The sequence below is a fragment of the Numida meleagris genome, chromosome 6 (genome assembly GCF_002078875.1).
Source record: "Numida meleagris isolate 19003 breed g44 Domestic line chromosome 6, NumMel1.0, whole genome shotgun sequence".
NCBI lineage: Eukaryota > Metazoa > Chordata > Aves > Galliformes > Numididae > Numida > Numida meleagris.
In genome coordinates, this window is record NC_034414.1 from 44,349,192 (window position 1) to 44,421,280 (window position 72,089).

General features: G+C 38.7%; 1 protein-coding gene and 1 long non-coding RNA gene across 5 annotated transcripts; one reads left to right on the top strand and one right to left on the bottom strand.

Annotated features, from left to right (window-relative positions):
* On the top strand, positions 7,448–17,033 carry LOC110402001. Of its 3 annotated transcripts, XR_002440744.1 has the most exons (5): positions 7,448–7,543; positions 7,918–8,083; positions 11,854–12,064; positions 15,010–15,121; positions 16,950–17,033. It is a non-coding gene; the product is annotated as an uncharacterized LOC110402001 (long non-coding RNA). The 3 variants fall into 3 exon arrangements; XR_002440743.1 differs by lacking the exon at positions 16,950–17,033 and having other exon boundaries at positions 15,010–15,686; XR_002440745.1 differs by lacking the exon at positions 16,950–17,033 and having other exon boundaries at positions 11,892–12,064; positions 15,010–15,686.
* Positions 15,769–55,421, bottom strand: KCNK10 (potassium two pore domain channel subfamily K member 10). Of its 2 annotated transcripts, none has more exons than XM_021403599.1 (7): positions 55,311–55,421; positions 54,089–54,417; positions 45,702–45,819; positions 43,085–43,245; positions 22,551–22,737; positions 19,523–19,665; positions 15,769–17,517 (listed from the first exon to the last, which is right to left on the bottom strand). In XM_021403599.1, the coding sequence occupies exons 2-7, from the start codon at positions 54,323–54,325 to the stop codon at positions 16,894–16,896; spliced, it is 1,470 nt and encodes a 489-aa protein (XP_021259274.1). In that variant the 5' UTR covers positions 54,326–54,417; positions 55,311–55,421; the 3' UTR covers positions 15,769–16,893. The 2 variants fall into 2 exon arrangements, with proteins under 2 accessions (XP_021259274.1, XP_021259275.1); XM_021403600.1 differs by lacking the exon at positions 55,311–55,421 and adding an exon at positions 55,204–55,293.

Below are 72,089 nucleotides of genomic sequence, written 5' to 3' on the forward strand. Positions count from 1 at the left end.
GCCCAAGCCATTTCTTCAGTTTGAAGTTGAAAGAAACATTTACTGTGTAGAAATTTTTAACTGGAACACAAATCACAACTCTTAGGCAAAGCCTTCTGTTCCATGATTAGTAGTCTACTGGATACAGAAATAAAGGCTATCAAAACACAGTCTGTTGAAGCTGGGTGAAAATGTGGTTCTCTTTTCATTCCAAATCCTTAAGACAGAATATCTTTAATAGACATTTAAAAAAAAGTTACATGACAAGCCTTGCATTTTTCTCTTTGCAATTTTACATGTGATGTGTGGCATGTTCTATCCTCTTCATTCTGGAGAACAAGATTTTTGCACCTAGAAGGGGCTGAATAGATGCATATATGACTTTATCTCAAAAGCAGCTGATAAACATCGGTATGATAGTATGCCTGATAGGTTGCTGTACAAAACTAGTAATGGAACTTCACCGGTTTTTGGTGTGTTACAGAGCCATAGCAAAGCAATGCTGACAGTAAATGTATTCTGCTTTTTTCTTCTGTGTTAATGTAGCCAAGCAAGAGGGAATTACAGTAGGTGTTTTTTTTCTGAATTTTCCTAAAACCTCACAGTAGTCAATGGAGTGGCTCAGCCACCAGATGAGTTTTGGCTGCAGGAGATAACAGCCTCTTTGCAGGCTGAAAAAGCTTTAAGAAATAGACTTTCACTTTAGATATTGAAGTAACTAAATGGAAATACAAGATCAAGGACCTCAGGATCCTAGTGTGCAGCACTAGGTAGTTTCTACAGTCACCAGTGGATGAACTGAGGCATTATTTGGAAATACTAAAATATAAATAACAAAATAAAATAAGCAGGAAAAAAAAACAAAACAAAACAAGCTAATCACCACCCATAAAGGAAGAGATGCAGTGAAGAATAAAACCAGCATAGATTGTCATTGTATTTAGAAAGAATTGTGTACAAATAGAAGGAAATACGGTGAAATATAAACAAGTGTGGCCAAGCAGTATTTTCCAGACTCAAGGGAAAACATTGCTACATTACTTTAAGTTTTTACTGCAGATTACATAAGTGGAAACCAAATCCAGTTCTCTCTGAAATCATAGATCTGTGTTTGGGATTTATTTGTAAAAGAAAGATACCTTCTGCAGGACCTTAGTGCAGTTCTTTACAGGACCTTAGTGCAATTGCTCAGGGACATGATTTAGCAGTGGGTTGTTAGGGTAGTATGGTTGGTTAGGCTGCGGTTGGACTTGATGATCTTGAAGGTCTTTTCCAACCTGAGCAATTCTGTGATTCTATGATTCTTTCTTCCTTTGCAGAACAAAACAGCAGGATAAGTCCCTCTCATCAAATAAATAAAATAAAGGTAGAATAAGAAAGGAAGACTACTGCTTAAAGCAAAGGACTTCTCTAGGAAGGATGAACACAGCTAGGTTTAGCTGATAAGAGGAGAGAGGAAACGGCTGTGAGCTTAGAGGGATCTGTATTACCTAGACAGCTCTAAAATACATATAAAAGGACAGCATGAGAGACAAGTGTTGGTATCCCCACTTTCTGCAGGATTGTTCCAAAAGCATTTGCTCAATGCAGGAGAGCAGCAGCAGAAAAGATGTTAGAATATGCTGAGGTGCCCCCTTCCCAGCTCTAAGGCTGTCCAGACTGACTTAGGAGGGCACTTCTCATCACATGCTGCAATCCTCTCTCTTGCCAGGAGCCAGTGGCTCTTTGCCACTTGCCAAGACAACTGTACATGAGAAATCAAGCAGAAGAGCCCCTGTGTCTTGTATCAAAACCAATAAATCACTCAGCTTCTTAGTGTCAGGTTCACCGGATGTCACAAGTTGAAAAGAGAACTTTCACTCTGTGCTGGTTATGTCTGATCAGTGCAAAGATGTAGGGGGAAAAAAAAAAAAAAGGGAAAAAAAAGAAAAAGAAAGAAAGAGAGCTGCAAAAGGTATTTCACTTGACAAGTGGAAAAAGTGGAAAAAGTGTTGTCAAAGGAGAAGAAACTGAAGAAACTGGACGCTCATGTAGTAGGACTCTTTGGAGAAAAGTCCTATTTCAGGACCCCTCTGGCCAGGTACTCAGTTGCTTCTCTGTTACCTCATCAGTTCTATTAGCCTTTGTGGGACACAAAGGGATAGTCATGAAGAGATGGAAGTCCTAACAAAAGTGGAGGCAGAACTTCAGGAAATGTGAGGGCTCAGTGGGACCACATAGATGGGAATTCATCAGGCAGTTCCAAGACTGAGCCCTGATTTCCACCCTTGATCAGAGAGTAACTTGAAATCTGTAAGCACTTGGGGAGCACTTTCGGAAAAACAAAATCATTCTGCTTTTTAATTGCCAGGTCAGAAATAAAGTTCTAGTTGAAGAGAGAGGAGCATAAATATGCAATTCCTTAAATTGATCTTCATGGCTTAATGTAGATGCTGACTTTGTCTTTCCAAAAATGTGAAACCATGTGACTTCCTGAATACTTCAACTGGGAAGCTGCCCTTTATTTTCATCAAGCTTTTGATTAACTAGCAAACATGATGGGTCTGTGGAGCTTTGTGCATTCTATTAATACTGCACTAGCAACTGCATATGAAATTTAAGATACTCGTAAGGATTCAAATTGAACTGCATGTAGGCAGCACTTTCTGAGACATCCATGGTCTTATGTATGCATGTTCCACATTTCTTCCCAATCCTAAAAGAAAGCAGCAGTCTATGCAATATCGCTAGGGCACAGAAAGGCTGGATATTCACAACACTTTGCTGAAGGTTCACTTTCATTCAAAGGAAATACTTGCAATGCACTGCTGTTTTTAAAGTGTGAGAGCAAAGCAGTTTGTGTAAACTGGCTATGCTGCATTTCCTTCTTGCAGATGGATTGCTGTCTTCAGACACTAATGTTTTCCTTGTCCTTGCTCTGGCATGCATAGGCAGTTTTTTCCTGAAGTTCTTGAAACTTGGAAAAATGAACTTCAGTACAAATGTAGATTTGGCGTATAAAAGAGTGGTGCTGTACTATCTAACATTTTTGTTGCCTAATCCCAAAACTACCTTCTGTTATAGAATGAAGGATTATTCCTTAAGCATTTTTCTCAGAATTTCATGAGAACTCTCATGCCTTCACAGGATGCAAAACAGAGACTATTCTCCTTCCTTCCAGGTGAAAGATGCCCAGATCTTCAAGGAACAGAAGAAAACTTACTATTAGAAGCTAGGAAAGATTATACTAAAATTACTTTTCTTCACCGTTAAGGAGGAGAGGGCTATAAAGATGTATGAGGAGCTGCCAAGATCTCTTGGTTTGTTCAGCCCAGAGCAAAGGATACTAAGGGGAGGCTTCATAGCGGCCTACAGCTCCTCACAGAGAGCAGAGGGGCAGCACTGATCTCTGCTCTCTGGTGACAGTTACAATACCCAACGGAATGACATGGAACTGCATCAGGGGACATTGAGGTTGGAGATGAGGTAAAGGTTCTTAACTAAAAGGTTCAGGCACTGGAACAGGTTCCACAGGTCAATGGTTAAAGCATCAAGACTGGTGAAGTTCAAGAAGCATCTGGACAGTGCTCTCAGACGTAGGGATTGAGTTTTGAATAATTCTCTGAAACCAAGCACTGAACTGAATGATCTTTTTTGGGTCCCTTTTAACTTCGGATGTTCTATTATTTTATGAGGTAGAGGACTTCAGGTGAATGCCCTCTTCTTACTGTGAAGGGAAGCGGTCATCAGTTTAACAGCATAAACAGTTCCAGTAACAGTAAGAACATGCTTCCCCACATGCCCTTTTCAAACTCAAGCACACTTTGAGTTATTTCTGTGTAGGGAAGTACCATTTCTATGAAATCAGAGTATGAGCCCCTCAAACCATTGGAAGGCCTGCTTCCCCATCGACTCTCCTGAGATGTGTAAGATAACTACTCACAGCAGAATGGCTGAACCTGGATCGAGACGGAATCTTGTTATGCAGCTAAATGAAAAACATAGGGAGTAAACGGAAAAGAAAGGAATAAGACACAATCTTTTTTGAACAAATTTTAAAGGGAATCTATTTTACCCTTGTTTTCTGAGAAGTTACCTCTGGAGCTGGATCAGTTGGGACAGTTGGACCTTTGTGATTAATATAAGCTATAACCTCAAGTCTACAGTGCAGTTAGAGTAACCCATAGCATTAATGGACAGACACTGCCCCTCTGCTAGAATGGAGGAATTCCATTGCCTTACCTCCCTGTAGCACTACAAGAGCAATTCATACTTGTAAGTCATTCCAGATGCATTTGTGATTAATGCTATCAGGAAGCTAATGAGAAAATACCAATCTACAAAGCAGAGGTGGGACAGTTTGTAGTAAACAAGGCCAAGGTTTGGACAGTATACAGTATACAAGAATGAAAAGGTACTCAATGCCTTCTGAGGACAACTGTCACATCAGTTATCCTCAGGCTACTCAGCCCCCTGAGCTGGAAGACAGGGATGAGGTACTGGCACATGCCCAGAGAAGGGCAACAAAGCTGATGAAGGGTCTGGAACATAAGTCTTATGAGGAACGGATGAAGGAACTGGGATTGTTTAGTCTGAAGAAAAGGAGGCTCAGGGAAGACCTTGTAGCTCTCTACAGCTCCCTGAAAGGACATGGTGGTGAGATGGGCATTGGCCTCTTCTCCCAGCTAACTAGTGACAGGATGAGTGGGAATGGACTCAAGTTGCATCAGGGGAGGTTGAGGTTGGATATTGGGAAAAATTTCTTCTCAGAAAGAGTGGTAAGGCATTGGAACAAGCTGTCCAGGGAAGTGGTGGAGTCACCATCCATGGAGGTGTTTGAGAAATGTGTAGATGTGACACTGAGGGATGAGGTTTAGTGGGCACGGTGGTGATGGGTTGATGACATGATGTTCTTAGGTGTCCTTTCCAACCTTTATGGTTCTATGAAATATTCAACAGCTGAGCACAGTGCAGAACACGTGAAATAAGACAGAAACCCCATGACAAATAAGTGATTACATAATCAAAATTGTCTCATAAAGCAGACATAAAAACAGTTAAGGTGTATAGACCTTAATCTTAATTCTGGCATTACCTAGTTTTGTTAGTGCCTGAATACAAATTTAACAACAAACTTAAAAAACAAGAATAGTGCAGGGTACGCTATCAAAGTTTAATCTAGCAGATTATTATAGGGAACATTGTATCAGTGAGAAAGTCATGGTTTAATCAAAAGAAGACTGGTGTGCTATTAGAGCATATAGTAAGGAATCAGAATTGAAACCCTGACTGACGCAGATTTCTTTGTAACCTCAGATAGTAAATTTTCCATGCTACAAAGTATGAGTAATGCTATTTCTTAGGTATCTGTGACAAGGATTTCATTTTTACTCCCTGGCACATGAGAGCTGGCAATGAAGTTCTCTGTTGAAATAAGTAAATAAATAGATAAATATATTTAAAATTAAATGTATCTTAATTATCATGTCACTAACACCACTACAAGTTGTCCTACATTTCCCATTTCCCCATCTTAGCAGCACTTCACATAAGTATTGAAACACAGTACAGAATATTAAATGTGAGGCTGAAACAAGTACCTGAAGGAGGAAGATATCCTCTGCCCCAAAATGAAGTTAATAATCAGTTAGAATTTCCTGTGCTACAGAAATAATGATTAAGATTTAATGTGTTCTCAGTTTAGTACTGGCTGGCCAGATGAAGGTTGGATCACTACATTAAACTCCTGTTGAGAAGTAGCAAAGTTTCCCAAACACTAGCTTGTGCTTTCTAGTGACATTGTTAACTGTATGCTGATGAGTGCAGGCTTCAGTGCTGCTGAGAAATTTGGGTGTACAAGGGGAAAGTAACATCTGTCTCCTCCTTGAACCTTACATGCCTCCTGCTGGCTAAAAGTTGACTCTCATTTCTCATTTGGTTGACAAACCAGATTCAGTTGAATAATAGAATAATATATTGGCTTATTTTACCTGAAATGGACAAAAAAAAAAAAAAAAAAGCAAAGTATTTTTTCACTTCATAAGCCAAAATCTTTTATTAGAAATAAGAAATTATTCCTCTACCTTACAGGGAAAAGTTCATTCTAAATTGAAATGTGACATTTTTCTCTATGTTTAGAAAATATTTCTTACAAATTGAGTTTCGTTAGGAGCTTTTTGCCTCTTTTATTTCACTGAGAAATGAAAAATTCATTTTAGCTTGACCACCAAATGACTTCTTTCAGTTCAAAGGTAAACTCTGGAAGTCAAAGATCAATAAATCTGAGCTCTAGTTTTACCAAAATTTCATCTCTTTTCCAGCCTGTTCTTAACTGAGCAACTGAGGCTTTCCACATTATTTTGCCAGCCTTAAACAATTTCATAACTAATGCTTCATCTAAAGCAATATTTAAGTCTGATCCTAGCATGGTATTCCTTAATCTCATCCATTTCCTAAACTGGATGAAGATCAAGAAACAAATGTATCTTATTATTTAACAAAGTTTGGCTCTGTAAATTTATTCCTAGTAACTGTCAGGTTATAATGGAGTGATTGTTACAATGAATATGAACTGGTAAGACTCAGAAATAAAGTGAGTATACATGGCCTCTAAACGGAACAGAGATACCAAAGACGAAAGCTTCCTAAGACAGAGGAAACCCTTTGTATCCCTCCATTGCACTGTTTCTCATTTAATGATTAGCTTTGCAGTGTTCTATCAGCCATCTATTTCAATGCCAATAAAATGTTCAAATCTTTGCCTAGCCCAAGGACACTGACATATCTGAGTTTACTGCTTAAGAACCTGACATTTCAACAAATGTTTTCTGGCCTTCTGCGCTCAGGATACATATTGATTGTGACACAAGTTATTAATGATCATGTTAATGGACATGAAAATCTCCGAAGAGCCTGCAGGTTCTCTCTACAAGCTGTTTTATTTTCCAAAGCCCCCAGGGCTATCAAAGCTCCTTTTCTGTTTCCATAAGCACCTTCAGAGCTTCTATTTCTTAGTAGAAACTGACCAGTACATTGTTAGAGTAACTAAGAAATACTAGTACATGCATCCTTCTTACTGAGAGATGTTTTTGCACGTACAATACTTCTTCTTTAAATCTTCTTTCAGTGCCTCAAGGAAATCTCAACACACTGATTTTTCCATAATCTGGATGCTTGTTGAGAATTTACAATATGCTTTAATAACAAATAAGTTTATGAAGATCCATGCAGTGTTTGAGGCAGTCATTGCTCAAAAAACAAAGCCTCAGCAACACGAATACAATGGTCATCATCACATTTATAGAAAATACCTCAATTTTCCAGGCCTTCATAATTACCCTTCACACACACAAAAACCTTACCTCAGCAACTACCTCACAAGGAACTAACATGAAGTTTACCACAGGTGGGCCCCTTGCTAGGGGTGGTAATAAGAAGCAGATGAGAAAGAATAGGAAACCAATGATTTATAAGAGAAATTGCCAAGTGAAGTCTGAACCTATTTTACAGTTGAAGTAAATTGGCTTGTTTGGGAACCGCCAAATAAGAGCTAGTGAGATCAGATTGCTTCATACGCTACTTGCAGGTGGGTATGTCTAATTTATTAGTGCTTAGCCTGAGTAAAACATTTATATCTCTCATTAAGCTGTAAAAGATAGAAAACCTTCAACCTAAATGGGAATTTGTATTTATAGGGGGAGAGGATAAAAAGTTTATTTTCCAGTTTCTTTTGAGACAAATCTGGGCTTTAGGGGGTTCTTCCTCTTTTTCTTCCCATGAAGAATCCAGTTGTATCTTTTCCTTAAACAGCAGGTCTGTGCTGCTTGGTGTACATCATTCTCAACAGGCAGCTTTGCAGGACAGAATCAGGGGAAAAGGCTGATAGTGGCCACCAACAATTTTTGTTGTTGTTGCTTTTTTTTTTTTTTAACCTGACAAGCTATGTTTCTTTTATCAAAGTTAGCTACATCAGAATGAGAAGTGGAAATAAAGCAAAATAATTGGCTCCCCAGCACAGCACACATCCCCTCCAAGGTGGGACTGCTCTAGGAGTAAGTCTGGGTTGCACAGCTGAGCAGGCTGGTGTCTTTGGGATCCCTGCAGCTGTAGGATTAAACATTTCAATGTAAGTATGACAGCACTACAAACATGCATCCTTCTATAGCTGCTACTTGCTGTAAATCTTGGTGTTACTTAGAGAGTGTTTATTTCACTTGTAAGAAAGCACAGAGTCTTTCTTTGTGCTTAATCCCTCAGAAAATCTGTATGGATTGATACAAAAGATTAATAGCAGCTGGCTTTCTCCTTTCTAGATTTTCTCTGAAAGATTAACGAGAAAAAAAAAATGCACCAAGTATGCCTTTATTTTCATTGGTATCATCTGTAAAAGCATGAAATGCACAGAAGTCCCAATGTATTCATGGAGATAGTGTCTTAAGGAAAGGGATTTGGTCTGGGTAGTTTTTTGTTGTTTTTTCTGGTTTTGGTTGAACATGGAAGTCAATGGACTGCATCAAGAAACTTTGTTATCTTTCCCAGTCACTTCTAGGAACAGTGAGTGGGTTAGCTGAACAGATAGATCAGCTTGCTGATCAAAAGAACTTCTGTGTACCCTAGGCAGCAGGACACAGAGTCAGAGCAAACAGCTGCAGCAAAAGTCATGCCCTGAAAATGGGAAATCAAGTGAGCAGGCAGAATGAGAATGTGCATAAACTAGAAACCACAAATATCCACTTCTGCAAGAGTGATGTGGAGTAGCCAATGTAACTCCAGTTTAACATGTGTGCTCATAAAAGAAGAAATAATTTGGAAATAGGAGGATGGGTTTTGGAGAAATATGTCTTGTCTTACACAATAAATGCACAAATAGCAAGAACCAGTAGGGACTGTGTAGTGCAAGTATGTTAAGAGTAGAAAAAAAACAGGGGTATTATGTCAAGGGAAGGCTCAGCTAGGAGGAGCCTCTACATTCTTTGTAGAGAAGTATCAACCATTCCTGCAGGAAGCTTTTGTCACCCATGTTAGCTGATAGTGGACCCCCTACACCATCTGATTGTGCAAACTACACCTGTTGGGAAACTGCCTCTGCTGCAGGTTCCTAAGTTGTTGGAAAAAGAAGAAGGCAATAGGAAAAACTGAGGCCTCAGACAGATGGTAGTCAACATGAAGACACCAAAAAAGCTGCAAACAGATGTAAGATTTCACCCTAAAAGCCAAACCTAACCTTGTCTGTGATTCCCAAGGTCAAAAGGCTTCACTTCCTCCCTCCTTTTTGCATTAGGAAATTCCTCCAGGCATGTTGGCAAATATTTTCTATGAATAGAGACTAGGAGAGGGAGGCAGAGCCTCTTCATAGCTCTACTTCTTGCTTTCCTACTGCCTGGTTGCCAGGTGCAGAAACACATCCCCATATGCATAGAGATACAGCTGGCAGTTTGTGTTGGGCTGCTGACTTAAAAAAGAAACACCATCATTTCCACTTCCCAAATCAGAGACCCAGAAAATACCACAATCTGGTCTGTTGAGGAAAGATTAAAGATAAGAGAGGCAAAAACAAATGTAAAGATCAGGTAACAGCGAGGCTACCTGCAGTTCTCTGTTCTCCAGTGTGATACACAAAAGATAAGATAAATTAAGCTCCTCTGCTTTTGCTGGATAATAGGAAAAAAAGAGAGAGAGGAAAAAGAAACAACAGGAAAAGTTTTTTCATCATCCAGAAGGTCTTTGTTGCAACTTTTTTTTTCAATCTTTGTAAAACATTACATCATAGAATAAAGACAATAGCAGCAAAACTTATCAAGATGGTACAAGCACATTCTGTTTTGTACCCTGGTAATAACATTTATGAAATTGTCCCTTTTCTGAAAATGCCTTCCTAAAGCACCATAAAATCTTACAGAGAGAGAAAAAGGGACAGAGACAAAAGAATAGATAGAACATCTTTGCAAGAAGATTAACCAATTGCTTGTACTACAATTTGAAATTGATCAGGAAAAAAATAAATCAGCATCCCACCAAAATGTTTCCCTGAATTTTAGGGAAGGTTTTTTTTTCCTTTTTTCCTTTTTTTTTTTTTCCTCAAATGTGGGGCTGAAAATGAGTAATCATGGTTTCTCAGAAAAGTCTACAAGATCCAGATCAAATTCTATTAGAACTTGGAAAAAAAATCAGTCTAAAACTACATTGGAACACTGGCCTGAACAAATTCAAATTGTTGCAAAGCTGTGATCCAGACACAAATCCTGCTTTTTTCTAATAATAGTTACTACATAACTCCAGGATCTGGGAAACTGCTTAATGGTAGGATGAAAGCTGGTACGTTTTACATCTCACAACTGACACTGTAAGATTTTCTCTTTAAGCATCCAGCTCTCACAAGGAGAAAGAGTGTGTGGGTGGAATATATTTGGGAGACTAAAATATTCTGTTACATGCCACATATTACTTGCCTGTAATTTGCTCTCAAGGAGTTCAGCCAAAAAAAGCAAATCCTATTTGCCTCAAAGAGGCACCTGCTTGAGGAATGTCCTCTTTCCCCAAAAGCAGCACTGGTGTTTCCTAATGGTGAGACTAGGGCTGAGATGTGACTTGTATGCAGATGTAAGGGAGCACAAAAAGCCACATCTACCTGTATGGAATGGGTGGCATCAGCACTAAATGTGTGTGCAAGAACAGATGACGTGTCATGTGAAGGGTAGGCATATGCATGTGTTTTTATGGGATCTTTTTTCAATCAGTTCCTTAGTACTCGCCAGCACTGTGGACAAGACCTGCCTTTAGACTGACATACTCAACCCAGCATCATCCAGCACCCAGAGTATGTGTTGGCTTCATTAGGACAATCTCAAATTACTGTTTGCAACTTTCTCTTAGTGTTTGATTTCAGCAGCATGAGTCAACATAGTCTAGCATCATTGTGTACTTCAGCTGTGATGGCAGGAAGAAAATATTCTGTTCCAGATGAGCAGCGTTATTAAGGAGACTACCTGCTACTGGTAGGAAAGGAGATGGAGACCTTGGGAGGAATTAGTCTACCTCAAGGAACTTCCAAATCTGCATTTTTGTGATGATATATTTCAGGAAACTAGTTGCATATGTTAATCTACAAGCATCTATTTGAGTTCCACAGATTTGTGTTGTTGTGTTTTCATTGATATTTTATTGCCTAGGGAAGCATCTCTGAAGCTGGGCTTATCTGTATTTAGTATTGATATAATGCCACCTCAGTAAGTTTGAATGGCACTTTAGAGTTAAAATAGCAGATCTTCACACTAAAAAGCTTAAAAATACATTACCTCCACTTTACTGCAGTGACTTTGATGGGAGCGGATTTTGGCCTTAGATTAGACAAAGCATGGTTTAGAACATACAGATATATAGAAAGGACTGAAGCACTTCCCAGTCACCCTTTTAATTCACATCTGTTTAGTAGAAGACTTCTCATTCTAATTTAGTATGCAGCATAAAATAAAGCTCAGTCTTTGCCTCTTATTTATCTTCAGTGGATGATGGGAAAAGTGAGACTGGTAGACATCATGCTGCCTGACAACACAAGTAAGCCCCTGAGAAACCAAAGCTGGCAAACAAACAGCCCATGTACAGCATAAACACAAATTCTTCAGGAAAATAGAGGTTTCTTAAAGACAGGATTTTTTTTACATCCTGTACTCACAGACATATTTTTGTTTATTGTGGATTGTGGAGAATTTTGAAGAAAGACTCTGGCATAGTCCATTATTGGCTTTGGAAGGAAGCAGACTTCTACTAGAGACATCAGAAAGCCAGACAGCAAAAGCTCAGATGATTTATAATTTCACAGCAACAACCAAAATCAGATTTCATTAGTATAAAATCACTGCTTTTTTATTTACTATTATTTCTAATAACATTTATTAGAAATAATGTTCCATGTAAAAGGATGATGAAATTCACAGACTGCCACATCGATGAAGTTATAAACCTTTCCGTAACTACTCATGCAAAATCTGCACAAGTTCAGCGATGGTTAATGGTTCAAGAGGATCCCCAAAGGAGCATGCCAGAATTCTCTCACACAAGACAGAAAAGAATGGGATTGCAGATCTGAAAGCTGCAGGAAAACAGACAGGTGAGTCTTCTTCTATGTGTGCGGTCTACAGCTACAGAAAATCCATGTTTCCTTTGTTCTTTCAGGTCCCAATTCCCACGTCAAGTCACACTGTGCTCAGTGCAGGATCTGAGAGTTTAAGTCAATACGTCGCCCTTTTGCTTGATTTTATTTTTAGGTTGCTGTAAAAGGTTGTAGTGAAGAGCAGAAAGATTTGGATATGGTTCAGACTCTTTTGCTAAACTTGCAATAATGGTAGAACAGCCTCACTAGAAATAATATTAGATGTTTTTTTCTATGTATTTTAAAATGCCAAAGGATGAGAATTTTAACCAAAGAAACACTTGATGTTTGAAATGAGACTTTCTCCCAAGCTGCTATATACAATTAAAACCAAGGGAGGGTCTCTGCAAGGGGAGAAGCAATTTAGGACATTAAAATATCATTTTAGTTTTCAGACATTTCTGTCTGCCCCTCTATGCAATACACCTTTTGCACTTGCAACATTGTTATAAAAATGGATGCATACTGAGGTACCTAACAAGCAATCACATGGGAGAAAATATTTACTCCATCAGTAGGTGGGAACCTTTCTCAGTGAGTTTCACAGGCACAGAAATAGGGATGAGAGTATTTTGCTTTCGTGTAAAAGGTCATCTACTTCTCTGTTTCATATCTCACTGGGAGTTTATTTAGCATCACCCTTTGTCCCTGAAACAATCATATCTCAAACTAGAAGTTGCTGAAGACACAGTCTGATAAAATGTCAGCCAGAGACTCCTGCATATCATAGCGAGGCAGAAACTCAAGTGAGCCACCACAGATACCGTCAGCTAGCATCTGGACAGGACAGACAATTCAGAAAATTTAGAGATGAAAAATATGTACACCTGTCTCATCAGAGCTGTCACTTCTGAATTTAGCCTCTGAACATTGCTTCCTCAGCCTCTTTGTCCATGCTGGTGTGTTTTCCATGATTTGCCCACTAACTCCCTGCTCACACAGACAAGTCCTACCTGATGATAACTCTTGCATTACTTGCAAAAATGCACTGGCTGTGACTAAGCTTTATTTTTCACATAGAGGAAATGCATCTCATATAGCCTTACAACTGTCCATGCAACTGTGCAGGACTTTTCCATTGAAAGAAAGCATTTCTTGTGAGCACAGCTCAGTTGAGAAACAAATAAAACTGCATGCATGATGTAGTTTTAGGCATTTGATAGCCAAGGAGAATTGTTAGCACAATCTACATGTACTGTAGGCTTTCTGGTTCAGTTGAGTTGCTCTTGTATGCCTGATCCTCCATATAGGTGAAGTGCAGTACAAGGTAACCTGGCAGAACTTTAATTCATCGGACCTAAATTGCATGTCTGAGCACTTCTGAAGCTTGTCTGGAATTAAAAAGCAAACTTGAATGACAGCTTTTGCTCCTACCTTAGTACCAGATTACAGTAAAACCCCACATCTAAACAACAAAAAGCCTTGCTACATCCAAGTGTGCTTCATCTATCCTGGGCCTACAGAATTAGCACAAAAGTATTCATTGAATTTCTGAGACTTCAGACTTGCACGTCGGTCACAACAACCCCATGCAACACCACAAGCTGGGGGAAGAGTTGCTAGAAAGCTGATTGGCAGAAAAGGACCTACAGGTAATGGTCAATAGCTGGCTGAACATGATCCAGCAGTGAGCTCAGGTGGTCAAGAAGGCCAATGGCATCCTGGCTTGTATCAGAAATAGTGTTGCTAGCAGGAGCAGAGAAGTGAGCGTCTCCCTGTACTTGGCACTGGTGAAGCAGCACCTCAAATTCTATGTTCAGCTTTGGACCTCTCACTACAAGAAAGACATTGAGGCCCTGGAGTGTGTCCAAAGAAGGGTAAGGAAGCTGGTGAGGGGTCTGGAGCACAAGTCTTACGAGGAGCGGCTGAGGGAACTGGGATTGTTCGGTCTGGAGAAGAGGAGGCTCTCGAGAGACCTTATTGCTCTCTACAACTCCCTGAAAGGAGGTTGTACTGAGGTGGACATTGGTCTCTTCTCCCAAACAAGTGACAGGACAAGAGGAAATGGCCTCAACTCATGCCAGGGGAGGTTTAGGCTGAATATTTCAAAGTTGAATAGGTTGAATATTTGAGGAAAAATTTCTTCACTGAAAGGGTTGTGAAGTATTAAACAGGCTGCCTAAGGAAGTAGTTGAGTCACCGTCCCTGGAGGTATTTAAAAGACTTGTAGATGTAGTGCTTAGGGATATGGTTTAGTGGTACATTTGGCAGTTCTAGGTTAATAGTTGGACTTGATGATCATTAGAGGTCTCTTCCAACCTAAACAATTCTCGTTCTATGATTCTAAGATTTGCTTGCGTGTGGTACTGGATACCCCATTTCACCCAGGATCACCTAAAGCCAGGAGCACCAGGAGGCCTAGAAAATTCCTACATTGAACAGACCTGCTTCCTGCTGGCTCTGCTTGCAGCCTGAGGAGGACAGGATCTGAGGGTGGCCATGAGCTGCCATCCAAGTCACAGTGCAGTGGAGCACAAGGCCATGTGGCATCAAAGCCTCCACCAGCAGGGGCAGCTGTGGAGACAACCGAAACTTCCCAGCAGACCAGGCTCATTGTCCTGCCTCCAGCAAGCTGAAGATAGAACACAGCTCTACACCCTAAGAGATTCATGAGTGACCTAAACAGAATGCAATTTCTGTTGAATCTCATTGAGTTAAAGCAATTCCAAATGACCTGAAAATTTTCAAATATTGTTTTTTATCCTTAGTTTTCAGACAGATAATGGAATTACAGAGATTATATTTCAAGTGAAGTAAATCAGCAGACAGACCATACTAAGAACTTCTTTCATCCCCTGCACTTGTGATATCTGGCTCACTCTTGTAAATGGTGCAGAGCCAGTCAGATATACAAATATGCATACTCAGAATTTGCATTTACATTGCTGTGCTTCTATTCACAGCTATGGTGATCGTATTCAGGTGGCCAGTTGGATTTTGCATTGGTTCATTATGCGCAGAATCCCAGGAACTATCACAGAAAATGGAGCATGCATTTTGTGTATACAGATATGGGTATGCAATTCCAAAAGTCTGTGTCTGTATGATCTGCCAGCGTCTGTATGTGTGCCTAATAATGCTTACCCTTATATACCCTTATACCTATAAGCCTACTACAGCTTGAATTGTGGGACTATTTAGGACTTCGAGAAGTCTCAGGGGAAGCATTGCTGGTGCAATCATGTATTTTATTTCGAGCATGCAAAATCTTCTATCTGCAGTGGCAAACACAGTAGCCCACAGGCTGAGACTACCAAAATTTAGTGGTTTTTTTGGTAATTCCTACTAGTTATTTTGCAGCCATTTCTTTTAATATTTACTATGAAGTCTAGGGACGTTTGTGTTGTCCCTATATGTCCAGACACCACAAATGTATTTTTTTTTTAAATGCCCACAGTTTAGTTACATTTCACTTTTGTTTAGGAATGCAGAGTGCTCGTGTTGAGATTTAGCAAGAAAAGAGATAGTAAATGTCAAACAAAAGTAATACCTGAAAGGAAATAAAACAAATAATTCAAAATACTTGTTTAAAAAGTTATAAAATATGACAGCATTAATGGCACTTAAAGCTCTAAGCACTTAAAAGATTACCACCATATTTTTCTCAACTTCTTTTCCTAAATTTCTTTTTTTTTTTTTTTTTTTTTGATATTGCCTGCAGCTCATGTCTAAACCCAAACCCAGCAAAGGGGGCACAGAGCCCTGAGATTCTATGGTTGCCCTGGCCCTCAGTTGAATAATGTATATGCTCTTATGTCTATTTTTAAAAATTCAGATTCAGCTACAGAGAACAGCAGTTTGCTGACATGCAAAAGCTATAGCTTTCCTTCTGTCTTTGTAGTCATACAGCATTAAAATTGAAGTTTATTTCAGTGGTAGAAAGTGTGAAAGAGAAATTCTATTTAAAAAAAAGCAGTTGGCCCTGCTTTATACACCTAGCCAAATATCATTAAATTAATATTTCTCTTCTTTTAGACAACATAGCTCTACATGTTGCATTTTCTTCATATGCACTTTCTTGCTGTGAGTTTACACTGAATATTTCCTACAGGAGAAGAAGATCCATTTGTTTCTTTTCTTTCCTTTTTCTTTTTTTTTCTTCATCACTGCATCACTGGTTAAGATAAATACCCACAGAGTTGTTTTTTTTTTTTTCCCTTTTTTTAATTAAAAGAGCAATCTGACCCTTAAATATGTCCATGTTGATTTTTCAGACCAGCATCCAGCTGGTGGCTGTGTCCATTGACATTCTTTTGGAGTTTAGAAAGATAAAGATAATGCATCTGGTTCAAAAATGGAAAAAAATCTAGCTTGGATCACGTGCCAAAACATAAACTAAGCCTTACTGAAGGTTTCTAGTTTGCTCCAATCATTTCTCCTCTTTTTAATCGCCAGGGAAAGGCTTAATGAATACTCCATTACAAAGATACACTCCTTTTCATCCCTTTCAAAGGATCTTCTTACATAGCTACCCTTTGTCTAATATTATGCCCTGGTCATAGCACTCTGGTGGCATTGCCATAGTTCAGTCTCTTCCTCTGTGTCTTGCCCTGGTAATCATATACAGGCTGAAATTTCCATGTGCGTAGCTTTCTGTTGCCATTCTTCAGTGCTGTCTTCCTGATTTGTTTTGGCAGAGCAAGCTTGAGTCTTTATGGCACAGTGAAATATTCTTCGATGCTATATAATTCAGACTGAATAAGGAGTCTGTATAAGGCACGTGTCTCAATATATATATGTATATAAAAACACTAACATTGTTAATTCAAGTCAAGCATCTTTTACATTTAATTTCTGTCTTCAAGTAATGCTTTGTTTTCATGTTCCCTTTCTTTGGTTTCAGTGGGGATCACTCCATTCTCCAGGTCTGAGTGCTGCTGGATGCAGCTGGTCAGGACTGTAGTGCTAGAAGAGTTCTCAGAATTACACATCTTCTCAGTCTCCTCTTCCTTTTTTTCTTCATCCAAGGAGTAGTTTCGGAAGGTCTCATAAATTTTACGCACATCCTCAGGGATGGTCTTTTTGAGGTCTTTGTTTTTCCTTTTGGTCATCTTAGCAGATGATCCAAATTTGTTAATGATGTTGTCCTCAGATGCCCCTTGCCCATGCTTGTGGAGTTGATCGGACCCTTTAAGGCGTAGGTTGTTAGGCCTGTTGTTGATGCTTTCCTGAGATGAGGCCTTGAAGCGTCCTGTTTCCAAGGCAGTAAAGACTGAGCGCTTCTCTGGAGACAGCATGTCTAAGGAGTGAGCACGCTGGTCCAGGCCCAGGCGCCGGCGCTCCATGCTCCGGATGGTGGCTGCCCTCTGAAGTTTGTCATGGATCTCCACGCTGAGCCGCCGCCGTGTCTCCCTGAACTCGGCTGTCACATTTGCTTTCCACTCAGCTGCATGGGCTTTTATTTCTCCAACCTTCACAACAGCAAGAAAAGGACAGAATAAAAACAAAACAACAAAAATAAAATGAAATGACATTCATTTCTGTTGAAGAGCATAAGCATGTTTTTTGTCTGGCATAGAATCAGAGACCAGTCCCAATTCCAAAGCATATATCTGGGCCCAATTTCCATCAGCACAGTGATTACACTCAGACAGGCTCTGGAGATACCAACCGGTGACTAGTGAATGGCATATGCAGCATATCACTGGGCTGCCTGTTTCACATTTTGCCATCCTACACACTTTATAGCTTTGTTACTTGGGGAGAGCTCTTTGTGCTAATCCCTCCCTGGTTAACAACAAAATTCCTGACTTATAATGTCAGCAGTAGTTGGTCAGGAGGAGGCAGAATTATTCACATAGAGTTACACTAATATGCCTTAGAACATTACAGCACCCATTATAGCAGTGCAGTAGTGTATTTTCCCATATTGCTCATGGTTCAGCCGCATTTAACATTCTGTTCAGTGCCACAAAGCAAATAATGTTGGGAGTATCTATTGGATAACTTCAAATACTCCAAAAGCCTGCTGATACATCCAGTCTAGGGTAATTAATCTGGGACAACTCTAGCTGTCTCTAATGGAGTTGTACATTGCATAACTGTTCAAATACTACCAGCACTAAGCCATCAATAAGCGTGCTGATTCATGAAGATGTTTTCAAAACACATCAGTGTTCTGTGTGGGAATCATGAGCATGTCCTTAAATGTCTCACTGCTCTGTTCTGTTTCACTCCCTTGCACCTGAAAGCACAATAATGACTAAGAATAAAGTACTGACATGGCTGCTGTATTAAACAAGTACTTCTGAAAAGAGGGAAAAAAAAGATAAATGAGCAAGTAATATCTCTTTCAACACAGGCCTTTTCTAAAGTTCAGCTAAAGGAGAACAATTTCAGGAGTACAATGTCTGCAGCAGCCAAGGTAAAGGGTGCTGTGGCCTGAACTCAGTTTATCCATTTAGTAGTCCATGTTCCTCAAGCCAGATGAAATGGTCTCCACTTAGAACTGGATTAACTGTGGTAGCAGGTATCTCACATCTACCCTGAGAGCTCAGACTCCCACCTATGGGTACCACAGCCAAGCACTGCAGCTCTCTTGCTTCTCATCAGCCTGACAACTGATGCTGTCTGTGAAGCCTTTTTTATTCATGAGGATACACTGAGTCTCAGATGGCACAACTGCCTTCATAAATTATAAATAACACTACCTCTGCCAGATTTTGGTTATTCTTGCTTTTTGGCTAACTCTGCTAGGTTAGCTTTGCTAGTAATACAGGAAGAGATTGCATTAAAAATTGAAATTATATTAACCCTCTCCACAACAGGCTTCAGCTTTGGAGGTATGGTAATTACCTTTCATCTTCTGCTCTTATTCTGAGCATTAGCAATATTGTCTTTGGATTATGGAGGACATGATCAGAGTGAAATTAACCATGTGTTCCCTGGTGTTGACTACTCAATGTCTTGATTTTTAATAATGTGGTAGTCAATAGGGGATCTAAATCTAAACCTTTATTCAGAACCGTATTCCCTGACATAGGAAAGGGTGGGAAAAATCAGTATAGAGCCTGAATTAAAAGTAAATTATTGTTTAATAATGAACAGGGCCAACTAGTATCTTAAAAATCCATGCGCTTCTAATTTTAGAGAGAGAATGCTTGAAATTTTTATCACAGTTCTGTAACTCGCTTTGGAGCGAAGGCTGGCCTCTCTTTTTTCATAAACGCAGACCAACTGGTGCGTTCTGTGTATTCAGTAATACTGATAGAGGTGCAACAACGTAGGTTTGTTCAGTTGCTTTTTTCCACACTTTGTGAAGCACCTAAAGATAAGAACTAACAGGACAGGAAAGGCAGTCAGTGGAGGCAATACTGAGCACTAGTCAAGCAGAGTAGCTTCCTTTTTTAGATAACTGGGAATCAGGCACTTAGAGCTGTCTTATAAAATGACAAATCACTGAGATATTAGTCATACCTCTTCTTTTGTCTTCTTCGACAGGACCCTTAACCAGTCTCCAATCATACTCAAAACAGCAGCAAAATAGGCAAGGCCAACAAGGATCCAGAACCACACTAAAGGTTTATACCACTCCCGATAATGGATGTCAGAATTTCCTCCTGAAATAAGCATAAACTTCTCTTTAGGAAACATACGATGCCAAAATTGACTGCAAAATTTCTGCAATTCTGAGAAATTCCTGAAAATATTTCCTGATACTTGCTAGCACCATTGTAGTTCTAATAAAAGATGAGAGATGTGTCAGGTGGGAGAAACAGTCTGTTTTTAATTTAAGATTAGGAAATTACATATTGCTCTACTGCTATGTGACCTACCAGAGTACCTAGCAAACTTTTTTCCTTGTATTGCTGAGACAATTCAGAAACAAGTCTGAAATTCCTGCTTTGACAATACATGCAACAGCACATACGCATTGCCAAGAAAAATTTTAATACAACTTGTCTTCCTTATTCTGAACTGCCTACAGCCTGGTAGTTTGGAGATTTCACAGTTCAATCCTCTCAAGTGATATTTTCCGGATTCTTTGGTTTTAAATACAGAATTCAGAGATCTCAGTGTAGGAGACAAAAAAGTAACTTTCCCTACCAAATCAGGATATCTGACAGGAAGTCAATGCTGTATCAGCTCTGACAATAAGGATACATTGTCTGCTTGGATGTGAGTTATAGGGATGAATTCTCTGGCCAGTGACTTTAGAGGAGATATGGATCAAATGAAGCAACAAATATCACAGGACAGTTGAGGATGGAAGGGACATCTGCAGGTCATCTGGTCCAACCACACTTCTCAAGCAGTGTTTCCTAGAGAATGTTGTCTTTGTTAGAGGAGAGCCAGACACCAACTTTTATCTCCTTATGACACTAAAAAGCTTTTAGTATTTTTCCTCCACTAAAATACCCCAGTGATAAAGTTCAGTGTTTTAACCTGAGCATTTTGCAATCTGAAATGTTCTATAAGTATTTTAATTCTTTCCAGACTGAGCATGAGTGTGTGTACTGCAGCTGAACATTCCCAAGAAAGCTCAGACATTTGAGTATTGGCAGGGACCCAAATATTGTTTTTGATGTTGCTCTCTCCTCATACACTGTATAAATCTCTCTTTTTTTCTAGTCTTCAAGAGTGTAAAACAATGGTAAATGGGAGCTGCTGTTGCTATGGTACAATGAGGCTATTCTGATCACACACGTCCCCGCAGAAGCTTGCTATGGAGCAGATTGTCTGGGTCTGTCTTACAGAGTAATGAGCCAACTGAGAAAATATGAGACCACTTTTTTCAGCCTATCAAATATTCTGTTTGTTTCTTTTTTTTTTTTTTTTCCCAGACTACTTCGATAATTGTATTTCCAACAGTAGAAAAAGATTTCACCAGTCTGGCAAGAATTGAGACACATTTAAGTGGAATAAATCAGTGTAGCTTCACTGATGCTGTTTTACCCAATACTCTGTAATGTTTTCTCTTTGATGTTGGAGGGGTAGAGATACAGAGAGATTAAAGTGACAGAAAATAAAAGTAACAGAAAATCTTTCTCAAAACCAGCAATAAAACCCAGATCTCCTGGTGATCACCTGCCTTAAACTCTTATCATGAGATCATCTTTGAAGTTTTCTCATTCAGGGTTTTGATTTTTGAAAAATTCTGCTCATTAGTAGCCACCCAGCCATGGATTATACTGTCTTGATTATGTTGGATACAGAGCAATTTAAAATTTAGTACTCTGTTGATTTTTTACAAATATATTATTCAAGAAAACACTAACAAAGTGTACATGCCTATGAAAAATACTGTTAATTATTTTTATTTCACACTTTGGTACCACAAAGCCAGAATATCAATAAGCTTCTCTTCACACTTAAGTGGTTAAAGTGGACTGAGTTCATGCAATTACTTTTAAATCTGAATTCTCATGAAATGGTTTTTCATATCTGGGGCTTTGTTCAGTGCCAATTTTTCCTCAGTAATTCATGTATTCTATACCACTATGTCAGAAATAAAGGAGGATGAGAGTGTTATCTACAAAAAGACTGTCTTTGCTGTTCAGCAAAGAAAACTTCACATATCCTCATTTCTTCATTTGATGTTTTTACTCATTCATATTTCACTGATGTTTAGGAAATAGTAAAATAGAAGCATTTTGTCTCTGTGCATCTTAATGCCTATAATTAGTATCACTAATAATCCAATAATCACTAGTAATCCAATGATGGGGAAAGAAATCTAATTTATTTTAACCGCCTTTTTCTTAGCAAAACAGTAGAACAAAATAGATTGTCTCATCTCTGTAACCAACAATCCTGACTCTCTCCTTTGTAAATAATAATAATGGATATTTATAGTTCCAGATAGTACTGTATTCATCTGAGAGAATAACCTCGTAGCACTGTACTGTATTCATCTGAGAGAATAACCTTGTAGCATGGAGCTACATATGCTATTAGTCCTTCCTTGCCATAACAGGGCAGCTGCAATGTCAAAATTCCTGCCAAGGCTAGAGAACAAAATCCAGCTTCTGAAATGCTGCAGCTCCTGCAAAGGAAGTTTTTAGCAACACACTACTGTGTCAGACCAGACATTTCTCCAGCCTTATAGCTCAGCTCTACTTTGTAAAGCTTTGTCCATTCATCATTTTGGCTATTTGCTTCAGCAGTCAGCCTCAGCTTGAGACCTAATGGACTAATACGAATCTTGAATTCAATAGGAAAGTCATTTGACTTGTGCATAATTCATTGCATGGTAAGGGGTAATCAGGACTTCCCAGACTCCTGTTATCTACACTGCTGAAAGCTTTAACTCTGCAGATGGCAAGGCACCTGGCTCTTAAATCAGTGTGGAGTCCTCTATGTTATTGCACAGTAACCCCAACAGAAACACCTGGCTTAATTTCTCTGGATGTAATAAATTGTAAAAAGCTTCCTCTCCTTACAAGAAAATAAATTCTAAGAGCCAAGGCCCTCATGCACAGAACCTAGGCTCAATGCTGCTCACCTGCTACAAAGTCACCAAAACCAACGGTAGTGAGAGTGACAACCACAAAGTAGATGGACTCCAAGGCTGTCCATCCCTCGATGTGTTTGAAGATAACAGCGGGAATGGTCACAAAGACAATGCAGCCAGCCAGGATGAAGAGGATGGTAGAGATCACCCGGATCTTTGTTTGGCTCACTTGTTTTTTCTAGAGAATGGGCAAAACAAAGGGAAAGTGTGTTATTGGAACCATATAGTTTACTTTATGAATGGCAGATGGATCATGCTGATGTCATCTGGTATTTCGATTTCTCTCATTTGTGAGCTCATTAAGTAGAACACAACACTTCCTCCCACTTAGTGAGAACCGTCCCTGGGGAATAGTGAACCTCTATGGTCTGGCCACAGAAAAATGGTGATTTCCATTTTCCTAGGCAGTCAGTAACCTATAAGAAACGTATCCGGAAAAACTAGTTCTGAGTTTCAGAAAGGCCCCAATAAATTCCGGTTTGAGTTCCGTGTATAGAAGAAATTGTGCATTCACAGCACTAAAGATATATGTAAGTCCACACTGCCTCATCAGCTCTAAATGCTCAACAAGGAATACCAAGACTAAAATGAAAATAAACCTATTTTTTTTTCTCAAAGAAAAAGAAAAATAAAAAGCTGTTTTATTTACTAATAATTCATGCTTTGGGTTTTGCTATTTTATTTATAAATAAATCATGCAAAAGGCTTTCCTTTATCTCTGGAATTCCAGCTTGCATTCGCAAATATAAAGGTATAATATAGCTATTTGTGGATTTCAGGACTTCCCAGTTCAAATAAAATATACAGGGCTTATGTCAAATACCAAATAACCTGAGATAAAATTACCTATATAAATCCATGCTGGAAAGCTCTTAAACAAATATTTTGCATGTTACTGGATGCTATAAACTGAATACAAATATTGGCAGTGTAATTGCAACATTTTAAACTCCTAGATCATATAAACTCTCAGTTCATTTAATATAAACTTTGATTTTATTTTCATTAACACTGATATAAGCCTGGGAAAATAGAACCAATTCTGACAGATTTATTCCAGATTTACTGAGCCATACTTAAATGACTTCAGAATTTAATAAAGTTTCATGAGATAGCTGAAATCTACTAAAAAACTTACTGTGGATTAATTAAAGTGACAGTATCAATTGTGTATCTATCCTTGCAAAGGAATGCGGAGGTCAGTGTAAGTTATGTATTAACCAATGATGGAAAAAGAATGGAAGAAATGATGTATAAATCCATACCAGATATTCAGGACATCCACTTGTTCATGAGTAATGAAATCAGTCAAAGGTGTGATTTTGTAGGGTTTTTGTTGTTGTTGTTGTTGTTGTTTTTAAAGTAAAAATGGTAACATTGTTATGAGAGTGTGCATAAAGACCTGATTCATGGCTATTGTATACTTCAGCCACTTGCACAAAAGCAGAACAGATGAGCTTCTTTTTATTCTTCTTATTCTTTCACTGGTACAGATGAATCAGAAAACTATGGTGCATAAGGCCAACATTTTCAGAGGTACTGAAAAGGGCACAACAGCAAGACTCCGAAGCAGAATTACTTACTGAACAATAATGCATGAAATTCAGGGTACAAGTGAAAAGGGGGACATTCTGTAGTTAAACATGCATTCTGAAGACATTCAGAGTATAAATACTATAGATCCAAAAAATGCTAAGACATAAATGTTGTTATTCATGGAATATGTACTTGGACTGAATAGAAATCCTATATTAAAAAAGGTTGGTTTGCATGTTTCTCTTATGGATGGATTTGGCCTTGCTATTTCCCTATAAAGAATATCATTATGTGCTGCACATTTTCTGAAGAATATGGAAATGCCACTTTTACATTCCAGTTTTGGCACAGTTATATTAAATTGGACTATATTAGCCTAAACACGGCAGTATTACACTGTACCAAGTCATTATTAAAAGAAAAAATATATATATTATATATAAATACACTAAAGGTTGAAAAATCTGAAAATGTTCGTGCCTCAGGATTTGAATTATAGAGTCTGAAAAATTAGGCTGGTACTTTCACAAGAAGAGGAAAAAAACCACACAGGTTCTGCAAAAGAAATGTATTTTCCTCAGGACAATATATTTCATAGGAACAGCCACATTATTACTTGCTGATATTTTTGTTCTTTTTCTAGCCTGATGTCTTAATCACCATGATATAGAATTGCTTGCTCTTCTGATGAACTCATGACTGCTTGTATTAACTAAATAGTGATCCAACTTTAGCATAAAGAAAAGGAACAGTTCAGCTGAGCATGGCCCAAAATGTATTAGATTAGGGAACTCCACAGAAGTGGCACTCCTGCTTTGCTATTGCTGAGCCAAGCCTAGGTCTCTCATACTCTCTAACAATTAAGCTGGTATATAAAATATGTCAATAACCTGCAGATCAGGGCTGAACCATGTGCCTATCCTGCACAGTATAAATAGACAACAAAGGTCAACCACTTTGTCCTAGTTCCTTAATTCCAGTTTCTCAATAGTAGCTGCATAGATATAGATATTTAATTCCAGGTACAGTATTGCATGTCATACACACCCATGCTTTCCTCAAAAGAATCTGGTTTTGATTTTCCCATTTAGCATGCAGCTGCTATGGACCACAGATTTAGGAACCTACCTCTCCCTGTGTATTAACACAGGGAAATTCGTCATCTGTGATTTTTGTGAATCTTACTCACAGAGCCAATCTGTTTAATATGCAGCCTAATTATACTGAGCATTGAATGTGCCTTTTAACATTTGATCCCCATTATGTAAGAAATGTCTAGGCTGTCAGTTCTCAGAAGAAGGGACCATGCTTCATCAAGACTGCTCCTAGCAAAATATAAGAAATAGAACTAGTTCGTCAAACTAGTAATGACAATTCCTAACCAATAAGATAGACATCATAAATACAATTAGCTATTCTTTCCCCTCATTATGTAAGTTTATCACATGATCTAGGAGGAATTTCCACCTCTACCACCTCCTATCCAGCCTTGTCTTACAGGTCTCCATAACAGTACTCCAAATAGACTCTTAAAATACTGCAAGTCATTGCAGTATATTTAGTGTATCTGACAAAGAAAATTAGAAATATCCTATGCTCCCATAGTATATGAATTTCTGACTACCTTGTGGAAACAATTTTCTACCTGTACACTGGCTTTACTAACAAACAAGAATTGCATTTAGGATTCTGACAGTGAAAAAACATCTGGGGCCAAACACTGAAGAATAAATACCTGAGCATCTCCAGGCAGGCTAACACAATCTCTGAGCCCATTTTGTGACACAGATGCTGAGTTATCTGCAGTAGTCAAAATGAAACAGTAAGAGAAGTCTCTCTGGGAAAGGTAGTTCATGTCATAGTTAAATTGTAACTTAACAATGTTAAACTGTCAGTTTCAGTTAATGAAAACACTTTTGAAAGAGATGTTTTCTACTTTTTTTAAAATATTGTTTTATCAACATGTTCTTCCCACATTGATGAAATATATTTGTGAAACATTCATCAAGTACAAATAAATTAGTGCCTGCTAATGAGAGAGGCTTCAATTTACATCCAACTAGAGCAAATCTGAAAAAAAAAAAATGATTAAAGGAAAAATCTAGGAAAAGAGTGGAGTGTTTTTTATGATATAACAACCTATAAAGATTCATCTCCGTTTACTCATGAAAGTGTTCATTTCACTCTTAAGGTAATTAAGATCTAAACAGGCAGCATCACAGAATCATAGAATATCCTGAGATGAAAAGGACCCACACTGAGTCCAACTACTGAATCCACACAGGACAACCCAAAATTAAAACACTATTTCTCAGAGTGTTGTCCAAATGCTTCTCGCACTCTTCCAGCTTTTTGCCATGACTACTGTCCTCCTCGGGACAACACTGCTCCAGTGCCCAACAACCTTCTGCTGCAGAGCTTTTTCCTAACCCCCACTTGATCCTCCCCTAACACAGCTCCATTCTGTTCCCTTGAGTTCTGTGAGCGTCATCAGAGAGAAGAGATCAGTGCTGCCCCTCACGATGAGCTGTAGGCCACCATGAGGCCTCCCCTCTCCTTGGGGCTGAGCAAACCAAGGGGCCTCAGCAGCCACTCATACATCTTGCTCTCTAAATCCTTCATCATCTTTGTGGCCCTCCTTTGGACGCTCTCTAATGGTTTTATGTCCTTTTTATATTGTGGTGACCTAAACTGCTCACAGTGCTTGAGATGATGCTGCAACAGCACAGAGTAGAGTGGGAGAATGATTTGAATCATCTTGCTCATATTAATTCAAGAAACCGTCAGCCTGCTTTACTGTCAAGAAGGGTTGGGACAGACATTCTCGTGGAGAGACCCTTATCAGTGAAAATTAGATCTTCTACATCCTTTCCATCCACAACTTACTTTTCTTGCTTTTCCCTTTTTTTCTATTACATACACTGTGGTTTTACTAGTTTTGGACCTATCCAGTAACTTCAGAAGTTAAGAGAAAACTATTTTGGGGTTTTTCTTCTCTTGGGTCCTACACATCTATGCCGATTGACAGGATTCTTCTATGGCTACTGCCCTTTCCAGGTAGATTAAACCAGTTATAAATTTTCTGACCTTATCAGTATCAATAAAAGGACCGAACAAGGTTCTTATGTTCCCAGACTGAGACCACAGCGATGACATACATTCATTCAAAAAGGGGTAGATTTTTTTCCAAGTAGAAGACATTAAGTATAGGACCAAAAGATACTACAGTCATTTTTCAGACTAGACAAAATGCTAAATATATGGCAAATTACACTATATTTCCAAGACTTGTTCCAAGACTTGTTCCAAGACTTTGTAGTGTCGCCTCTTCTTTCATAGAAACTAGCCCAATATACAGTACTACTCAACTAAAAATATCACTGGAACATTTGTTACCTTACAGTGAGCTCATATGGTACCTCTGTCTTCCAACGGTTTTCTTTTCTGAATTCCTGACAAATATCCCCAGGACTTCAAGCAAGTTGTTTACCTCTTTGGCTAGTTGAACAGTGGTGTATTTTTAGTGCTAGTATACTGTGCCTTCACAGAACATGCAGTCCTTGTCTCTACACCAGGCACTGCATTTTGGAGCACTCCTCCAAAGAAAACATTTTTTTTTTAACACTTCTTTTGTCCGCTTTCCTTCATCTTAACTTTATGCCCTCTCCCATGCTGCCAAATATTCTTGGAACAAATTCTCTCTTCCTGTGCACTAATTAAGCAGCTTGTCTTCTAAATAATTTCCTTCAGATCAAAATACTTTAACAAAAGGAAAGCCAGTCCTTGTATTCAAAGCATGAAACAGAACATCGCATAGATCAGTCCTATCTTTGCCACAGAGGAAGGCCTAACTACATCCATAGCAAAAACATTTTTGGCAAGCTAGTTCAGATGGTGCCAATAGTCATAGGTTCACAATGCTTGCCTTTCCCATCAATTAAATGTAAGCCAGCCCTGATCCACTTCCTGGCACACATCTTAGTAAGGTGCTCTGCCCATCTCATCATGAAGATTGGTAGAGCACTGGGCTCTCATGGGTAATGTTGAGTTTCTCATCAACCAATACTCCCTAGTCTTTCTCCTCAGGGCCTCTCTCAATCCATCATGTTATAATCAATATACTCTTCTTCCTATTTTAATCACTAGGCCAGAGAGCCATGCACTTTTTTAATTTAACAAATGGTGATGAGTGCATTTTTTCTATAACCTGATGGTTGTCCTCTTTTGTTTTGCATCTTAGAGCAGAAAAGATTTCTTTCAAATCCTTGGGTTGAGACTGGAAAAGAACTTGGGGGATAAATATTTCCACACCTGTCCAGCAAGTAAAGCTGGCTGTCTCCTCTTCTGATTTTACCTTAATGTAATCAGTTCTGTCAGTATTGGTGATCATGAGGACACTTAATGAATGGTCTTCTCAGGACACTGCCAACATGACACACCTCATAAATCCCATACAGGCTGGCACTTGGAATCCCCACTCAGCTCTATTGCGTGTAGGTGGCAATGCTTTGATACCAGGGTAAGGAGAGGTCAGAGCTGTCCCATATTGGATGCACTGGGTTCCAGCTGGATCCAGCTGTCCCTCTGCAAACCAGGGCCAGGCCTAGCAGCCAAGATGGTGGCACCTCTGGGAAATAAATATTTAAGAAAGGGCAGAAATGCCATTAAGGGACAGGAGGAGGAAAGAGAGGAGTGAATGAGGGAACAAGGTTGGGAAATGGGAGGTGCTCCATGGCAGAGCAGGTATTTCTGTGGAGTGACTGCAGCCCATGGAAGACTTACACTGCGGCAGAGGAAAATTGTAGGACGGAAAAAGCAGCAGAGACAAGACACTGTGCACTGGCCTTGACCTCCTGCGGTGCATGTTGACACAAAGGAGGGACTATGCATGACCTGTGATAATAATGTGGGTGGTGGAGATGTATCTGAAATGAGGTGAGTTGAAATGGAGAGAAGCTGAGCCTGGGGAAGAAGGATGAAAGGTGTTTCAAATGTTTGTCTTTTTGTGTTTCCAAATACCCAACTTAGTAATTAAATATTCACACTAATTGTCACTAAATTAATTTAAAGTCCCCAAGTCAAGTACTTTTTGCCTGCAACAATACGTAGTAAGTGAATTTCCTGTGTTTATTTTAACATACAAATTTTGTCTCTCTTGTTTTCCTATTTTCTCCTCCAGGAGGGAAGGAGCAAGCAGCTGTGCAAGTAGCCAGGGCAAACTCACCACATCAGTGAAAAAGGCAATGCTCTCTGAAAGCCTAGAAGTAGAATCCCAAACAACATATCCAAAATATACATATGACATTTCAGACCCTTCCATGAGTTAGGAATGGTGGATTGAGCCATTCCACTAGACAAGCTTCCTCCTTGTCTAATGAGCTCTTTTGGTGCCTCAGTGCTATTTCAATTCTTGTGTTTTACAAAGAACATTGCTATTGCATCAAAAGAAGATGCAAAATCCATCCCCTGCTTCTTAAGCGTAGCAAGTACCATAAGAGAAATGGATATTAAAAGCTGTAAGTGCTCACATTTGTTACTAAGCCTGGTAGAGACAATCCTGAATACATACAGGGCACAGGTCAGGGTAAAGAAGGATTTATTTTTTACATAGCTGTTTTTTCCCATAAAACAACACTTCTGCAGGGTGTTTGTCTAGACCCAGATGGAATATTCAGCAAGCTTTTCACAGGGTAGCAGCTTTCTCAAATGTTATTTTTATAAACTGCAAGGCATGGATATTGCTGCAGTCATAATGTAAGTACTGATACTGTGTTATGAAAATACAGAAACACTGCTATGGAAATTTTCTAGGCTCAATATACCTCTTTTCTATCTTCTTTCTCTCTCAAGAAAGCACAGCTAAGGCTTTCTGATATGCATCAACTACTTTCATCAAGTTGCTAATTATGCTACTAAACAAACAAAAATTATAAGAAGCTCAAACTTCTGTTCTTGCTGAGCTGTATTCAGGCCAAGACAAAATAGATGTGGAATAAGAGGGATCCATTCTGTGTATACTTTTCTCAGACAATGGAGCAGACAGAGGACAACAGAGGCTTATGACACAGACTTAAAAAGATTCAAAGGATGCATTCAAAGGCCAGATTTGGAATATGCTGCTTCTTTCCTCCTTCCTTAAGCTCCCATGTGAATTATAGCTATATTCCCAACTTCCAGAGATTGCAGAATGAGTTAATAATGGTTGTTCTGAATCAGTTCCCTTTACCTGAAAGGATTCTAACTTGCTAGTCCTGGTAACCCTGGTTTTGATAAGTGCTGAGTCAATGCTTTCTTCTTTTCCATCAATGCAATTCAGGGCAAAAATAAAATGCAGTTATGATAGAGCAAAGAAAAGTGCCACATTGCAGCAAGGCTAAATGTATTAGTATATACTCAGAGTCTAATTATGAAATGCACTGAGACAGAGAAAAACAGTTACTGTAGCTAGGTCAGTGAGAGATCTAATTATCTACAGCATGATGTGGCCAATTTCAAAGACTTAGCAAGAAACAGAAATTTGAACTTGGTGTTAGAATTTTCTCATCTTTGCAGGGTGGAGATATTTTATATTTATTTTGTTAACTCTGCTTGGGCTTTGACTTTTTGCTCTGCCACATTTTCTGCTCTTCAGACTACTGAGTATTCAGAATATTGTCACTGTGTTATAACCTTCTCCCTCCTCTACCAGCTTTCTTCAACATTTTACAGGAGCTGCCACTGCTGTGTGCTTAGAGTTCACGTTCAAAGTTAAAACAAAAGCAGGAAGCACTGTTGAAAGAAAAAAGCTGGCATAGAGAGAGGGATGCATCAAATACTTTGCTCCATGGCTCAAAACATTTCTTCTTGCCCCAATGACATGTATATGTGTGTAAACTGTGGGAATATATGGATATGTAAATTGCATTAGTTTCAGGGGAAATATCTGCTTGAGACTAAAGAGGTTTATTTCCACTGTTCTCCACTGAAATTAAAAGTTATATGTCTAATATTAATTTTAGTAGGAGGCAGGCATGTGTAACCTTACCCTTCAGAACAGTGATTCCTGACTATTTCAAACCAACCTCTGGGTTGGACTTGATGGTCTCTAGAGATCCCTTCTAATCCCTACAATTCTGTGACTCTGTGATAAAGAAAGACCATTTATCTCCCTTCCTTATGAAGAAATTTGGAATTCAGACTCTGGGTAGAAATACATCTCCTTGCCACTGCTTATTCTGAGATCACCCTGAATGTTAACCCAATTTCAAAGCAAATGAGAGCTGGCAAGCACTGGGCTATGATACCAAGAAATAAATTGTGCTAAACTTTTCTCCACGTAGAAAACAGAAAAGAAGCACCTAGGAAGAACAATAGCTGGCAAAAAAGACAGAAATCATATTTTGTGGATAATCTCTGATGAAAATAAATAATTTGCATGAGTAGATAAAAATTCCCAGTGGAAGAAAACCATTTCATGAAAATGCACTTCATCATTATTATTCAACATTTATGTTCCTCTTTAAGGAAGATAAATCATCATTTATATGTTTGGAAACCCTTCTGCTCAGACACAGTAGAATCAATTGCCAAGTACACTCTTACCTTGCACTTAAATCAGTTTTTTGTCTATTAATTGCCTACTATACCTGTCTTTGCTTTATTAATTTATTCTCTGTAAACATTCAGACAGGTTCTAAAATTAGAAGCACACTACAAAAAGCTAAAATAAAGGAAGGATCTTGGGCTCATACACCCAAACGTGGTAGTCTATCCACAAACGAAAAGCAACGTAATGAAAACTGCTCCCCAAATAAAAAATGTATTATTACAATAGAATGTAATACAGATGGAAATTCAATAGCAATATTTTTTTTTGCATTAATCAGGCATTCTTCTTTTGTAGAAGACTGTGTATGTAAGAGCTGTAAAATATTAGAGGCATTGTAGTTCATTGACAAGACTTACTCTTAATACCTCTTACTCCAGTAAGAGGTATTATTAAATGTTTGAAATTCTAATAGAGAAAAAAAACCAACAACAAAAACATGTTAAAAGGCCTCATGTAAGCAGACAAAACAGTACAATATTTCCCCTGGAATACCCTGTAGCTAATGCTCTGTATCTCCAAGCTAGACTGCTCTATGTTTAACACATAGAGAAATAAGCATTACAGTAATACCAACAACAATTACTTTGTGGGATGAACTTCAATGCATACTGGGTTTCAGTTCTGATGCATTGAACTGAGTTGAGGTTCCAGATAACAACACACTCAAGATTTAACTAGTTATAAAACCTCATTTTAGAACAGTCTTTCCTCCATTTATGTTATCATCTGTTTACTGAGATTCATTTGATTCTAAAATTGGGACAATTATTATCTCTTCCTAGTGTTGACTTATTCTCCCTTCCTAGATCTGCTGCCTTCTCTTTCTAGCAGCCCCCAACAGCTCTTTCAATTACCCCCAGGCTCAACATTTCCTGTGGCTCTGCTCAGAGGTAGATTCTCTTCAAGACTTTCATGATCCTCTCTTCGAAGTTGCCTCAGGCTGATGCTGTATTTCACTCAAGCCCTACAGGCCTAACGGACCAAAAGGTAAAGAGGTCTAAAAGGCCTTTCAGAGATGTCAAGGTCTGTACCTAACTCTTCAGGATAATATTAACCCTTAAAATGGAAGCCAGTTTGCAAGAGTTTGTTGACTTGCAGGATTAAAGAAAGATGTGCTCCACCAGCAGCCCAGGTAAGCTTAAGATTCTTAACTGATGTTTAGCAACAAAGGGCTTTGGGTAAAAATAAGCCTCCAAAAGGTTTGCTGCATTTGGGTTATTTTCCCTGGAGCAGATAAGCTGTAAGCATTGCTAACTGAATTAAATACCCAATTTGTAGAGATAAAATGCCAAAAACAGATACTCCCTGACTGGGATCCACAGATTTTGTAATGAATTTTTGATTCCAAGCATACCTTCTCAACACAGTGTAGCAAATATACTTTTCTTGTAGCTTAAATACAGCAGAAGGGGAAAATGAATCAAAGAGTGACAACAATATACTAAAGTTTGTACAACAAGGCAATGGTTGAACCTCAATAGAATTCATAGACAAATTTAGCTCTGGTGAAGAGTCATTGCATGTTATGAAGTCACAGCCTGCACCATTGCTCATTTAGTTCACCCAGGGTTATCATTTGGCTCTATCTTGTATTAAGCACTGCGGCATGAGGACTACTAAAGCAGATAATTACCAAAAGTAAAAATAAAACTTCCTGCTACTTTTCCATAACCATAATTAAAGTACTGGCTGGAAACAGAAAAGAAGATGTGGCCTGCACATTCTCAAGGTATTTCAGAAACAGGCATTGTAAATTTACCACTGCTGCCTTCAACATTGCAAGAGTCAATGGTCACATTTTTGTCATTGCTAGGCATATTACAGCAATGTGCCCAGATGGCCCTGGATCTGGACTGTTTTAAAACCAAGAAAAGCAGTTAGAAGAACAACTCTTTTTAGGAAGAGCATTGAAGGAGTCCAAGCAGAAAGGAGCAGAAGTAGGAATGCTTTTGTCAAGTACACAGAGACTAACAGTCCTCTTTACAACAGATAAATTACTGATGAACTAGAAGTGCATGCACTCAGAGTTTTCCAAACTAGAGCACTCATCTTGAAAATGAAGCCCTGAATTTCAGAAGGGCTCATGTATTTTAACTGAAACAGTTGCAAGACCATTTATTAAAAAGATTGAAGCACACTTCCTCACTGTTTTCTATTGTTTCCTGCACAGTGAAAATCATTTCCAGAGGAAGGACTGAGGTGTACATCTATCAAAAGTAGCCCACAATCAATTCCATTGTGGTGGAAGATAGACTGAATTTTCATAGGCTGAAAAAGTCATTGTGCTGAGGTCTCATTTCCCTGAAGACTGCACATCAGTCTTAAATTGTTACAGACAAAAGATTCAGAAGAGTAACTCCTCAGCACCGACTGTTTTTAAAGATAGTTATTCTTGGTCTAAATAAAGTTTGACGAGCAAAATAAGCTGAAATAAATAGAAGCACAGCGTTTGCTAAGTCTGGTGCATCTTGCTTGGGATTCTAGCTGTTTTAAATTGCTCTTCCAAGCTGCTCTTTCTGCTATGATCTTTGGATACAGCCTATGCAGACACTGCAAGTTCTGGATTCTTACAGTACCTACACTCCTTAATTTCACTTCTATCATTAGTTAATATACAAAAATGTCTTCAGATTTGAAATAGAGGAACTGGAAATGAAGTAAAGAACTCACCAGCTTCATAAAACACTACAGATGTATTGCTGGCAAGCACTAGTGTATGCCTAGTTATTTGTTATTCTTATGTTGTAAAGTCCAGTTTAAGATAAATATGCTTCTTGAGAATTATGAAGGATAACTCATTACCAGCAGATCTCTTTTGCTAGCATCTGACCATGCATACATGCATAAATTTAGTGATAACTGATTGCAACATTTTGATCTGCATCTAGGTTTTGTTTTAAATCACTCCTAAATTTCAGAATGCTCAGGTTTGAAATGTACACTGAAGTGCTCATATAGTTTAAATAAAGCATACATAAGTATGTACACATATAAACCAATGCCATGCTAATGTACAAGTATCCCTTTCACATTGTTCATGAAACCATGACTCTCAGCCTGACACTTTAGGAGTTACAGGCAAAAGAATAGATAATGAGCTGACTTTACATGCATTTGCTGTTGCTACTACTCTGAATTTGTAAATCAGCACTCTACAACAAATATTTTTATCTGTACAAGCTCTCACAAGACAGATTAATTTTTTCCTGAGCAAGTTATTCTGCTGCATCAGGAGTAAAACAGTAGCAGCTTCAAAGAATCAAGTTCCCAACTAAGGAGAGAGGCATAGAATTGCAAAAATCAAATGGAAACAGTTTCAAGTCAGCATACACTGCGTATTGTTTCTCTCCAAGGCTATATCACCTTTGGTCTTTCAGTAATAAGGTGATCTTGTGAATGACAACAGAATTTGCATCATTTCTTCCTCAAAATTATTCTGCAGCTAACTTAGCAAATTCATAAGAAATATTATTCTTGTCAGTGAAAGGGAATTCAACTGTAATTCTACCACACACTTTCTACATTGCTGGACTAGATGCATGCCTTGCAGTAGTAGCTTTCAAAGTGTTTGTGCCTACATCTGTAATGTCTGCCTAGGGTGGCTGCAAGGCCAGTCAGCTTAAGGCAAGATTCATGTACAGCTCACCCACCTGAAAGAGCAAGGCCCTATCCATCTTGTGTATCAACATCCAGCAAGGTCAACACATTATGGGAGTCCATTACAGGGAGTGCTGATGTGAAGTGGTGAAGAAAGTAAAGTAGCCTCAGCACTCATTCCTTGTTGTGACCTTGTTTGTTGCAGGATTATGATGAGGGAAGTGTATTCTGAGGAAATCATGCAATCGTGCCTCCTTCCTACTTCCTGCCCATCACATATTCCACGGAAAAAAACTGCAAGGAGGAACCTAACAGCAGCTCAAGGTTTGGAGGAGTAGGAAGATCAGTAGAGCAGAGACAGATGGATAGATCAAAATACACCTTAGATTATGAGGGAAAATTTCTTCTCTGAATGGCCGTTTGGTTCTACTGCCCCATTCTTCTAACAATATTTTCACGTCAGCTTCATTTAGTTTCTGTCATCCTTAACGATTTCCAACTTCTCAGCCTCTCTTCTCTTTTAATTTCCATTTGGCTTCTTCCCTCCAAAACTTTCCATCTCACAACCAACCTGTCTCTTGCTATTATCAGATTTCTTCTGCCTATATATTTTCCTGTCCATTTAAAAATAGTGTTTATAAATCACTGTTTCCACACAAACTTAGTACAGAAGTCCTCTTCCTGGATGGCTTCTGTGGTATCAAAGTGGTAATAACCTATAATAGAATGTAATTAGATCTACTGTCTTTATTCCAGCAATAAGAAATTCTTATTAAATTATAAAAGCATAGGAATCCTTTCTGGTGGCTGATTTTTTATATTCATCAGACATCTTGTTTTGGTGGAAATGACTCAGGAAACTGTTAGACTAAACTCTGAACACTGGAATTTCAGCTCATAAATCTTGAATCATCTTGGAATAATACTGTGTACATGCACCACTGGTTTGAATTTCATAGTCTGTCCTGACAGTTCTGCCCAGAGACAAAATACCAGCAGATGGCAGTTTGATCATTGCTCTAGCACATTCCTCTGTGAAAGCTCTTGAGTGTGATAAAAACAAAATAGAATTAAAATATTAAAAAACCAACATTTTACCTTACAGTAAGTAACAGTAAATAACTCTATATTTAAAAAAAACACAAAACTAAAATAGGATGTTTATAGCCTCAGTGGGGTATTAGCAGCTATTTTAATAACAAGTTGACGTTGACTAGTAAGGAAATGAAATAAAACTTAAAAGAGATTTTGTTGATTTCTGGTATAATTTGAGTAGATGTCAGGATGTAGAGATGAAATTTTTCCATCAGTGTTCCATTTACTTTATAAACTCAAAAATGAAGGTGTCAGATTTTGGGAACAATGTCAGAGTACAGGCTTTTCAACATCATATATTCAGAACTGTGTATAGGCTCTTGCTAGCTAACATGTCACTAAGGTTACAATATATTTATCTATTAACTATGTGCCACATTTTGAATATAGTGAAAACAACTGCAAATCCAGAATGATTTCCCTGTTTTGCCTTAGCTGTCATCTGAATTTGAATTTCTGGCTTTGAGAACAGTATCATTTGAAGGCTTAGCATATCTGCTAAAAAAAATAAAAACTGATGCTAGTATGGGGCTGGAAGAGAGAGTACAGAGTAGTGGCTGCCTTGCAGGAACAGATGGGAGCTCTGAGTTATGGCATTAACCCAGTGGAGAAGGGGTAAAAGTGCTACTCCAAGGAAACCTCTTACAGCTTCACTGGACCAGCAACTGGACCGGTTACTCTTCTCCACAAAGTTTCTTTCCCTTGAGCTGTTGTACTCATTTATAGATAAGGAATTCACAAAGACAAATCCTGTCACTGGTACAATAACAAAAGAGATCAGAGCAGCCAAAAATCTCTAAAAAAAATTTGATTATCTAAGAGAAAGAGTAGGTAGGATAGATCTAATCTATCCAGAAAGGCAAACAACAATGTTTAGGAAAAGTAGAGCTTTAGAAGTTGCTTAAAGAAAGTTGTCCAGTGGCTCAGTGGGACTTCTACTCCTGGCCCACTCCCAGTCCAAACTTCCAAACAGTAACTGTTTTTTCTATATCTTTTTCAAGGTTAAGATAAAACTCATTGCTGGTTGTATTTTTTTTTTTTTTTTTTTGGGGGGGGGGTGAGGTGGGAAGGGGAGTGCCTATAATTTTCATAACACTTATAGGTCTTTTAAATCTAGAACACATCATTTCTCAAGAGGTCAACAGGCAAACAATTCTTTAAGCTTAACACTGGAAAGACAGGCAGCAGATGTAACTGTTCTGACAATTCTCATTCAGTAAGTGTGGTTTGTTTACAGAGACACTGTATTTCATAGAATCATGGAATCATAGAATGGCCTGGGTTGAAAAGGACTATAATGATCATCTAGTTTCAACACCCCTGCTGTGGGCAGGGTTGCCAACCACTAGATCAGGCTGCCCAGAGCCACGTCCAGCCTTGCCTTGAATGCCTCCAGGGATGGGGTACCCACAACCTCCTTGGGCAACCTGGAACGGTGCATCACCACCCTCCCGAGTGAAAAACTTCCTCCTAATATCTAACCTAAACCTCCCCTGTCTTAGTTTAAAACCATCCCCCCTTGTCCCATCACTATCCACCCATGCAAGCAGTCATACCCCCTCCTGTTTATACACTCCCTTCAAGTATTGGAAGGCCACAATGAGGTCTCCCCGGAGCCTTCTCTTCCCCAAACTAAATAAGCCCAGTTCCCTCAACCTTTCCTCATAGGAGAGGTGCTCCAGCCCTCTGATCATCTTGGTCACCCTCCTCTGGACTCGTTCCAAGAGCTCCACGTCTTTCTTGTACTGGGGGCCCCAGGCCTGGACACAGTACTCCAGACTGGGCCTCACAAGAGCCAAGTAGAGCGGAACCACCACCTCCCTCTCCCTGCTGGCCACTCCTCTTTTAATGCAGCCCAGAACATAGTTGGCCTTCCAGGCTGTCAGCTCACACTGCTGGCTCATGTCCAGCTTCTCATCCACCAGGACCCCCAAGTCCCTCTCCACAGGGCTGCTCTCAAGGAGTTCTTCCCCCAGTTTGTAAAAATACCTGGGATTGCCCCAGCCCAAGTGCAGCACCTTGCATTTGGCCTTGTTGAACCTCATTAGGTTCTCATGGGCCCACTTCTCCAGCCTGTCCAGGTCCCTCTGGATGGCTTCCCTTCCCCCTATTGTATCAACTGCACCGCTCAGCTTGGTGTCGTCTGCAAACTTGCTGAGGGTATTTCTGCACAAAGTACTGTACTTTCTTGATGCACAAGCTTCAGTGGTGAAGTCTTGCCACCAAACATGTTTCTGGCTGCTTGCTCACATCCCTGTATGGCACTCGATGCCCTACCTGCTGTATTGCCTGACTTGTCCTCAGCACCACTGCAGTAAGCTAGAGTAGTGAAAGGAGGCATCAAGCCTAGGAAATGCTCCCAGCAGTTTCACCTTTGATGCCAGAAAATCCTCAAGTGACCTCAGAAGCATGATGTGCTCACATTCAATGTCTGCATCTGTACCAGACTGCAAACTGAGAGAAGATCTATCTGTTTATGGTCATCTGATCCACTTCCAGCTAGAATCTATATACTTGTTAAAAAGTTAGAATAAAGACTATCTGAATCTAGCCTATATTTAACTCATGATAATGACAGTGCTGCATTCTGTAGCTGTGTACTCTGGAGTGCTATCCTTTCTATCTTTAGATGCTTGCAATCTCTGTGTGTTCAGAACAATCTAAAAGAATAGAGTTTGTTCTGCTGTTTATCATAGAAACAGCCTCAGGTGATTCATAAAATCCCTCACATAAGCAAGGTAACAGTATTACTTTTACGGTTTTATGAAACACTTGAATGCATATTTGATTTCTGTAGTATCAATACCAGCTGAAAATGATTACAAAAATTATCAACTTTGCAATTAAATGTTGAGTTTTTACTTGATTTTCTCAGATGAACTTGGAACACATTTCACTACTCAACCCAGATATTGAATGATTCGTGAATATATAGTTCTAGTGAACCTGCACATACATTTTTTGGACTATCACATTTGTATCTATGTGAGAAAAGATTTGTAGTTAGTTTCTGCCCAGGTTATTGAAGATGGAATGTAGAATCTTAGAATCATAGAATACTCCAAGTTGGAAGGGAACCACATCGTATCCAACTCCTATAAGAGTAATCAGTAGCTGAATAGGGAGAGGCTGTGCGGGTGACACTTTGGTTTATGTCTGTGACCTGGCTGATACTTATTTACTTTTATAAAGCAGCATTATTACAATAGGAGAGACAGCATAAATTAGCCAATGTGCAATGTTTGGAGTTCCCCCTCGTATACCAGTCCAGTGCATCCCTTTCCTAAAAATGTATGTGAAAGTTCCTGTTTTCACAAAGCACTGTTCTGCAGTGAAGTACTTCCAACCCTGCTTAGTCACAAAGAAGTAAATAGTTATTTTTCTGTTTATCCACACAATGAAATAGTGGCAACATTGCTTTTATCATCAAAACAAGCAGTGGCATGTGTCCAGCTCCTGTGTTGAAATATTCTGTCAACACTGTGGGGGTAGTATCTATTTGATAAGAGCAAACCTTTCCCAATCTTTATGAAGCTCCTTCCTCTGATGTACAAGCTGGACTGTTCCAAACTGCCTATGACCTACTAGAAAGGCAAGAACCCATTAGATGGCAAGTAATATGGGTAGGTAGTGAATGCAGTTTTAGAGACTCAGCTACAAGGCCTGCAGGTGCCAAACTTAGTACTGTTTCTTTTTTTCCTCTTAATTGCTTTTAGAAATCGGATTATTAGAACCGAATGTGGTGCTCATGGTGCAAGTGCACCATGGATTTGTGCAGTGACAGAATGGTCTTTTCCATTTGGTTCTTAGCCCCTTTGCTGACACACTTACACTTTTTAACCACTGCTAGGTTTTGCAAAGTTATCTTCAAAGAACCATCCATAGTAATCCCAAGTCCCTCTTGGAGCAGTGAAATACAGTTGTCATCCCTGACTAAATATATTAGAATTTGTTTCCTCAAACTAAAGAACTTGGCATTATTTTCTCTTGCTAACACTAGGTTTCATTTATCATCTTATCATTATTTTGCACCTTTCATTTTAGCTATTCTGAAATATCTAGAGATGCAATTTGCAGACTCTGTCATCTGGAGACTCTGTCATCTGCATATTCATCTATCTTGTCTGAGTCATTCCAGAATGTTCCTGTTAAAACAGTAAGATTCCAACAGGACTCCAGCTGATTCACACTAGTGATCTACTCCTAATCTCCATTTCTTCTTCAGACAGTTACTGATGTGTGAGATCTTCTCTCTTTTCTCATCACAGCTTTATTTTCTTATAGCCCTTGATGAGAAAACTTCACAAAAGCTTTCAGAAATGCAGTACATAATATCAATAGATACTTACTGATACACACTCAGTGAGCCTCAGCTAACTCCGAAAGATCTGTGAGGTACACCACTCAATATTTTCTTAGCTCTTCTAGTGTCTTCTTAGCCTACATTTGTACATTTCAGTCTCATTCTAAATATTCTGCTAGTTTTTATGTCCTCTCTAACAATTGTAGCAGGTTGCTTTACACCCACAAATATGTTGAATTTGAGTTCCTCATGGAGGCAAAATAAGAAACAAGAGTTACACATTGAACTACTGAGAAACAAAAACTACATATAGATCTAAGTTTTGTTCACTGCTCAGAATTAAATCAAGAATTGTTGCTTCACTTCTGGACTCTGATTAGTTTCAAACATATATGGTGTCTGATGATGTAAACATAACATAATAATAATTTATATAGATACTAACATTGTAATGATTAGTATAATTTACTCTAGCTAATATAAAGTATATGTTATGTATAATATGTAAAGGATAATATATAATGTCATGTGTTATGCAAATTATCATATAAAAAGGAAACTCTGTTACTAACATTGCTTACTAAGATGCATGTTAACTGTAAACTACATCAAGAATATTTCAAATAGCTGAACCTCATTACCAGGAATATTGAAAGAAATGATATATAACATCATCCATCAAATCACTGAAGAACTGATATGATGGATTTATGAGAAACAAAGTAAAAGAAGTACATATATCTTGAGGATATGTAGATTGTTTTGGAAGCTGACAAAATACCAAGGAGGAAAAGGAATAGTTTGGATGATTATAAAAAACAAGCAACTTCATTAATTCAAGAAAAGAAAGGAATACTTTGAATACCAAAAGAACTCCCATTATGTGCTCTAGAGCTATGTTCTGTATTGAATATTAGTATCAGCATTCATCTTTGAATCTTAAAATACTTCAAACAGGACATGTATTATTTTTATTTGTAAACTATGATGCTGACAATTTAATGGTTTTGTCCAAGCAACCCAGAAAGTCAATAGTACAGTTGAGAATTAATCAAAGATTTTCTGACTCTCCATTCATATTATAACTACTGTATTTTTGGGGGAGCAGAAGCAGTCTGGAAGGTTCCAAGATTCCTTTCAGGTGAAGTAGGTACAGTAACAAGAAGCCAGCCTAAAGAGAAATTAGTGATCTTGGCTACTTTTGTTTTTGCAGAACCAGCCTTAGTCACCTTTCAATAACCTTATTTTCAGTTCATAAAAATGTAGGCCATTTTCAAGTGTTCAGTCAGGCATGTAAATGCTTACTCACCCATAATCACCAGTCACCTTTTTCCACATTTAGTCTGAGAGACACTCCTTATGGCTAGTCTGGGACACTTCACAGTAACTTAATTAAAAGGGAAATTGCTCATACTCTAGTTTAATACTCAATTATTTCCTTTAAAAGACAGTTACAAGTAATTTGCTCTCATCTGTGGGAATGTTTTAGAAATAGATGCCTATTAAGCTAACCAGTTTGGACAGCTTTTCATCTTCTCCATCCCTGGAAAGGCTTGCCTCCAGTTATGCCATCTCCAAAGGAACGATCATACAGGTCACTTCTAGAAGTTCTGCTTCAAAGAGAGAGTCCCTGAAGTGAACCACTGGCAAATTAGCAAATTATCATTTGCCAGGTCAGCAGCAGTGCTTGCAAAAGAATTGCTCTTGGTGATATAGACCCAAAAAATAGATGGCACCAGCTAGAAGAAGGGAAATTATATGAGCTACTTGAATCTAGAAAATCCACACAGAAGTCTATGTACACATGGTAAATAGGGTGGATAAACACCATGAAAATAATTCTACATACTGGTATTATGACAGTTCTTGTACCTGCAGATCTACTCCAATGAATCTGCCTCTTGCAGTGAAAGTATATCAGTCAGGCATCTCTCTTTCCAAGTTCGTATTTACTCCAGTAACCCTGCTTTCCAAGTCCTTTAAGCTTTAGTAGTAATACAGTCAGGGCCTACTTAGCATCCCTCATCCTCCAGATGTTATGCTAAATTCTCTCCATATTCAGTGATCAGATATACACGTCAAATGTAACCTGTGGTGTTTGGAAGGCTGTTTTAAACCAGTCCTTGTAAAGAAGCTAGTTTAGTAGATACATTCTCCAGAGTTAGCCTACAGTAATTGAAAAAATGATGGGTCCTCAGAAAGGAAATACGGAGCCTACTCCTTCATCACCACCTACAGAAGTCTGTTTCTTTCAACTGACTGCAAAGGCTCTTAAGGAGATTAAGCATCATCTCAATTTGGAATGTAAATCCTTTAGGGGGCCTAACATGTAAGAAGGACTGCAGATAACAGTAACAGAATTAAAAGCAAGTTACACAATGGAAGCAAAAAACTGACAGAGCTTACTCTGAAAACTTTTTCCACTCTTGCGATACTCTTCCCGAAGATTGTTCCAAGTTGGTCTCCAATTCCAGCCAGCAAGAAGCCAAATAGAGGAATGCCAAAGATGGCATACAAGATGCAGAAAACCTTGCCTCCAACAGTGCTTGGGGCAATGTTTCCATACCCTGTAGAGAAAAACATTTGTTGGAAACTTCAAAATTATATGGGGCTTTTTAGAAAAACTAATGGGCTGTTACTCAAGATATGCTTTTTTTCCACATGTGATTTCTATTTACAGATTTTCCATGGCATGATGTCACTTCCCAGGCAAGCTACCTACAGAGATTTAGTTCGTCATTTGTAGACTCAGTAACCCATATCTTCTATAAATTCAGGTCCTATCTAAAGTTGTTTTGTGATTAACTAATCTAGCCTGACTTATCATGGCACAAAGATCATGCATGCAGTGCTGGTGTGGTGCCTGCACACTGCTGCTCCTCTTGGGCTCTGTCAATTATTTCCCGAAAGGAGTGTGATTCACCTGACAAGTCTCATTTTCAGTGGTTAGCTCATAATTTCCTCCTCACCTCACCACTCTGACAAGTGCAAAGAAAACAAGTTTGTACTGCCTCTTAAAGCCACAGAAAAGCATTTTTCAGATTTTCCAACACACAGGAAGAGAGGAGAATCTATTTTGGAACAAGAATATGAGGAATATATAGTACAGTCCTGTTTAACTGTACACAGAGATGGTTTGATCTAAAGGCGATCCGGAGACAATATGATTGTAATAACCAGTATTCTGTAACACTGGCACTGGATAAATCCATCTGTCACATAATGGAGAAAGGAGTGTGCTGACTCACAACACTATCTATCCTCCAAACCACAGTCTTTTTCATAGCTGCATCCACGATCCCAGATTTCTCCTAAAAGTCCGAGAAAATTCAGGCTCCACTAGCCAGTGGACTAGAATGACCAAGTAATCTGCTGACTGTCTAGTATCCCTGCATAACAGGGATACTAAGAGGGCTGTGGTGGATAAAATAAAATCATTTTCATGCCATTTTCATGACACAATATGTACACTTTATGCAGCATATAAAAATCTCATTCATGGAGAACTTAAAGCAGATATGGGCAAATATCCAAGTTCTTTTCAATAAGTTATTTCAATAGCAGATGCCAAAGAATATGCTTACATAAATTATGCCTATAAAGTGGCATTTATTTCAATGAGTAATTTAAAAGCTTGTCACTTGGGTCTACTGAGTAAACAAATATTTAGAGAGGGTTTTCTAAACATTTGATTCAGAAATGTTTTCTTCATCTCTGCCCCCTGGTTTTATGCTGCCATTAAAAGTACATGGCAACGTAGCTTAGCATATAGAGGACTACGCAAAGGAGTATACTTCATGTAATCACTCTTTCATCCTCATTCTGACAACAAAGTAAAAGGCACAAGACTCCACTGATCTAAAGGTACAGGACTCTATTGTACAGGCAACACAGCAAGTCTTGTAAATGCACCAGGATATTTTGTTTTATTAGCCATGTAGAGAACTTGCAGCAGTCAGACTCTCATTATTTAAGTCAGAGGAATACTTAAAAGCAATGCAAATAAAAAGAAAAAAAAAAAATTGCCAATGGTTTCTAAACAAGGAGATCTCTGAACTCCTAACCAAGACAGCACTGAAATCAAGGTTAAAATTATCAAACCAGTGTATAATTATCAGGAGATTAACTTTGCCATCAGTGATATCAGTTTATTTTCCTTCAGACCAGATTCATGAAACTCCAGATGCTTCATCTTTGCATAACTCCTTCACAGAAGACAGGACAGAGACCCTAGAACACCTAAAGTAAGCATTCAGAGATAAAGAAGCTAAGAGCACTGGATGCAATATACAGGGGACACAAATGACAAGGGCCTGAATAACATATTTACTAAAATCACTGGTTCAAAAAACGTAAATGGAGCTTGTCAAAGTACTCTTCACATAAGAGAGAGAAATGTGAAAATATTTCAAGGCCACGAATTCTAGAATTGTAAATAAAATTTTTTTGCATAATCTACAATTTGTGGCATTCCTTCCAGTAAGATATTACTAGCATGAAAACTAGGAAGGGTTTTACAACATAATGTGATAATTACTTGGATACATTTCCAGTTACAAGTAGTGTAAAAAAAGAAATTTTGGTACCAAACTTAAGAATATAAACAAAAAAAAAAAATGGATTTACTCAGGAAGGGAGTTTCTCTTATGAGTAAATTAACTTGTAATATTAAAATCTAATTTCCAAACAACATATAACAGTTATTTCATCTGGTACTGATTCTTGATCTTTCAAGTGATAATTAAAATCACCTGCCCTAACATTAAGAACAGCATAACAAAACCTTAGCTACACTGGTGCTACTTGTTTTCAGTTTGGCATTGTTTTTCTACCCTAATTACGGAAACAGCTTCTGATAATTTACACAGAGGCCCAATGCCCTTGATACACAGCAGAGGCATACCTTCTGAGAACTGAAATACAGATTAGCCACTTTACTTCTTTGTGATCTACCTTCCACAAATTTATTTGTAATCCAGCTCTCAACTTGACTATGTCTTTTAAAAGATAAACATAAACATACCTATTGTTGTGATGACTGTTCCAGCAAAGAAAAAGGCACTTCCGAGATCCCAATGACTGCTGTTATTAGAGGAATTTCCTATGGGACTGACTCCTGCGTTATCTGCATCAATAGCATGCTGCAAAGAAAAAGACAACAAATCAGCCTTGTGCATGCCTTACTGTGCATGCATACTTTACTATGTGAATCAGTATAGGCTCCAAAAAATAATTTCTAGGACCATGAGAACAGCTTAGATTTACTTTTTAACACCTGCTCCAAGTATATTAGTATACACTGTACACAAGATCCGAATATATGACTGAACCAAACAGATATTAAAGTGGAATAAAGACACAATGCATAGGTAAATGACGAAAGATACAAAGCATTTGAGAAGCAGAGTTCCAACACAAAAAGAGATCCATAAATACTGTTCTTGCAGCAGTAACTGCCAGAGGAAGAAATTCCCCAGTGGGAACAGCTGATGTTGGAAGCAGCAAGAAGGGTGGTAAATACAAATAATGTTCATGAAGTCAATTGAAGCTAGTCAGCCAAGGATTTTAATTCCCAAGCAATTAATAATTAATGAAGTTATTTATATTTCATGCTAACTAAAGTAAAAATTATATATAAATATGCCATTTAAAATGAACAAATAACTGCAGAAATATCATGAAACAACTTTGTGGTCAGGGATTGGGGGATGGAGAATGAGGATGGAGTGAATGGAGAATGTCTGCAAGCATCCCATGGTTGATAAAAAAGGGTCCAAGAAGCTACTTCTAGCAGCAAGTTAATGTGAGCAGTGTAGCTTCAAAGTTGGCTTAAGCCAGTATGAATCTACTCAGAACTGCACCTGCCAAAAATTACATGTTTTTTCCTTGGCCCAGTATCAGTTAATCTGCTCCCTGGCTACTAGTTCAAAAACACTAATGCCAAAAACACTAGTGTCAACACTGGGAAAGGAGCTGGAGGAGAAGAGGCACACAAACAAAAACAGAGGTGAGGTGCATCTAAGGAGATCAGTACAGGACAACTCTTTTCAACAGTGTTTCTGCATGTCAAACAAAGCTGACTGTAAAATTACAGCATGAGCAAACTCCAGCCTGGACTGGACCGGTTACATGAAGCCAGGGCTCCTCAGCACCTGTCCATACATCAGGAAATAAGGATATAGGGAAAGAAAGTGTTTAGGATTAAATCCTTTGAAAGGGTTTCTTTGCCAGTTGCTGGCATACTGCAGGTGCTGTGAAAGCAGAGATCATTTGTTTGTTTACCCAGAAGAGTATAAATCAGTGTTACAGACAGGTTGCCTGCTTAAATAGGCCATGACATGCAGTCAGCTACCCTGGCACCTTACTTCTGCCAAGGAATGCTGGTTGCCTTCCCCATGAGTGTGTGAATGTCATCGAGCTAATTGCAACACTTAAAGCACATTTGAGTTTACACAGTTTAGCAAGTCTGTTAGGGCCAAGCACTGACTGCTGAAGTGAAGGAGCATCCCATTGCCTTAAGTAGCTCAGAGCTTCTCAGGCGCCCTTCACATCCACAACAAATCATTTTTTTTCTTTAAAGCTTGTCTGACATCATTCATTTATAAATATCCAACTACTTCAATGCATCTGATAAATACACGGCACTTTGTACAGTGATGGATATACTAGGAGGACAGGAAGTGGGCAGGAAGAGCAGAGAAGCCTTGCAGCTTCCAGCAATTAATATGCAATTTTGGGTCATGTGATGATTAAAGGATCCCTTTACCACCACCATCACCAGGAGTTCACCTAAACAGATATATCCTGCTAGACAAAAACTCACACAGAACACAAACAAGGACAATCTCAATGGTAAGACTCTCACTTCACACAGATCATGAAATTTTATACATTTCCCATCTGAAAATATTCAGATTGGCTTTGCAGCATGACCTGAAGAGCCACATCCTCAGGTTATCCTGGAGTAGAGGAAGAACTTGTTGGCAAGCCCTTCACATTCAACACACATTTCAAACCACTAGTTTCGGGTATTTTTATAGTTGGAAATATCATCAAAAGTAACAGACTACCAAAATACCCATATCTCTTTCACAGTTACTCCTCTTCTGATCCCTTCTTCCTTCTCTGGATTTATTTATACAGTGCATAACTTTTAAAATAATTTTAATGAATTCTTATTAATGAGCAATTATTAGTCAGTGGTAATTTTTCTTTTGAAATGCCACCTGTTCAGGGAAAGTGGTCACATGGAATATCCCAAAGGGCTGAAATTTTTTGCTATTTGAGTAATGGATGTGTTCTAAAGTCAATACACAGATAGGAGTGAGGGGAACAACAAAATTACCAAATAAAATACAGGTATTTAATTAAAAAACAAAACAAACAAAAAAGTCCACACCAAAAAAAGAGAAAACTCCCACATATTTATAATTTTTAAAAATACAGTTTAGTTCCCTATCATTGCACAGATGTGTATTTTACTCTTGGTTCCTTTGGTATCAGGACACTGCAGTCCCTCAGTAACCAAAAAGACCTGATCTGCTCAATCTGCATTGGACTGAAGACAAAACTCACATCAAAAGCCCAGCATATATACTGATACTGGGATGACTGAGTCCAGTATTGCTAAAGAAACTTCAATGCATACTACATCTCCAACTGGAACAGACATCATCAGTTCCATTTGTCAAAATTCAAGCAAAAATATTTAAATGATGTGAGGCACAGGCCCACGCTGGCCTATCTAGTTCTTATTGTACAGGGCTCCAAGTCCAAATAAATGTATGGAGAACACTGATTTGCCTCATCAGTTGTCAAGTGTTCCCCCCAGAACAGAAGATCAAAACATTATCTCTTGTCTATGGATAAAATCAAGAATATTCTCCTTAAGTCAAACAAGAGCTACTGGGGTTTCATGGTGTCAGTCCCTGCCTTAGCAATGCTGTACAGGTGTTGGGCTTCAGCTTCCAATGGCTCTGCTCTGCCCTGCCACAGGCTCCACTGAGCCAGGGCCCAATCCAGATCTGGTGTCCTGTCCTGGCTTCAGTCCACCTCAATCCCTGAGGAAGTGCCTGATAACATGGGCTGGGGGATGCCTCTGGCTGCCCTCAGCCCACCAGGGCCCTGGCTGTCAGCTGTGAAGTCCTAACCTACAGGCTCCCTGTTCCCTAGGGTGCAGGTGGCTCCCACTGTGCAATGATACCCACATATCTGAGCTTCCTTGGTGCGTAAGTACATGCCAGCCTCGGGTGCCTTGATCACTAATTAAGACAACTGGCTCAAGAAGAAGTCTAGAGTCATGCCCATAGGCAAGAAGAAAGCAGGGAGATAGAGCAGCTGATGAAGAGACAGGGATTTGGCAGACTGTTTCTGGTTTCTCTGGGAAGAAATGCTTTTATCTGGTTCACTTGCTTATGTTACTTTAATTTCTGCAGTAGACACCAACCATGAAAAAGACAAATCTTTTCCGAGGACTGTTCTTGACTCCTGAGCTACTCAAAGGATGTACCCATGTGTATCCAAGGATAGGAATTTGATAAGAACAAAAAAGAAAATTCTTGTCATCTTTTTTTCTAGACAGAACATGCTAATCCAATAATTATTACATCCTCCTCAGTTTTTTTCCTAGCAGATTCCTATCAAGCATACAAAATGTTGTCCCAGTTGCCTTACATGGTTAGATGTTCCTCTATTATGATTATTAAGATGCTTCTCATTAGTAAGCAGCTTTTAAAGACTACTTCCTTAATAAATTTTCTCTCTGCTCCCTACCTCTCTCCTCATTCTCACTACATCTCATACAGGGATAAGGGATCCTCATTATAAACTCCCACACTTTTCCACAACAGCATTGTCCAAGAACTAAGGCCATCCATGTTTTTTTAGGTATAATCAAAAGTAAAAAGACTTGAGTTCCCATCCTTTAAATATCTCTGCCTATCTTACAAAGATCTTTAGATAACAATCAGGCAGATAGTGATCTATCTACAGTTATAAAGCAATTTGATTGTCTTGCATGCACTGTTATAGAACAGCACCACGGATCACCTGAGGGCAAATGTACAGTATCCAAAAAGGGGCACGTGCAGAGATCTAAGTCCAGAGGGGTCCCTACTCGCTTCAAATGTCTCAGCTGAGTTCTGGAAGCAACATATCTACAGAACAGCTGCAGAGTTCTGCACCATCCCCAGCTCAGTCTGTCTCCTATACAACCATTGCAGTATCTCTGGACTGAAGGTACAAATTTGCCAGCACCGAATTAGATATGGTCCAAGAGATCTGAATTTTTTTTGTTATATCCTTTAGGGGGAATGAGGTAAAACAAAGATCAAGGGCAGAAGGGAAGTTAAGACATGGGTAAGACAACCTCCAGAGGCAGAAGGTTCGATAATCAGATATTTACCATTATTTTTCTTCACAACACTAATAGACTTTTCCTGCCTTCAGCAACAGGAAAATCTGACCCATAGTTAACCCCAAGCACTTTTCTGCTCCATCTAGAGTTTTCCTCTAGCACATGAAAGGCATGCAAATTCTCTTCATTTTACAAAGCAACACCCTGACAAGACATCAGGCTTATAACTAGAGAACCTGTTGAGCAGCTGAAAACTGAAATATCTTCACAGGACGTTCCCTCTCTAGTTTATCTTCAGGGGAAAAGTAGTTCAGAACTCTAATCAAAAGTGCCTATCCGAAATATGAACTCTTTCTAGTGTAATTAGCCAGTAATGTCTGACTCATGTATTTCAAACTCTGCTTCCTTTTCAGCTTACAGGCTAACTCATTAGAGTTGCTGTAGTCATTAGTGGAGATGGATAATATGATTAAGTTCCCAAGTGGGTGATTTTTTATTTTTTATTTTACTATAATCACTCACACTTCTAAATGAAACCCTGAAGGAAAAAGGGGAAGAAAACAGGCCACCAATAATCTTTTACCTACATATGGCGCATAGGCTACACAGAAGGAATATCAATACCTTTGTCAGATCCACAGGATTTACTATGCCAAAACACGTTGATGGTCTTCTTGCCTGCCTCTCCTGATTGTAAATAACCTCCTCATACAGCCTCCAAGTATGCATTATTACAAAGGCAAGGTTACTTTTTTGATGTCCACTACAAATAAGCTTATGCCATGCCAAACAAACAAAACAAAAACGTTTCATAGAATCGTGTAAGCATATGTAATGACTAACTTTTTTTTTCAACTTAATGTCCTATCACTTCAGTCCAGCTGCCTTCTATCATATTTTCAAATGGCTATAATATGGCTAAATTCAGCAACTGAAGTTTCATTCCCTTTTAGTACGTTCCCTTCTCTCACACTCTGAAAATACATCTTCAGAATTGCTGGAATAAAGCATCTGATTTTGTCATTATCTCACTCTGCCATTCACCACTGATCCAAGCAGTAGATCATATAAAGTAGTAAATAATGAATTTGTTTCACCACAACAAAAGTCTTCAGAAGCAGAAATGAGGTTTAAAAATGTACAGTGTAAGAACTTCAGGTGGAACAAGATAGACTGCACTGGGAAACACTTCTTTGTCTTCAGAAAAAAACACCTCTCTGTCATTGTGTTAGTATTAGACAGATCAGGACTAAACACAAGAGATAAATACAAATTTAAAAAAACTTTAAGTAGACATTTACACTGCTTTCATCACTATATTTCTTCTGAAGTCTTTGAATAAACTTCACTGTCTGAACTTAGTGAATCAGTAGGGCAACTCAAATTTCCACAACCAATGCCAGTATTTGCAATGGGCTATTGGAGGTAAATTTGTAAATCACCCCTCATCTGCACTGAATTATTCACATCTTCCTTGTGCAGTATCACACATCTTCTTTACAGATTTTCCAAGGGAGAATACTTCGAAAGATTTATTTATTTCCATCATTAGCTTTACAAAGACACTTTTCCTCTTCTTCAAAAGATTCTTCCAGAGCTGCTCCCATAACAAAAGGAAACAAGCCAGTTCTAAGGTCTCTCTTTTCTCATATTCCACAAAGCAGAGAACTGAACTAACACAGTCATTCTGGAAAGTGCAATCTGTGGTCATCTAAAGGCTGTCAGCTAATCAGGTGACATTAACAACAAATAGCTCCCTCAGCCAGATGATAACTGCACACAGCACAGCAGCCAGGACCCATGGAGGCTGTCACATCAGTCTGAAATCACAGCTGTAAGGGCAGATGCCACATCTGGTGCAATGCAGTCATCCATTCTGCCAGCTAGGGAGATGCCACTTTTGAGATCATCGACATGAAAGCATGAAAGCACAATGCTAACCCTCTGACATTATCTTTAAGCAGTGGATCACTGTTCTACTGCACAAGTCAGTTACAATCAGTTTTCTGTACCAGCACACCCAACTATATCCCCAGTGCCAGGTTCACCTCCAGACTTACAGAAAAGAGCCAAAGGAAGTTGTTCTTTATTGACAAATCTCTCTCAATATTTCACATTACTTAGCCTTAAGACATTCACATGCTAAGCTGCTAAACCCATTTAATTTACCTTTGCAAAATGATTTCCAGTTACTCAGTATAATGCCCAAGGACAAACTGAAATCTCAAAAGATGATAAGATTTGTTCAGAATATTTGCCTTCTAAACACATAGCATGCCTGAAACACCACTTCTGAGGTGAAAGAAAGAGATTGTGTAAAATAAAGAATTAAAATTGATACATAGCTTAGGCTAGAGAAGGGGGAGCTATTTAGAAATCTTTGTATTGCAGTCTGTTTTCAGGAGTCTACTCTCTTGTTGAGGTGCTTAGCTTATTGTATCTATTGTGCACTCTACTTTCTGCAGTATGCAAAGCATAGTGCACAACTTTAATAATGATATTTCCCATCCCTCCCCCTTCAGAAAAAAAAAAAAAACAGAAAAAAACAACTTTAATCCTCTAATCATTACATCATACTGAGGAGGTGAGGGAAATGCTAATCTCTGCAAAACTGCCATGAGAAATGCATGTGAGCCAATATCTTTGACCAGAAGAATTCACACTGCAAACTAAGCATATTCACCTGTCTTTTGCAGACAGATGAAGGGTGTGATCCAAGCCAGCCCTGATCCAAAAGCTGTATAGTCACATCAGCACAACGCTGCTTCCTTAGCTAAAGTACCAGGCTGCACAAACACGGGTACACAGCTTCTGACTCAGAACTGACCTGTCTTCTGTGAACATACAGTACAAGGAGGGAGAGCCCACATCTATCTGCAAAGAAACAGAAAAATGTTGTTTGGCTTAGGAGAAGCAGGAGATCATTGCTGTCTGCACATGTGGGAAAGGGTGAGGAGTCAATCAAGCAATGGGGAGGGGGAGGGAGGGAGGAGGGTTGGCTGCAGAAGACCAACTACAAAGATACAGAATGAGTTTAGGCTGAAAACTAGGAGAACACTTTTGTTGTCACAGCAATGAGATACTGGAACAGTTTCCTAACAGAAATACTACGCTTGTAATACCTTGTAAAATGAAGTTTGATTTAATTCTAGTTATGTAGCACAATTGGGTGGACAGACACAATAGTCCAGGGGACAGTTCTGTGTTCTTCAAAATAGAGGCTGAAATCACAACGGGGCTCCAGTATGACACCCCACACCTAAATATATTGTGCTCTCGGAGAGCTCAGACAAATCCAGGTCAGAAATATGAGGCTGAAGTCCAACTTTGGTGTTGGACACTGTTGGAATACACTCTCAGTATCTCACATCTCCTATCTAATCTCCATTTTCTTCAGGCTCACTGATAGGTTTCTATATGGAATTCTAAAAGATACTATGCTGAAGTCTGATAAATGAGATCCATATTTTCCTAGTCTAGAATGTTAATCAATGAAAGGTAACTCTATCTTCGATAGAGCCGTATTGAATGTTATTTCATCCTTCATTTATCTCTAGATATTTAATATTTATTTCCTTCAAAATTTATTCTAAAACTTTTCATATTAAACTGAACTAAAAAATCTGTAGTTCTTATGTGCAGATTATTTTTTATTTTTAATTGTATAGTTTCACGATCATTCATTTACCTAATATTCTCAATAGCAAAACCCATAAGTTACTGTGCCTGTCATTTCAAAATTCTTGACAGAATATTTATTTCAAAATTCCCACCTTCCATATTCTATTGCCTCTCTTTGTTGCTGTGTTTAATCTTGGAGAGATAATATAATACTTCATATAATTTGAAAACTTGCAGGCAAGTTTTGAAAATTTGTCTCCTCTCACAAAATATGTGTACTAGATATTAAGTTCTGATTTTCTTTGCACACAGTTTTTTAATTACTCTAGTGAAGACACTTAATTTTTGTTTACATCACCAATACAGCTGATCAGAGACCTGCCATACTATTCACACCGATGTCTGAGAGATACTATTCTCTTCATATGCCCTACCTGAATCAGCGTCTCCAGCTCTAGCTGGGTTACACAAACATGTTCCCGAAGAAAGTCTGCCTTCTCCAGCGCGATGGTATTCTTCTGCCTGCTCTCAAAGGGCTGCTCCAGGGCACGGAAGACGAGTCCTCCAGCCACCAGGTAAACCACAACCACAACAAAGATGGCCACCACAGTTTTCCACTTCATGACTGTCTGCAGGCCCTGAGAAGGTGCTTCCATGGTAGCAACAACCATTGCTCGGGAGGAAACAGAGAGCCGTGGAGATGCGTAATGCCCGTTCGTTTTGGGCTCAGGTTCACAAGCTGGCACTGGTGAGGGAACAGCCACTGAAACACAAAATAAAAGCCCTTACTCAAAATCACATCCCTCAGCATGTCAGCCTGATTTTCATATACAGTTTTCCTAAATACCATTTTCAAGTTGCATCAACCACGTTATTCACATAAGTATTACTCTTCTCACCTGGAAGGGTCCGTATGCGTTTTGTACATTCATACCTAAGTCACTTCAAGGGTTTTTTTACCCATTGCTTCTAGAACAGGACAGACTAGCTTTGTAAGTGAAAACTTCAGGGAGATTCAGAAAACCATTTATCCAATAAGAACATGAACATCTTTACTAGTTAGGATACGCATTACACAAGGTCATCTTTGCTGAGGGACCTTTGCAGGTATTTATGTCCTTAAAATGTTATAAAAATAGTAACAACTGTGCTAGGAAATATAACTGTTAACAATAAGTGATTGCTACTGGCCCAGTATTGAGAGAAACAGAAAATGCTTTGCAAATCAAACTGCTGTTGGCCACACCAGAAAAAAACAGTCCTCTATTATTTACAATTATCCACAAAAACATCCCTTCTAAAAATTTTCCTAAAGCATGGCAACTTCATAAATTTTAGAATAAATCGTTCTTAAGCCAAAGCATACTCCAGCTACCTGAATGTCCAAGTCACTCTCATATGCCAAGCATGAACAGGGACCTTCAATTTGTCAGATTTATTTTAAACTTAAGAATATAACTAGATATGCCCAAACCAGTATGGCCTCTCAGGGCAAAACAGAGCATGGTGTAGAGTGAAATAAGCACACCAAGATGAATGGCAGACCTACCAGCCTGGGGCTGAGATTGTATTGCTGCATGACCCTAGCACCACATCTGAGCTAATGAGCCCTGACTTTCAGCTAGACTTATTATCCTAATCATTATGCCAAGTTACCAGTGCATCCAAATCACAGCTGGCTTACCCTCAGCTAGTTCAGGGGTCTCAGCACCACACTTCCCTCCTCTCTATTGTTAGTGGTAGCAATGGCAGAACAAGGCCAGGTTCCTCAGCATCTACTGGTGTAATGGTACCACATGAAGGATTTAAATCTGCTCAATTTATTTTAAACATCCTTGCTGTAATCTTACCACAGTGCAGCTGTCACTGACCTATAATTTATTTGAAACCATTTATTTAATTTATTTCATTTTAGACTTAAATCAGATTACTAATAAAATGCAGTCAACTTAACTGCATTCTCTGGACTTTTATTCCCAAAGCTTCTTTGTTGTTATGCTCAGAAAGTAAAGCAGAAGAATTTACAGCATATGAGCAGAGTGGCAGTGTATGCAAATTCTATAGTATTTGAACTTACAGTGTGATTATACCTTGAGTTTGAGGTGGCCTACAACTCCTTCCCAGCAGAAAACTTTTTATGGTACTTAATAATTTAAAGAACTCAGCTGTTAATTACAATCACATTGTCCTAGAACTGATACATCTCTTTAGCATCACACTGAGGACAAAACATCCAGCTGAGCTGATAACCAATAAACTTCATAAACCTAAATTTGCTTTACACTTACAATTAATATTTCTCTTCATATATATCTTCAGATATATCCTTAGAAAGGATCCAGGATCAGACAAAAAGCCTCTGAGATGGATTCTCTTTCTGTTATCTCATTTTTGCAATACCTTTTGCACAATTGCTTAGTTTGGCCATCAAAAGATCAGTAATGTTTCCCAATACGTATCAGCTAAGATAGAGTGACTTGAAACTTAAAAGGATAATCTCTCTTATATCCACACATATTTCACATAAATTCTGCAAACTTGAAGTGAATACAGGCAGAAGAACAATAGTATTGGAAAGAAGATACTTTTTTTTTTTTTTTTTTTTTTTTTTTTGTAAAAGAGATCAATTATTTCATTTTAGATCTCATTAAGGAAAGGATTATTTTAATCACTGCAATGAGTTCCAGCAGGAAATATCAGAAAAGAATTCAGAAGAAATGGAAAATGGAGAGGTTGTGTGAATAAATTTGAGCAGGAAACCTCCCTTCCTCTATAGGCAAACATCTTATATCTGAATCACAACATCTGCTTACTGAACTAAGATAAATTTGAGTATTCCCAGAAATGGCTTAGCTGGTGTACATCCATCCAGCATAACTTCTGTGAATTCCATGGTTCATGTGGTAAGAAGAGTAAAGAATTCACACAGCTATCCACTGATCTTGACTGGCACATTTTGATTTAGGCTGAGGGATATTTCAGTGTAGGAAGATTCCAGACTTTGATACCCCTCAAATATTTTATCTTTACTCATCTGAACAAGAGGTCAAGAGATAGTAGGGTTAGAACTGCTTTTGTGAGTTTTCTTTTCCTCTCTGCTAGTATAAATGTTGTTTCTTATTCGTGTCATAATTCTGGCAAAATATTAATAACAGTTTTGTAGTGATATCATGGCTTTTTTTTTATTCTCTCTTTAAAGGAAAATATGTTGTACTGATTTAAGAACAAGATGGGACGTTCAGAAGAGGGAACAAAAATGTTCTTCTGAATATTGTTTCGTTTAAACAGCTCAAAGGATTAATGTGCTTGGCTTGCTTATCTCTAAAATAAAAGTTAACTCTTTTAATAATAACTGCATTAAAGGCTTTCATCTGCTGTTAGTAATAGTTATCCTAAATATATGTTAGTAATAGTTACTGTAAATGTATGTAAAAACGTTGATCCTATTTTGTCACATATAGATGAATACACAGGAAGACTCTACTGAAGCAACTAGTTAAGCAACTGATGGGGAACAGAGATGGTTTTCTTACAATGCTGATACAGAATGTACAACTGCAGTTAGAGCCCCTCAGATGCTTCAGGATAGATTTAAAGCAGCAGTTAGACACTTTATCCAAAAAACAGAGCAGATATTCCTTCCAGCAGTTATCTCACTCTCTGTGAGAAAACAGGATCAAGGAAAGTGAGAAGTCCTGAGCATCCCAAAAAGCTATAGATGGGAAAACAGCACTCAAAAGTTCAGACTGACAAAGAATCATAAAATCATGTACTGCTAGAAATAAAGCATCATAATGAAAGGGTCAGAAACGCTTGATAGAGCTCCATTATTAGCTCTATCTATACTTGGCTTGGTTCACTGCTTGGAAACAAAGGAATTCATTTCCCACATTTTGCAAGTTTCTCTAATATTCTGTGATTTGATTATGATACAAACCAAAAGTACAGGAGGAGAGGATTCATTCGCAATAAATGTAGAATACCTGTCTTATTAATCCATGTTCTTAAAAACAAGCTGCTGTTCAGAATGGCTTTTCCCAGAACAGAGTCTTTTCCATGTATGTTTGTTAAATCATTACAAACAATGACAAAACTCCATTCATGTGCATGCACTAAACTGGTAGACAAGCAGCCTCAAAGGAAAGCATACCTTTCCTTTTTCAAAGGAAGACACCAGTGTGTTGGCACAGGCCTTAACCAGTGAGAGAAAGCTTTGGATAAATTTCAGAATAAAACTAGGGAAGTTTCTGGCATTACAGACCAAATTAAAAGTTAGCATCTGTACAGTTGTTCACCTCTAAGAACACCACACTGCCTGCACTTGATACATGTTCTGAACAGTGCAGCCAGTTTCTCCATTGGTAAAGTGAGCTGCTGAAATACCTAAAATTTCTGCTAATCTTAAATTCTGACAATAAAGGAATCAAAGAAGCGCTTTCTCACTGACCATCAGGAGTCTGGAGCAAAACAAAACACATAAAACATTGTTATTGAAACAGCACAGCATAAGACATGGCTTTGAGTTAAAAATTGTCCTTTGTTATTGCATTTACACTTTGCTTTAATAATTTGTTTGTGGCTGCAGATTAAACCTTCAAGAATTTGATCACCTAAATTAGTAGATTTTATTTTCATTGCAGAAACAGAAACATGCCACCACCAGGACATGTTATGTCTAGAAAAGATTCAGTTGTCAGAAATCTCTTATTTCCACAAAGGCAGCAGCATCATCGAGATATTAATCTATAAAAAAATATTATTCCCTAAGGCATATTCTGCAGAGGTAAAATCATGTTCTGGCCCATTAGAAAATGATTCAGTGATCAAGAAAGGCTTTTCCATTTCCTGTCAATTCTTACAATTTATCAGGGGACAGTGCTAATCTGCTGTTGTCTTTAAACCACAGCTTTGGCAAGCAAGTGCCATGCAAACCTCAGCTTTCTCAGCACAGCTGAGGAGAAGGATTTGTAAGCAACAATCAGAAGCTGGATGGCAGAAAAAGACTCAAGTTGTACTTCTTCATAACTACCATATGAATTTCAGAACTTTCCTCACGATTTCTGAATGCCTGAATTTGGTAATGCTACATCGATGAATCACCACCATTTCCAATGTAATCAACATTCAAATATTGTTCATGCTGCAGCAAGAGAGATTGAGACTGGGCACTGTGATGGAGGGCTCTAACGGTTTTAAAGCCCTGGAATATATTGCATAAGGAGATTGACGTTTCTAAGAACAGGTTAGACAAACATCTGTTAGAAACAGCTGGGTATAGGTGGCCCTGCTTTGCAGCAGCAGGGTGAGCGAGATAACCTGCTACAAGGTTGTGAAAATAGTGCTAATTTAAAGGGAACATCTCCAGACAGAGAGGTTTGAAGTACAGCTGCCTAAAATGGGTGGCTTCAAACAAGTACCAAACTACTGAGAGGAGGCTCAGCTCGCTTTTAAGTACGAAAACATAAGAGTGGCTTTGATACACTGACCCACATATAGGTAACTATCCTGTCCAGTATACCAAGAACATACTAGATATTGAAGAAACCTGGTTTTAGAGGAGTTTCTTAACAGCTTATTAAAAAAAAAAAAACATGATCTTTTTAAATGTACAGACCCTTTTCTGTGCTGTTCCTGCCACAACTTCTATCTGTGAAAAAATGTAAGTCAGATTTAATGGAATGTCTTATTTAGTGCTTTTATTTTCTTCCATGAACCAATGTTGCATGAACACACAGGAATGTGTGTATACTTTTATGATAGTATAATGGAGTATTTTTGACACATCTGATGCAAACATTGACTTCATAGGATTCAGCACAGAAACAGATGGAGGATGTATAGACTTAGGCATTCATAAACCCTGTAGCTGGCTTTGAGTTTAATACATGAGTCAATCCAAAATGAATGTAAAAAAAGAGTAGAAAGCCTGCATATTTCCAGCAGACCAGGAGGTTCACTCAGTGAACTAAAACCAGGCCCATAGCTTGCAATACTTCTCTGCAGGCAGCCAACATTTCTGAGATGTACTACTGGACATTACATCTCTCATTTTAGTGGATCCAGACAAGGAAGACAATAAAGTATTTTCAGTTCAATTAAAAATACTATTTGATGTGCATCTTAAGGTAAGTATCTCTATGTTGGACTGGATGATCTTGCAGGTCTTTTCCAACCTTGGTAATTCTAATTCTATCATTCTAATTCTATGTTTCCCCAAAATCCACATAGGATGGGAAGATTTTTCAGTAAAAAAGAAATGTTTTCTTCAAACATTTACATAGTCATGCAGTCAAAATTTCCCATGGAGTTTTTCTTATCTGTGTCTTAAAACTGGAAGTTGAATTTGAATTATAAAGGGATGTGATCATGCAGCTCCATTTCAGAGAAAATTCATGAGCAAATCATCCTTCCAACAGCTTTCACAAGATCCTATGCTGGGTTATCAGCACTTGTACATTCTTTAGCACTCCTGATGGAGACAGCATTACCTCCATTTAGAAATATGATATTTTGCCAAGTGTGTGAATCTTCCGCAGAGACCTGGAGCACCAAGGCTCAGAAAGGTCTGTGACATGCTAGCCAAGTCCAGTTCAGCTTCTCTGGTCACTTAAAATAGGAGAACCTACCTTTTCTAAAATTGATCATAAGGAAATGGGGGATGAAAGGGTTCTGCAGGATGCATTTAGTGCAGTGTCCTTGCAGGAGCTTCATTTATTTCATTTCAAAGGCCAGAGTATTATAGTTGTTTGCCCCTCCCCTACCACCACTCTTCTGAAATGGCCACAAGCTGCAGTTAGCATTAGAAGCTTCCTGATGAACCAGCATGGAAAGGCAAGAAGCACAGCCCACCAGTGGGTGATGTATAATCTTGAGCTCTAAGGCCATGGCCCATCTCCAAAGAGAAGCTTCTGATGGAGAGGGGTGTCTAAGTATTTCCTTCAAATTTCACAACCTCCCCCACCTCCTCCAAGTGATTTCAGCTGCTGGCTGCTTGGGTTAAGATTGCAAGGCTGTGCCTGGAAGCCAGAGCAAGGATAAGGGTTATGCCAGAGGAAGAGATGAGGCAATCAGTGTATTAAGCTGTCATCCATATGCACTTCTCATGAATATGTCACAAGCAGAAAACACATGAGGGATGGATAGTGGGAATTTACGTGTCAGAAAGGAAGTGGGGGGGTTGCTATATGCATGAGGAAAGTAATGAAAAATAGAAGTTTCTGGCCATGTATAACAAAAAAAATCATTATGCCATTAAATTTTTGCACTATGAGGACATGGCTAATCATTTCCAGGCCACCTGCTTTCCTTGCTATTTCAGCCTCCTCCTTCCCTTCTTCCTCTGCTGTGTGTGTTTTTCTTTAAACAGGTTTTGTAATGTAGAGAGCATTCATTCAACCAACACAATAAATGTACAGATTTTTACACACTGGGTAATAGAAAATCTGACTCTAGCTTAGAAAATCTGGCTTTTAGAGCAAAAATCCCAGTAGACCATGATTGTGTCTGCTTTTGTATCTGTGCAGCATCTTTGTATGATGTGGGCTAATTGACAGGTGACATTCCAGCTGTGATCAAGGAATGGGAGACAAAATCCTGCCTGCAGGCTATGATTACACACAGGGCAGAACACGAGTATCCCTGTGGCTGTTGTTCTGGACTGGGTCATAATAATAAGCGCTGCTGTCTGGTGGCTGCTGCATCCATACAGTCACAAGAAAACTGCTCTCAGAGTCGATGTGTTTGAAGCTGTTTTGGCCCTGGTCCCTTTGCACATCCCCAGGGGCTTCAATCACAAGATTTGAGCAGTGAGAGTCATGTCTAGCCTGCCACACAAATTTCACCCTCTTGTTTGTACAGCACTTTGCTAGAAACTGCTGTTAAAGTGAGAAACATTACTATTACATTTTACTGCTCATGAAAGCAAAGCTTGGCATACTGTTTGCTTGGAAAATGCACGGAGTACTTCTGAGCATTCAGCTTTCCACTGCAGCAGTACCCCACTGGTTAAATCTAACATTGTTTTCCCCGAAGTGGGATCTCTAATGCAGTATTAGTGCTGCTGACTTCAGCAACATCTCAGCAGCCTGCTGCAAATGCAGTCATCAGTAGCAAGGCACTCAGCTAAGTATGGAAGGAGAGACAGGTAAAGGCAGAAAGGACAACTAACATTAAAACAAAAAGACTGAAAGTAGCACTGTTCACTCCCAATTGCTCTTGTCCCAGAGTGGCGCAGGGAGAAGACTGAAGGAGTATGATAGGTTATAAAATTGCATAAGGCATAGAGTCAGCATTTTGTCCTATTACAATACAACACTGCTGAAATACAGGAAAAGTTCATACATTGAATTCTCTCTGTTGGTAGGGAGAGAAATGTCAATAATACATACCAGAGGGAATAATGTCTAACCAGTGCCTCACCATCCCTGGCAGCAGCATTGGGGAAAATGTCATATAAAAGGGCTTCTGCAATTTTTGAATCATTTGTCATGAATTCCCAGCCAGTGCTTGAAATTATGATTCTTGGTAAGTTTCCAAAGAAATCTACATAAATCTGCTTTATTTGTTATAACTGATACATACTAATTAATAGCTCTTGGAATATCCCAGCTGCTTAATTGATTTGGAATGCAATTTTTATGAGAAAACAAGAAAGTACCACTGATTTATAATGTGGCTAATATTCTTCTTCATTAGAAAACTATAGTTCATAAAAAAAAAAAAAAAAAAAAAAAAAAAAAAAAAAAAACTTAAACAGCCCAAACTGTATGAGTTAAGATCTTGATCTTTTTGTAGCTATAGCTTCCCAACTATCCAAAGAGTCTTCAAAGAGCAGTGATGCTGGCACACTGGAGATCAGAAGGATTAGGGGAATTTAAGTGTCTATGCCATTCTCATGGAGTTTCTTTAGTGGCAGACATGAATTTTCTCTATGCAGCAACTCATCAGAATTAATTTTGCCTTCCTCTGAAAGATGCTGTTTGATAGCAGGTTTTTCCAAGGGACAAATCTTGTGGGTGTCTTTTCCAGTTTCTCCTGTCCATACTACTGGAGAATTGCTGCTTCCATACAGTTGGGCAGCCTGCTCAAAAAAACAGGTACTGGGCTATTAGCTCTCCATGGTAGTTTACTGGGTTTATGTGGCAAGGTCTTAGCAGCAGGGAGGCTAAAGGCCTGCCCTGTGCTAGGCACAGCTGGTTCCAGCCAGGTCCACAGCAGATCCAGTGCAGGACATAGCAAGCCCATCAGTGAAGCTGGTGGTGTATCTTCAAAACTATATATAAAAAAAGGCAAAAAAGTGAGTAAAAAATGTGTTAGGAACTATCCTGCAGACACCAAGCTCAGAGAATAAGGAGAGGAAGATGATCTCCATGTGCTGGAGGATATACTCCTCTGCAGCTCATGGAAGTTTTGAATGAGTCCATGCCTTTCCATGCAGCTCATGGAAATGACTATGCTGGAACAGATATTCATATGTCAGTTTGTGGAGGACTCCACTCCAGAGCAGGTGGGTATTTCCTGAAGAACGGCAGCACCTGGAGAGCCTATTCTAAAGTAGATTTACCTAAAGGACTGTGCCCACAGAAAAGGCCCATGCCAGAGCAAGGGGAAAGTGTGCAGAAGATGCAGAGGCACAGAGGAACTACTGTGATTTCACCACAGCCCCTGCCCTCCATCTACCTGCACCACTCAGGATGCAGAGCAAGAAGAGGAACTAGAAAAGAAGTAAGGAAGCTGAGCCTAGCAGGAAGAAAAAAAAAAGATGGGAAGGCATTTTAACCTTTGTCTTTGTTTCTCATCGTTTTATCAGTTTTAATCATCAACAATCTAAATTAATTTTCCACAAGTCAATCTGCTTTGTTTATGTCAGCAACAGGTAAGCAATCTCCCTGTATTTTTCTTGGCCCACAAGATTTTCCATCTTATTTTCTCCCCAAGTCCTTTTCAGGAGGAGAGTGAAGGAACAGCTGGGTGGGCATCCGGCAGCCAGCCCAGGTCAACCCACTACAGCCAGCATGGACAAAGTACAACAGAGATGAGGACATGAGTTAGAATGTAACATTCAGCAGTCTTATTTCTCTAAGTCCCATCAATCATGGTATGCATATGGATTTTGGAAAAAAAAGTCATCAGTCCATTACCCTCACACTCTAAGAATATCAATGTATAGATCAAGACGGGAACTACTGTGATGAGCATGAGAAAGAAAGAGCAAGAGCAAGCAGCCTTCCAACAGCAATGCCTTTTTGTCATTAAACACTGGAGCTGAGTCAATAAGGAACAAAAACATTCATTTGTCCCATTGAGCAGATTTGATTTTTTCACTTTTTATCCCCTTTCATTCTCATTTTTCTTCTCAGACATAAGCATTTTATTTTACTCATTTTCTATACACATTTGAGAAAATGGATGTTAGCAGCACATATTTTCACATAAAGCTAAATGTCAAATTCATTAAATATTTCATGCTGGCAGGAGTTGTGTACACCCTTAACTAATCACGGAAAAAACAGCAATACAATGTGATTTCTTTGGCAATTTTAAAAAAGAAAAGAAAATCACCACCTGTTTGCAGTTGTTAAATAGCTAGAAATTTTGTGCTGGGTAAACTTGACCAACTGTATTATTTATTAATCTAGTTGTGATTAGTTTAACAAGTGTGTGAAAGATTAAAGAGTCTATGCAATTACTATTCCCCTGAGCTATGCTATGTCTTTTTTTCATTGTTTTCAACAGATTTTGTGAGGGTGTTGAAAGACTTTCTGGTATTCCATCATTTCACTTCAGCAATTCTGAACCTAGCCTCCCTAAACAGATACAAAAGAAGAATGTACAAGCTAACTGAATTTTAGTCAAGAAAAGGTAGCAAGAGAGAGGATGGCCTGAATACCATTTTTATACTTACTGTATTTCTGAAAGTTGCTGCCATTTATAATTGTAAATTCTTTAAAGCACAGAAGAATAGTAGTTCAAGCACCCAACTCAAAAGGTTATTCAAAGCAAGGAAAGGAAAACTTCACAAAGGTTGCTTAGGGAAAAGAAAAGTCTGCAGAATGAAAATCTCAGTGCTCTTAACCACCCCAAAAAATAATCAAAAAAAAGCTCACTAAGTCAACAAATCACATTTGTATAGGTTCTGATTAATAATTGCATATGATAATTACTTCATAAATTCTTCAAAATATGGACTCAGACATCAGCGGCATTTAGAACAGGAGTGCCACTCTCCTGAATCTATCCCCAATAGCAGTGTATTACCATATACCACCTTCTTTCAGACCATTATGTAACAATCCAGTGCTAGACAACAATAATTTTCCTTGATCCTAAATGTGATTGGTTCAAAAGTACTTCTAGGCCCCTTCTTGGAGAGTGATCCAATTTTTATTAAGATTTGCACAGAAAACAGGTTTAAGGCATAAAAAGCCAGGTAGATTTCTTAGCATGGTGATGTGTTTCTCAAAAAAGTCTGCTTATGACCTATCATAAAGGGGGAGGAGAGGAGGGGGGGGAGGTGACACAGCCATACTTTAATTTTTTAGCTTGGTGTCCTTTCTTGTCTACAACACAAACTTTCATCATACATATAGTTAGCAATCAATGGACATGAAGTTACATTTTTCTTTCTTCAGAAAAGGAGAGCAAACTTTGAATGGCAGAGAAAAGGCTGCTGTACTCAGCATGTATCTCTGCTCCACTTATTATCAAAATATTGAATGGTAACTAAATACCAACATGATTCATTGTAACCGAGTGTTAAGAGTACAGGACAAGAAAAGGAGAAAATGAGTTAACAAACTACAGAAGGCAAATTCCTCTTCATGTTTAAAGAATGCAGGAAATACCTGTGTCTTACATCAGCCAGATTTAGCCAACCTTGTATCTTGGTTTGAAAAACAGTAAATCAAACACTATCACATATTCAAATATCATTTTTCCATGACAAAATGATAATCAGCCATTTTTCAACATCTTACTTAGATTTTCATTGCAATATTCTCAAGTATCATCTTAATGTCGATGAAAATGCCATTTAGACCAAGTTTGAAAATGCAAAGTATAATTCACAAACAAAAATAAGCACTGATCAACAAAAAGCAGTGAAGAATTCTTCCCTAGATCCTTTACAGGTAATTACTGTTTAATCTATTTCAGGAAATTAATGGATTGTGCATTAGAAAAAAAGCCCATCTGCAAGGGTAGCTGAACATGGGAACACCTGGTGAGTGAAATCTCCTTTACTGGACGTTTCTAATTGGACATACAATCATCCACCAAAAACCATTTAGGCCTATATTTTCAGTCTGTGCCCTGCATTTCCATGCGAACCCAAGAAGAAAAGCTAACAGTGAAGGATAATTAAGGTAAACAGCCTAATGTTGTAGACAGTAGTCATCATCCAGGACATGTAAACAAGCAGGTAAAATGTTAAGGGTATAAAAACTTCCAAATAATTAATCTCAATATTCTAGTCCTGACACAACAGGAAAATGCTGTTGAAATTCTTCCCCTTCCCCTCTGTGAAAAATAGTCAAATGCATTTCAGCATTCCTCTTTGCACCAGTCATGCCAAAAGTCTAATAATCTTTAATGATTATCTAAATATCTCAAAGTATTTTACTAATAATAGGCAAACTCCTTCTCAGTGACACTGAGAAAAATTGATTCTGCAAGTATTCACTGTCTCATGTACACATTGCCACAAAGATTTTAGCAAATAATTTCAAGAGTAATTTAAGGAGGTGATTAAAATGTGGTATTTGTCATGTGGCATCAAGAAGGTATGACAATTAATTGTCATCAGTGTATTAGCAAATCTTCGAGTTCTTTTAGGGGACAAGCTCTTTTCCACTATACTTAACATAATGCTGGTCTGCCTGTTACAAGATTAGTAGATAACCACAAATATACTCCTTTGCTTTGTTGGTCATAAAAGAAAAGTACGATACCCCTTTGTAAGCTGCCCTCGCCGACTATTTACAAGAACATCCACGAGGATTCTGACCCTGGCTCTCTGCCATCAGAACTGCAGTCAGAGCCTGCCCACAAAAAACCTAAAATGGACTGTCCAAGTCTTACTCTCACTCTGTTGCAAACACGGCCCTAGCACTCCTGCATACTGAGTCAATGCAAATTGCAGGAAAATAACAGGACACCTGAGACTGGTCTGTGAAAGTATCAGCCAGAAGTTACGTACTGGCATTAAGAAAGAAAAAACCTCTGCCAAAGTCACAATCATGGTATTCTGGGATACTTCCCCCATTCTCCCACTGCTCCCAGGCACTGCACGCTTCTAAGGCATATGTGACAGCTCACTGATCAGAAGGATGACGTACAGGACAGGGTGTGAACTCCAGCAACAGCTGAAAGCATCTTAGCTTTTTTCTTTCTAGCTTGACTTCAGGACAGCAATCCTCAGGGGACTACCAGCTAACATTTACTGGCATTAACATGAAGATGCGCTGCTATTGACACCCTACATAGTGCTACTTACAGAGCTGCCAAGTCCAGAAGAGCACTTGAGAGAGATTTGCCTTGTGCTGGAGTGAGACTGCACACTGCTGGAGAGCAGTTCAAATTTTGTTTCCCCTGCTTTGCTTTCTCTTTCCTGACCTCTCTTCCACACTGCCCTCCTCCAAATCCATACATCTGCTCTTGTCTTTCACTTCTCTGCAGTCCCACTGGCAGTGTGGGAGACAGCATACCTGTGTCTTGCCATGTAGTTCCTCTTCCCGGAGCTCTGTTCTCAGCTTCCCTCTCCATTGCCTCTGACACCTGAGCCAGAGCAAGGGGCCAAGCCACATGTGATGGGATGCATCAGTGAACTCCCTGGCAAGGTACTTCACAGATTGGGAAATGGAAAATGGAGTAGAAGAGCATCGCGTTGAGGAGTAGAAAGAGTTGAGGGGAGGTTAGAAGTGATTGGCAGGGGCAACTCCCAAATAGGGAATCCCTCTGCTTCAAGACTGGTGACTACGTTTGTTCCAACACACTCACTGGCAGCAGTGCTACTATCATCAGGTTTATGAGGCTTTATTTATAGAGCCTTTATTTATAGAGTCTTTATTTATAGAGAAACTGAATACAGAGAAACCCAAGAAAAAATCTCACATTTTCCTTTCTGAAATAAAGCTAAAACTAATAGATCATTGCTAAAACCTCTCTCCCTAGCATTAGATTGATATTTCTTGCTCTTGATAAAACTGGGAGTGCTAGTCCATGCAGATCTGCTCTGTCAAGAGCCAAATCGGAAGCAAGTGCTTTTGGCTCAAGATCTTTGGGCACAGTGATGACTTTATGAAAAAGGGTTCCTGTCAGAAGGGATGAGTACACCATTGTTTTGCCTTATTAGGCAATATTTAGAAAATCTGCTTTCTTGTCAGTATGTCATAAGCCTCAAGTACAAGCATCAAGGAATAAGCAGCTGCTTGCTGGTCCTCTGCAGAATTCATCCTGCAGGAACAACAGACTGGTTGAAGCAGTGATACTGCTGCTAATCCACAATCTTCCTTTGAAAGACTAATAAAAAAAACTGTCATTGCATCATGCCGTGCCATTGGATAAAATGGGTCAATTACATTTCCCTCTCTAGGAAGAGCATTCCAGAATTCCAGCAACATTTAGGAAGAGTCAGGATCTCCCACAGCAAGATTTCAAGGTTTTCTGTTTCCAGGTTCTCATAGGATGATGTAGGTTCAGGGTTCTAGCTGGTGTCCTGCTGCTGGAGAAGCTGGACTGGAATCTTAAAAACATCCTGTCTCAATATTTCACACAATAAATTCAACTGATGGTCTCATGGGCAGACCAACCAGTGAAGGAAATTTTTATCTTGTAATGGTTTAGCATAAGAAGACCTGTGTATAAAGGGAAGAACAATCTTGCTTATAGAAACCTGGTGAGAAGAGGAGCAAGTAGTGGAGACAAACAACAAAGTAAAGCTCCATTGCCCCATTCTGTCCTGTGAAGGAAACTACCTAATCTATATTTGAAACATGATTGATGGTGGCTGTCTGCCAGGGGTACGGTGTAGCAGTGGAGTGAAGGAATCTCTTTGTGGCCTCACAGTCATGCAAAGAGGAACTGTAGTGGCACCAGATATATACTATAAGCTGGAAATGTAAGATACCAATACATCAGTTATCCAGGGCAGTACATCTGCTGTGGGACTCTCTTATGTTAACAGAAAAGAAACAGACCTTTCACATATGAACAAGGTCAGAAAAACACATGCATGGTAAGAATAGCATGAGCACCTTCAGAGATTTGTTGACTCATCGTTTGAGATGTATCAGCACGTTACTGACCATACCTAAGGAGCTCACACTGATGCTTCTCTGTAAAAACAAGAACTTCTGCATCAGCCTACTGCTGTTCTCTCCAGTCTGACTAACGATTTGAATTTATAGAAAAATACTGTGAATTCAAACAAAATTGAGTAATGATCCACTACTTCAATTAAATGATGATTTCTCAGTTTTTCTGGGCAATGACAACTGAAGTGGATTTTTCATCATGCGGTAATGGTCAGAAATCTTGTAAGAAGCACATAGGTTGGGGTTTTTTTTAGTTCACTGGAGATACACTGTTTGTATATACTGAGGATCTGTACTACTTAGTGCTGAGTGCCTGTACACAGTAACTGAGTCTTAGTTGAAATGAATGAAGGCTTTACTGTGCTTGGAAAACCTGAAATAGGACAAAAAATACATATAAGCTAGATACTACAAAATGACTTTTTGCAGAAAACACATTTCACAAGTGAGAGGAAGTTGCTGTTTGAAATGTACTTGTTCAGCACAGCCATTTTTATTTTCTCTTGTTATAAGTTCTTTATAATACACACATTTTTTATTTCCACTTTCAGTGTGTTAAGTTGCACGGGTGAAGATGCTGCAGTCAGAATGATTTACCTGTCCTATCTGCACACAAGACAATTATTAGAAAGTAACTGAGTCAGAGAGCTCAGGTAAGCAAGAGTAAGTAGGTTACAGTGACTCCAGACTCATTATCCTGCACCTGGCAGCAAACAACAAGCAGAACAGATGAACAGTGCCACCAGTCGGGCACACAGAGCTCCAGGTCAATGTCAGGCTGATCCTGGCTGCACAAAGCTGGCTTCAGAGCTGCTACATGTTATACAATTTAGGATATCTTAGATAAGGAGGCTGGTACAACAAACAAATTATGTGACACTTTTCTTATCTTGTGCTCAACTTCTATTCTGATAAGAGTGTAGAAACACAGTCGCAATTTGAACTATGAAAAAATTTCAGAGCCACATAAGGATGGTATCTGCTGATGTGGTATGGCTTCTAGAATCTAATAGTGCTTTGCAGTGTTGTCATACTGCGTCACTGACACACAGCTACATGCATTCGAATACCAAACTTAAGAAAGAGACAGCTGTGTCCCCTTAGTGAGCTTTGACCCAATTTAAACTTCATCTAAGAAAAGTATGCCTGTACAATGTAACAGTAGGTGAATATGACCTCATTCTGCACTCAGAGTTGGTGGTAACAAATGAAATCACCACCAATAACGCTGAGCTCAGAATAGTGATTTACAGCTTCTGGCAGAGATCCACTAGGGATGACTGTATAACCCCTCATAACCCCAAAGCCCAGGCAAATTGAGAATGAATCCACCAGGAAAGAATGGTGTCCTCTAAATCCTCCTAGTGAGGAGGTACCCAAAGCCATTTGGGCTAAAGTTCAAAATACAAATACAAACAACTCATCAACTCTTTCATTTGTTCTATCTTGGAATATAACTCATTAGAGTCAATACAGATGTGGCCATATTGGTGAGTACATCCCAGAGTTATTCTGCTCACCCTAAACCAGACATCTCCTGAAAGTTCTTCAGGCTCCAGTGACTATATTTCACTCCATATGTGACTATACTCCCTCTGACCATAGCAGGTCCTTTCACTGAAATGCTTCTGCATTTCATTCAAATACCTACCTATATTTAGATGTTTTATGCTCAAACTAAGTCACACCCAAACGGCGTAACTCAGTTGCTCACTCATATTATCGTGTACCTATTGAGGGGTCCTAGGATATTCTATTTCACCTTAAGCTGCAGCTCCAGACAGTGTCCCTTAGGTCCATTAGCATACATACCTATCCTATGTAAATGTCTCAGTTGCCTTACTGTCCATTAAATGGCAGCAGATACTTATTTTTAGAAAACTGAATCAACAAATAAAGTCTGTCGGCAATGAGAAATCCAAATTACGTGTCAGTATATTATTGTAACCAAGCAATGAACTCTGCTTCTCTAGAAAAATTATTATGGTGGCTCTGGCATCACAAAGAGGTGGCTCTAGTGTTGTTTCTTTGCCTGTCACAAATGTTTCTGCCCAAGATCTCTCTTCATGACCCTATCTTGTGCAATCCAAATTTAGCAGTCTTAGCATTTAAGAAATCAGTGATGGATTTGAGTTAACCTAGAGGAATGTCTCTAAAATGTGTGAACCACTTCCTTCATGACACCTGGGATTTTCTGCAGTACCATTTCTTTTGTCATTCTTCCTTCATTGATTTTTTTCACCTTAGTAAATAAATGTTTCTTTTTTTCTTTAAAAAGAAATACTAGATGTGAAAGTATTAAAAATATGGACAATCTGTCAGCGTGTATTTGCTATTTTCAAATCATGCCTGTACTACTACATGACAGCACTGAGTAACAGAGGAATAATGCAAGTATCCTTTAACAACATATCACTGAATCTTAACAATCTCAGTGGCACAAGTTTAAAGTACCAAAATCCAAAATCCTCATCCAGTAAAGTCACTAACACATTGTTTCTTTCTCCTGAGAAAGAAAAGATGACTCAGTCCTGCTGCGATATGAACATATGGCTATAACAAATCTGGATACTCAAAGCCTGATGCTTGAAACACTGAGATGATTCTGTAGGACAGTGATGCCAAAATAACTTGAATTGCTTATTAAGAAGATCATTTTTGTTACCCCTTAGTAATTAAATTGTTCATTGTCTATACAAATTTTGGTAACAGATTCTATCCCACTACTGGCTTTCATTTTCACCTCCAACACCAACATTTATCCAAAGTGAAATTTGTACTGTAACTTCAAAAATTTTACCAGTGATCTCCTAAGCTTGTATTCAGAGACATCTGAATAGCATATATTGTGTTTTCGGTACACTGCTCAAAACCTTTGTCAGGAATAACAAGCATAATAGTATGGGAATTTTATTAGCAGTTAAAGATTAAATCTAAATTCTTGGTTTCAGCATTCTCAGATCATGAAAAAAATATTGGCAAAAAAAAAAAGTGGACCATGGAAAAAAAAAATTGGGTACATGATAGGTTCTGTTCTCATTTGGTGTTTTATCTCATTGGGTTAACTGGTGAGAACTGCACAGCAGGTTATTTTTAAAGTCAGTGGGTTCATCTTAGAGCACAT

Bases quoted from the DNA above. Each gene is read 5' to 3' on its own strand.
- KCNK10 (XM_021403599.1), bottom strand. From the start codon at position 54,325: ATGGTTGTTGCTACCATGGAAGCACCTTCTCAGGGCCTGCAGACAGTC. The intron at 45,820-54,088 runs GTAGGGCATATG...TTTTCTTTGCAG, and splicing joins AGCTGGAGACGCTGATTCAG to CATGCTATTGATGCAGATAA. The intron at 19,666-22,550 runs GTGAGCAGCATT...TGCTTATTTCAG, and splicing joins TTTTGGTGACTTTGTAGCAG to GAGGAAATTCTGACATCCAT.